Source organism: Phodopus roborovskii, unplaced genomic scaffold, assembly GCF_943737965.1.
Source record: "Phodopus roborovskii unplaced genomic scaffold, PHOROB, whole genome shotgun sequence".
Classification (NCBI taxonomy): domain Eukaryota; kingdom Metazoa; phylum Chordata; class Mammalia; order Rodentia; family Cricetidae; genus Phodopus; species Phodopus roborovskii.
The window spans coordinates 10,585,352-10,657,440 of record NW_026125489.1 but is presented as its reverse complement, the minus strand read 5'-3'; the positions used below and the strand labels follow the sequence as shown (position 1 = coordinate 10,657,440).

General features: G+C 41.3%; 1 protein-coding gene across 1 annotated transcript; it reads left to right on the top strand.

Annotated features, from left to right (window-relative positions):
- Positions 1-31,388: 31,388 nt before the first annotated feature.
- Tspan8 (tetraspanin 8) lies at positions 31,389-60,386 on the top strand. The gene is made up of 8 exons (XM_051176225.1): positions 31,389-31,821; positions 41,245-41,307; positions 46,513-46,650; positions 48,038-48,112; positions 48,233-48,340; positions 53,240-53,371; positions 56,525-56,608; positions 60,100-60,386. Exons 1-8 carry the CDS (start codon positions 31,762-31,764, stop codon positions 60,151-60,153), a joined length of 714 nt encoding a protein of 237 aa, XP_051032182.1. The 5' UTR covers positions 31,389-31,761; the 3' UTR covers positions 60,154-60,386.
- Positions 60,387-72,089: the final 11,703 nt, after the last annotated feature.

Here is a 72,089-nt window from a genome sequence, read left to right as displayed (position 1 = left end):
CTGCCTGTATCTCCAGTTTCTGGGAACCCCAACACCCATGGCAAAAACACACATGCACATAAAAATAAAATATATTAAAAGAAAAAGAAGCTTCCCCCCCCCCATACCAGCATCATCAGGAGGAGCATCGGGCTTCAAATACGAGGGAGGGCATGTAGGCAGATGCCCAGATCTATTCTCTTTAAAATGTTTGTTCCTTTTCTCTAAATGTGTGCTTAGTAGCTTTGCATAATTGAGATACAAGAACAGGTGTCATTTCTCAGTTTTTTCCCCCAGCTTAGGGAATGCATATTATTTAATATATTTTATAAGGCTGAATTTGAGTCCCTGCTTTGTCATTTGCCAGTTTTGTTAGCTTGGACAGAATGAGTGATTACTTATCTACAGTATAGGGCTAAACTCTATTTTCAGGGGTTTAGAGTTTGTTTGTTTTGAGACAGAGTTCTCTGTGTAACAGTCCTAGCTGTCCTGGAACTCACTCTATAGACCAGGCTGGCCTCGAACTCACAGTGATCCACTTGCCTCTGCCTTCCCAAGTTCTGGGATTAAAGGTGTGCACCACCAATGCCAGGATTATTTTTCTGTATTTTTTTTTAAAGATAGATTTCTTGAGATAAAAATCCACAAACCACAAGATTACCCACCCCACTAGTCATTCTACTTAGTATGTTTACAGATTTGTGTAACTATTTCTAATTTTAATTTTAGAGCATTTTTTATTAACCTCAAACCCCACCCTGAAGCCAGCAGCCATTAGTTCAGTCTTCAAGACATGAACTAAATACATTTATATGTGCAAAGCACTCATAATGCCATCCAATACCCAGTAAGTGCCATATAAATGCTGTCGATCATGATGGTAATGTTAAATTTTGGGTTTTTATTTTTTAAATCAACATTGTGTTGCTATTATCTTTATGTTGTCGCTCATCATAGTATCTGAAAATCACTACATGCAGAGTAAATGAGGGAGTGGAAATCATTATTGCCTCAGCATCTAAGTAATGGACCTGCATAGGTAAGTAGTGGATATAATCCATGTCACAATGGAGTCTATATTAGAGTACTTTACTGAAGAAATGGATCTTAAAATAGGCTGTTGGCCAAGTGCGTGCTTATAGTCTTGATGCCCAGCTGGAAAAAAAAAAAAAAAAAAAAAAAAAAAAGGTCATATGCCCCAGATCAGTCTGGGCTACAAGATGAGACTTTATTTCAAAAACCCAAAATGAAATTCTAAACAAAAATTCATAGAGCTCTTGTTGTGATGGCTTGGCTCAATGGTATAATGATTCCAGAAATTAAGTCTCAAATCCTGAATGCCAGCAAGTAGACATTTAACCTAGGGAAAGCCACAGACCCCCGAGCCTCTATTTCTGCCAAGAGGATTCAGCACCTCATATGATTCCTAAAGAGTTTCAATATCTGCAAAGTTGCTTATTAATTATCATGATGGGAGCTTTATATATTATGTACAAATTACAACTTAGACATGAGGTCGTTTCATAATCGTTAATTGTTACAGCTTCCAGATCCTCTTGTTTCGTGAGAGGGAACACATGAGTGTGGACCATCTCCATCCTTAAATCCTCCACTGGCTTCTCTCCTTTCTGGATGAAGCGTCAACTCCCTGGCAGAGCATCGAGCTCTTTGGGGTCATTTGTCTGTGGAATGCCCATGCTCAGGCCTTCCTGTGGGGACTGAGAACATCTCCAGCTGATGCTCCTTTGGCAGAAGGGCCCAGGCCTTATAGCCTGCAGGTCTGGTACTCTGCCACTCTGACATTCTTCATACTTCCCCTCTGTCCTCGCAAAGTTAGCGCAAAGATCTTCTCCTGAAGGGTTTAACGCAGAGGTACTCAGAGATGATGTGTTCCTGGCATGCGTTATAGACCCTGTGTAGATTCCAGTACTCTGAAAAGGAGTTTCTATTTCCTTCCATGACCCAGATTGCTTTAGCTGCCCCGGGTAACTTCAAAGGTATACACACGCTATGTTTTATTTGCTTTTGAGGTTCATACCCTTCCCAAGAACGGCTATCTTTCTTTCCCTCCTTCCAGTGATGGGAGAATCTGATCCTTGGGTCTGCAAATAAAAGCTCTGGTAGGACTCCCTCTGTCCCCAATCAGATCCTACATCTAGTTTTGATAGATTCCATCTTCGCACTCAGATTCTTAAAATGTGACATGCTTGCTCAAGTCCTCTCTTGGCAGGACATCTTTCTCATACCTCTGCCCAGTGACCTTTTTTTTTTTTTTTTTTTTATTACCTCAACATGTGCTTTATCACTTCTGGTAAAGTGTTTCCTGACTTGGTTGCATACAGCTATAAGCATACCCCCTAACCCTATTGCATCCCGAGCATCCTAATGCCAGGAGCCAACCTTTACTATATGTTCAAAACAATTAGCTTTCTGGGTATCCATTAACTGACTTAAGCCTTCCTGCTACCTTATATGGGAAGCATGTATTACTACTCCATTTTATAGACCCCCAGAACAAGAACAGAAAGGTTAAACTGCCCTAACTCCTAGTTAATAAGTAGCCCAGCCAGAACTTGAACTAAGCCAGTTGTGTTATGAAGGACTGTTTTACACCGTCACTCAGAATTTCTTCATGATTCCCCCTCATAAGTGTGTTTGCATGTCTGGCTCCACCTCGAGGTGAAGGGAGTTTTGCTTGGTTCACCTTATAATTCCAGGGTACAGGGAGTGCCTGGTACATAGGAAGGTTGAACAAGTGAGAAAATGAGCCTGTGAGCAAACGACACCTTGGCTTCTGTAACGAACCACATATTTTATTCATGTAACTTCTCTATTTGTTTTCTTGGTTTGACGGGCATTTTAAAGTGTTTCTGAAGTTGAAAGATGTCTTAGTGGTGATGTAAATATTTAATGGGCTGGCTTCTTGCTATCAACTTGGTATACTGGAAATCGGCACTGAAGTGGTGTGTCCCACACCCATTGCCTTTCAGAGTCAAGACAACATTAGCACCAGCTTGCAGTTGAGTACTTTCTTGTTGGCATCTCTCCCCCGAAGCATCTTTTCTGTCCATTTTGTTCTCTGTAACCGAACTGAGACATGGTCACGGGTGAGAATTGTTTGTTACTGCTGGGAATTGCTATGGTTTTGAAAGGGGCCTATATAGACTTAGATGTCAACGAATATCAGCTCAGAGGTGGCTGGGCTAGAAAAGGATTGATGCTTTTTGCTACAAAGGTTCAAACATCGAACAGGAGGCAACGCCCCAACCGCCTCCTCTACCTGGACTCCATGTGTGATATTAGAATGTTTTGGCCACATTATCTTGTTTTTCTCCTCTTTTGATCACAGGCCAGCCACCACAGAAAGTGAGATGCTTCTGGAGAGACCCAGTCATTCTTGTCTCTCCCTCTCGGTGAGGGTTTTGTTCTCTGATTGCTCTCATGTGTGGCCTATGTTAGAATGACAACCGCTCGTTCTGTTCTGGGACATCTCTTGGATCAGATTAAATACTTTCTGTCCCAGGACAAAACACGATGAGTTTCTGGCTTTGCATCTCCTCTGTAGACCCGACTCTGCTAATTTTGACTAGTTGTCATGGTAAAATTCATACAATCTAGGTTTCCCTTATTTAGAATATCGGTGCAGTCCTCCTGGAATCAGATGAAATCCCTTATACACAAGTGAATGTCCCAAAAGACACCTCCTGCACTTTGGTTTCTAACTTACTAGGACTCTAGACATGTCAAGTAACCCTGTTAACACAGGACTTTAAAGGAAAAAAGAAAACATTGCATTTTTGCCATTTTTTTTTTTTTTTGTAGTTATTCGAGACAGGGTTTCTCTGTATAACCTTGGCTGTCCTGGAACTCACTCTGTGGACCAGGCTGTCTTTGAACTCAGAGATCCCCCGGCCTCTGCCTCCCAAGAGCTGGGATTAAAGGCGTGCACTACCATGCCTTTCTGATTTAGGTTTTAAAACAGGATGTTATTAGGTGAGCTTTTTTATTGTTAGTATGTGAGTTAATAGTTTTTCTAAATTCTTATCACCAGCGGCCCTTTTTATTATTTTGAGCTAATGATCAACCAGAGGGGACTTCTCTAGAAATCCTTTATTTTTTTTTTTCCTCAGAGAATTTGGTTTTATTTGAAGAAAACAAAATGCAAATAACCCTCCCTATTCTATAGAAGTACTTCCTGGGTTAGTGAGGCTCAGTTACATAAGTATCGGAATTTTCCTGAGGGAAGGGTGTAATGAGTCAAGCCATGAATCAGAACTGCCTCCTCTAACTTTAGGGACAACGTGGTGTTGTGCCGCGTGCGGTGGTGCCTTACCTGGTGAAGGAGAGGGCCTGTGATCTGAGAGAGATGGATGTGGTGACCTGCTTCAGCTGTCGCCACATGGCAGGGTTGGGTGAAAAGGTCCCTCAACAACAGGACCTCAGGAACAGGTATCTGCCGAAACCCTCAAGACCTCACATCTGCAGACACACACATCTAGTGATTCTACTATTAGGGAACTAATAGCTATCTTGGCCCCAGAACATTTGTTGCATTTTTTACTTTTCAGTGCGCATATGTGGCAAAAAAGAGGTATTCAGGGGCTTCAGTACTGAGTTGGGTCAAACATATCACAGGTGCCGCCATTTACACGTTTCCCTGACTCTGAGAGGCAATCGCCACAGTGAGCTTGTTTAAAGCAATCTGTTCACAAGAACTGGTTCATGCACCCAGCAGGCTGCAGTTAGATTTGGGGATTTAGCTCCCAGCTTCCTGTAAGCACATTTGTGCCTCTAGCCTCAAACAGAACTCTTATCCTTCACAGAAAGTACACTTAAACTCAGTTCTCAGGTTTTTTTTTTTAAAGTCTCCATCCCACATGACGTAGTAAGGATGGTACAATGTCATCCGGAACCAAGCTGACAGAGAACTAAGCCAAGGGGAATTATCTACAATGGGACCATAGCTAAGAAAAATCCCAGTAGGCCAAAGTGTTTTTCTCAGCTTTCTAATTTTAGGATAGAAAAACACATGGCATAACTTAAGAAGAGTTTATTTAATTTACTCAAATTTAGAATAAAAAGCCAACCAAATAACTTCTCCTCACCCAGAAGGGCGTATTGCCACTAGAACCAGTGCCTGGACTGGAACAGGAGTCCTAACGTTAGCAAGCTGGAAATGCCAGCTTGTATAAATAATTCTATACAATAGCTACCAGTGTGTGTGTGTGTGTGTGTGTGTGTGTGTGTGTGTGTGTGTGTGTGTGCATGTGTGTGTGTGCTTATGTGAGTGTTTGAAGGTTGAAGGTTAATGCTGGTGTCTTTCTCGATAATGCTTTACCTATTTTTCCTTCTTTTTTCCTCTCTCTCTCTCTCTCTTCCTTTCCTTTTTTTTTTTTTTTGAGACATGGTCTCTCAATGAAGCCAGAGCTCACAAGGTAGTCATATGTATTAGTTACTTTTATGTTGTTGTGATGAAAATGTCATAAAAAAAAAATCAAAAACAAAAACAAAAACCAAAAACAACTTAAGGGAGAAAGAGTTATTTTGACTTATGGTTCCAGAGGGCCAGAGTCAGATGTTAGAAAGTCTATGGGAAATAATCACACTCTGTAGACAACTCGTAGGGTCTAAGAACAATAGCAAACAAGCCCCTAGGACTTCTGGGAAGCTGTTTCAGAGTGTGAGGACATTAAGCCTTGAAAGCAAGCACCAGGATCTCTCTTCTTTTATCAAAGGTAGAACCCACAGTAGGAAAGTTGTGGCAGCAGGGGCAAAAGCTTGTTGGTCACATTTCATCTGTGTACAGGAAGCAGAGAGAGGGAGCAGGAAGTGAGGTCATAAACCCTTAGAGCCCACCCCCTATGATGTATTTCCTCCACCCAAGCTCCTCCTCCTGAAGGTTCCAGAACCTAAGTAAATAGTGCCACTGTCTTAGGGTTTTTACTGCTCACATGAAACACCATGACCAAAAAGCAAGTGGGGAGGAAAGGGTTTATTTGGCTCATACTTCAGCAATGCTGTTCATCACTGAAGGAGGTCAGGACAGGAACTCAAACAGGGCAGAAACCTGGAGGCAGGAGCTGATGCAGAGGCCATGAGGGTGCTGCTCACCATCTGCCTGTGGTTTTCTCAGTCCACTTTCTTATAGAACTCAGGACCACCAGACTAGGGATGGCACCACCCACCATGGGCTGGGCCCTTCCCCATTATTCACTAATTGAAAAAAAAAAAAAAAAAACAAACAAAACGCCTTACAGCTGGATCTCATGGAGGCATTTCTCAGCTGAGGCTCCTTCCTCTCTGATGACTCTAGCTTGTGCTAAGTTGACACAAAAGGCCAACCAGTACAGCCACCAACTTGGGACCAGATATTCAAATACGTGAGCCTACAGGAGATGGTTCTCATGCATAGCACCACAGATTGGATGCACAGCCATCCCTAGGGGTCCTACAGTCTCTGTGTCTCCGGGACTGGGATTATAGGAATGCACTGCCATCCTTGACTTCTGTGGTAAGAGAACTCAGATCTCAGGACGTCGTATTTTATGTCAAGTACTTGACAATCGTCATCCTCCCAGGCTCTAGAAAGAGCTTGGTCACTGTGCTTCTCAACACCTTTGCCAAACATCTCCAACACCACAATTCATGACAGGAGCAAAATTACAGTTATGAAGTAGCAACAGAAATAATCATACACTTTCAGGACATCACAGTGTGAGGAACTGTATTAAGCGGTCACATCTTTAGGAAGGCTGAGAGCCACTGAGCTAAAAGAAGAGATGATTAACATTAAGAGTCTCCATCCCCGCCCCAGAAATCCATAACTAGGCCTGCTCATCCGAAGCAAGGGGAAATGGTGTGGCTGGACAGTCTCAGTTAAACAGAAGTCCAGCGACAATGAATTCTACTACTACTTCACAAGGCTTTTATATAAAAATCCCCATGGCATGGTCTCTCCTAAGGATTCCTGAAAGCCTGCCTGTGCCAGGCACTGTCCTGACCCATCTCACAGTTGCAGTGAATGCTCAGAAACCCACGGGTAAGAATTAGTCCTACCTTTGCAGGTGAAGAGACCAAAATGGGGGAGTGAACATTGTATACCTGGGGCTGGGACTTGGATGTGGGCCCATCTGATTTTGGTTTATTTCAGCTCTGGTATTGCTCCTAATTTTTGAGGCATTTCTGATTGATCCGTTTTCCCAATGTTGTTAAGTTGCAACGTGGTAATGGGTGTGGTTTTTAATGAGCCGAATGTTCTACAGAGAATTTCTTCTGCTTTGTTCTTAATACAGAACACTAGTGAAGCAAATCGTAGGAATTGTTTTGGTTACCAAGCTCATTTGGGAGTTCTCTTTATGTATTTCCCTTGCATGTGGGTGATTAATTATTATAACTAGTGCACTAGTACTGAATAACTAATGTGATTGGCTTACAAATGTGAAAAAAAATACATGCAGAAGAATCTGCAAGGCAATCAGATGAGTATAGCATTGTATTAGAGATTCCATTATGGGTAATTCCACCCGAGAATTGACATTTGGGGAGTGATGAGTTAATTGTGGCTTTCTTGCTTGAGAGCCATTAGCCTTCTCTGATATTAGTTATAGTAACAAAGAAACAATGTCTGTGTTCAGAAACATTGTGAAGGCAAAGGCAGACTATCAAACACTGAATTCAACAAGAGCCCAATAAATGCTTTGGAATGAATGGCTGGTGTCCATACAGCTGGAACTCCAACACTGGCTATTTGGGTTCTTCCTTCCTGATGACCTCTGACCTGTTTTTGAACACCCAACCATCTTCAACCCCCCTTTGCGTTTTCTGTTCATTTTGAGCACTGAGTGAAAAAAATCTGATCAAAACTAAAATTGGTGGTTTTTCTTTGAGAAGAGCAAGGACTTCCAAAAGGGCATTGGAAACAAGGTGGAGGATCCACGTCAAAAATTCATGATCAACAGTGCTGAGGGGCTTCCAAGGCCTGTGGAGTCACAGACAAGAGGGTGACAGAAAGATGAGAGGTTGCTGGGGTATCATTGCAGATGCCATGGCATTGCTTTGTTGATCTGTCTTCTAGTTCTCCCGCAGTTCTATGCTAAGGGAAGATCAAAGACCAGAGTGGGGGACTCGAGGCACTGCCAGTCCTTCTCAGTGCCACGAAGGACTGTCAACAGTGCATTTGCTTCATGTAAATCAACACACAGTCACCATGTGTTACAAAAGGATGTCAGGGTTGGGAACAATTAGTATTCTTAAAATGTAACCCCAACCAAAGGACCCCAGAACTTCTCAAATAAATAGCTCTTTATAATTCTCCTGACACAAACTGAGGCCCCCTGAGCTAAACCCTAGTCAATGTTTGATTTAGCCTGAGAGCCTGAATTACATCAAGTCAACACTAAAGCAGTTCCAGCATTGAATGAGGAAGGGCTCACCCTTAGCTGAGGAGCCATGACAGTGAAGGCTATTGGAGAAGGAAAAGTCAATTTTTTTTCATGGAGTGGTGTAAGGAGTAGGTTTTTCCGCCAGCTGCTGGTCTTGTCCCGCCGTCGCACCAGCCCCAATTAACGCACAGAGACTCTGTATTAGATATAATGCTGTTGGCCAGGTACTAGTTTCTTATCGGCTAGTTCTGTCTTAAGTATTAATCCATTTCTGTTAATCTATGTATTTCCATGTGGTCTCCTCTTACCAGAGAGCCGGTTGGTGTCCTGTTCTCTCCAGACGCTCCATCTTGACTCCTCCTTCCTACTTCCTCTTTTCTCCTCGTCTCCTAGTCCTGCCTAACTAGCTTTTCTATTGGCCAACAGCGCTTTATTAATTAACCAGTATGAGAAACATATTTACAGAATGACATCTCCCATCAAAGTGGCCCCTGGTAGGTTTTACATGCACTCTGTCGAATAACCCTGCATCCATGCAGGTACTGATAGCACCTATTGAACTCAATGGGTCAGGAAAAGAAGACATAAAGTTTGGAAGAGGATGTGTCAGGGAGTCTATAAGAAGTTGGGGGGAGGTGACTGGTGGATATGACCAAAGTACATTGTGTACATGTAGGAAATTCTGAAAGAATAAATGATAGAAGGGAAAAAGATTTTTATATTTAATAAGTAGAAAGTGAAAATATTTTATGACAGCATATTTCATGACTCAGGAAAAGCTTGTAAAATTAAAACACCAGTGGTCATAATTAAAGTTTTAATGGAATGCAACCATGTTCATTCATTTATATGCTGCCTACGGTTGCTTTTGTGTGGCAAATAAAGAGTTTATGGCTCCAGCAAAGAGCTGCAAAGCTGGAAATCTCGTTACTGAGCTTTGTTTTCAGACACAGCTTGTTGACCCTCAGTTTAGTTGCTTACCCAGCTCATATGAGAGATGTCTGGAAGTCAATGTTATTTCCCCTTGTAATCATTTGCCTTTTCCGGAAGCCCTGCCAGCTTGATTAGTTGCCTCAGTGAGATAAAACTAGGCAATCATGCTCACGCCTACCTGTGGTTCTGCCAATTTGTCCACATTTCCTAGAAATGGGACTACGCCAGCAGTTCCCTTATGGAGATAAAAAAAAAAATAGAATATGTAACTGAGGGTTGGTAATATTATCAACTTTGTAATATAATTTTCCATCCTCTAGACATTTCAGTAACTAGGTATAAAAGTCATTATGAACAAGACATGACAGAACAAGGCAAGGCAAACAGACATAGTTTATTTAGCCATTAGGAAAATGAAAGCCCAGAGAAATTAAAATCCTTCCTAAGATGAAAAAATTATGAAACAAGAAACTCATAAAATGGCTATGCACAGGCTACAGAGAACGGCCCTGGAGATTCCAGCAGGAGTCATTACACTCAGCTCCCTTGAAAGGCTAGAAGGGTGGTTAGCCAATTAGTTCTGATCTATTCACTTTCTTAAGATGTTTGGGGGGACTTTTCTAGTTTCCTTCAGTTGAGAGGGTAGAGTTGTAATTAGATGAAACCTGGGATTACTTTTTAACGTGTATAGTCTATACCCATAATGCTGGATTGCAGCCTAACACACCATATTCTGTATGGATGGTTAATCCTAGACAAGGCTGTCTTCCACACAAGGTAGTCTAGCTGATAATATACCTGTGAAGGTGAATGCCATGGACATAGTCTCTGGTGTAAGTGACTTGTAGTGTTGAGTTAGCATTCATGGCTCTTGATACTATTTTTTTGCACTGCCGGGATTCTATAACCCTACCTCCTAGGAACATTAAGTTCCAAGTCGTCTTAATATTTTGTCTCAACAAAGAGGCTGTATTTGCAAAGTTGCATTTTAGGCAGCTCCAAAAGGAGCCATATTGCTTTAAAGAATAACATAAAGCTCGTGCCTTTATTATGTCTTTGTATATGGAAATTTATGGGAAAGAACACTACATGTGTAAAATTAAAGGAAGTCAGAGGATTAATGCTATACACTCAGGACGTGTGTGAGTTTAACACCAGAATTTCTTCAGTTGATCTCCAGGACTGAGTCTTTGCATTTCCACTTTATGGTCTCTCTCTGTACAATACTTAGAAGAGGACCCAACTGCTTTATGATAGCAAAAAGCAGAATGCGTACATGTGCCTTTTAACACTTCAGATGTCTTATTTCTTTGCTCATTGACTTTTGGCTACACTTTTTGGTCCTTGCCTAGACAAGTTTGTTGAACTGAAAGCAATTTGAAGTGCAGTGCATGAAGGTAAATTACTAAAACAATGGCTACAACACTGGTTTATCTCTTCCAACGAGGGGAATAAAAAGTCACAGGCTAAACAAGCTCATGATAGAAAGCACGTGTAAGATTCACCTCTCTATTCTAGGAGCTAAAGTCAGTGACTCAAGGGAAAGGATACTTCCTGCCTATGCAGGAATAATTGAATTATTCTAATAACAGTACAGCCATAGGTATTGATAAATCTTGCCAAAACAGCACAACCACCACCAAAACAAAATAAAAAGGATCACAAAAGCCTTATAAGATATTTTTTCCCTTCCTCCAACCCAAATTAATAGCACATTTCTCCTCCCTCTAAATTCACAGCAAGGTTATTCATTGACTCTTCCCCTCACTTGGAGAAAACAATAATTCACTGTGGACTCGAAACCACGTGCCTGTGCAGACCTTTTGAAAATATGACTAATCATCCTTAGACTGCAAACGGATTTTTTTTTTAAAAGAGAATGCTCAGCTGTAGCAATGAGAAAAGACTGCAGCTGTTGTCACTAAAGCCCCTACGTGATGGCAAATGAAACAAACTGTTGGCTTTGATGAAACAGCATGAAATAGGAGAAGAAACCACGTGCCCAACAAGTCAGAGAAGTGATGAGATTTTCAAATTTGTGTCGCTCCCTTGGGTGAGATGGCTTCGTGTTTGGAATGCTTTGCATAGTTACAAATGTGGAACTCTTTTGTGCGTTGAAGTCTGCTGTGGGTACGAATGGCATCTGTGTGCAAATCCATGCCTCTTTTCCAACAAAGTAAGCTTGCTATCCAGAATATTCCTCACAGGAAGAACAAAGTCTATTGAAATAGGCAAAGCTCTCTGAAGATGGGGCACGGAGCATTGCACACCATGCTATTTTTGATGTCCTTAATATATCTGGGTACCTTAGGAGAAAAGCAGAAGCTTGTGCAGCTTCAAAAAGAAATAAATAGAGATGAGTATGACTTTTAGGGGCAGTTAAAATAGCCCGAGTTGTCATCTAATCTATGTCGTCTACACTGTATCCAAACCCATTGAGTTTACTGTACAAGAGTGAACTCATGAACTACAGCCTTTGAGTGGCAATGGTGGTCTCTATAGGCTCATGGTCCCTCACGTCTCCATCTCTGGTGGAGAATGTTAATAATGGAGACGTGCTTTGCACTGTGCTTTCGATTCAGCATGGTTGTGAAATTAAAACTACAATATGATATAAACTCTTGAGAAAGGAACCCGACTATTCATTTCTAGTTTCTGAGGACACTTTTGCTTTTTGACAAAGGGACAATGCTGCTCAGGTCTTTTGTGCATTCCAACTAAAATAAACATATAAACACCCTCTTAATAGTCAAATAAAAAGATGGGAGGCGATATTAAACACCTCGAAGGTCAAAATTTTCCAGTAAACCTTGGGGACATAATGTTTTCGTTTAATAGATGAGCAATTTTCTCCTCTATTCTCTTTTGAAATTATCTCCAGGTCAGGATTGCCGCGGGCCACACAGTGGGCTGTGACTGGAGGAGAATCAGGGTCCTAGGTACTCAGGTTGGGGCGATTTGGAGAATGACAGACAGACACAAACACAAGAGATGTGGTTGGAATCTGCTGTAAATTTTACTTCAGTAAGAGCATCAGATATCTACAGATGATTTAGGAACTAAGATTTGACCCCATGCCAATTACATCTTATGAGTAACAAAATTCTAAGAATAAAATTGACCTCAGGTCTGAGACTCTTAACCACTGTCTAAAGGCCTGCTCTCTTCTTTTAGTTTCAAGATAAGTTGTCAACGTGTAACCACTCATAAGATGGACATAGGACCCTGATTCTCCTGCAGCCACAGCCTACTGGGTGGTCTGTGGCACAGGATAATTTTGTGAGGTAAATGTCCCATAGAAGACAGGCTGTTGTTTCTTACTCATCATAGGAAGGTTCTGCCCTTTGATTATTGTAAGGCAATAGAACTTAATGCCTAGCAAGACTGTTCTACCAGGAAACAATTGAAGCTATCCAGGGGAATACAGTTGTTTTCTAGAAGGACCAGGACATCTCTTTTACCTGCCTGGATGAACTGCTAAGCCTCGAGTTGTTCAAAATAAGCTGTTGAATGACCCTGTACGTGCATCTGACTAAGATATTGGGAGCTTCTCTGCATCATAAAAGACAGCGAGCATGGTTTAAAACCTATCCCTCACTGCATTGATGCCATACTTCCCTCAGTGATGGACCGTAACCCATAAGCCAAATAAACTCTTCCTTTCCCCAAATGCTTTTGGTTAGTGCTTTATCACAGCAACCCAATGCAAATCAAGACAGGAATTGGTACCAGATCTGATCATGTTGCCTCAGGGAACGATGAGGAAAGTATTTAGAACTTTGGGCTGAAGACACTTTTGAGAATGCCATGCTTAACTGGGCTGTCCCGTGGCAGTGTGCAAGCTAAGAATGCCGAGAGAAATGTTAATGGTGGAGGCCTGTCTTGTGAAATTTCAGAGGGAAGCCAAGACTCTGCTTGGCCGTTCATGCCATATTTTGTATATGGGGAATGAAACCTTTGCTCTATGGGGACAACTGATATTGGTTACCTGGAGCTGAGGTATTCTCATGGTATCAATATGAAGCCAGCACCACTGAGGTAAAATCCGGTATTGTTTCCTCCGGGTCAGAACACAGAAGCTGTGGTCCAGAGAGAGCTCAGGCTAAATCTCAATCTGGAAGTCAAACTTGGTAATACTGAAGAGTCTCCTACATGCCACTGGTTTTGGCAGAAATGAAGCTACAGGCATGAAGAAGTCACGGGAAGAAGTTGGGGATTGACACTATGTGGCAGGGGCAGAGACCTCCAGAAGAACATAAAAATTGCCATTGGTAAGGGAAGGGAGTTGGTGGCGCACACCTTTGATCCCAGCACTCAGGAGGCAGAGGCAGGCGGATCTCTGTGAGTCTGAGGCCAGCCTGGTCTACAGAGTGAGTTCCAGATCAGCCAGGACTACACAGAGAAACCCTGTCTCAAAATAAAATAAAACAAACCATAAGGAAAACAAACAAGCAAAACAAACAAACAAACTAAAGAAAACCACCATTGGTTAAGGTGTGGCCTCAGTTGCAGTTGAGACCTTAAAGAGTGGAAATGCTAGGATCTTGAAATGACCACTACAGAGAGAAGAGGGTATTGAGTGGAACAGGCAGGACCGAGTTTACAAAACAGGCTGCATTTACTGTGGATGGAGGAGTGAGAGAGGCAGAGCTACCCAAACTCTTTGGAGCCCAGAAGATCACTAGAGTCTCAGATGTTGGACACTGTGTTTGTTGTACTGTTGGAGTGGGGGCGTTGTTGGTTTTGCTTTTATCTTTGTAACTATGCCCATTTTTTAATGCTTGCAATAAGAAAATACATATTTTATTTAGGATGTTTTTATTTCAAACTCAACACATCTACAAATAAAATAACTGTTCTTCCAGATTCCTTTTCTTCTCATGTGTTTTCTAATTATCACAACTTCCCAGTTAACCTGTAAACGTCATTATGCCATTTTAAAATCATCATTGGTACTAGAATATCTAGATTCTTCTGCCTCTACATTTTACATGATGGTGATGGTGGTGGTGTTGGAAAAATTACATCATTAATGTGATCCCTTGGAGTTACATATTTAGGCAATGTAGGGGCTTATGTTATCATTGATGGTGTGATAATTTACAGCTCTGTGATAGACACATAGCAATGAATAATACTGTTTAGAGCATGCAAATAGATTAAATTTGGAAGGGATTGTAGTGACTTTTCTCACACTATGAAAGTAAAAGGTATTTTGCTTTAGTTTTCAAATTTAAGACTAATAAACTGTTTATTGATTTCTCCCTTAATTTGTTGGTAACCTCTTCCCAATGACCTCATTAATGATAGTCATTAAAGTCTTTAAACATTATTTATTGTTGGGACTGGAGAGATAGCTCAGCAGTTAAGAGCACTGGCTCTCCTTCCAGAGGACCCTAGTTTGATTCCCAGCAACCATATGGTGACACACACCACCTGTAATGAGATCTGGTGCTTTCTTCTGGCCTGCCGACAGTCATGTAGGCAGAACACTCTATACATAATATATATGTAAATCTTTAAAAAAGAATGATTAAAAAGTTATTCATTGTCATCTGTATGACAGTCACATAATTATACTTTCAAAGATGATATCCCTTTAATATTGATAATATGACACTTTAATTAGTTATGCTCTTGAAACATGAGGGGAGCAGGTAATAGTTGTGGGGGAGAATACTGAAAAAGCAGATCGGAAAGGGGGGCTGTTTCAGGGTCAAGTAGAAACTTAGTGCAAAGGAAACTCCCAGCAATCTACAAGGACAACTTCAGCTAAGACTTCTAGCAATTTCAGATATGTAGCCTGAACTGGTCATCTCTTGTGACCAGACAAACAAGGCTTCTAGCAGAGATACTGATACACCAACCCAGCTACATAACCTTTGACCTACAGCCTGTCTTTCCTATGGGATGTGCTGGGGTAAGGTGTTATAGAGATTGTGGGAGTAGCCAACCAATGACTGGTCCAGCCTGAGACCCATGCCACAAGAGCGAGCCTACCCCTAACAGTGCCTGGAGCAGCAGGACCCAGGGGATGGATGACCCAGAAAGCTAGGATAGAACCAAACACAACTGGAGGAAAAGAAAATGTAATGATGTCTAATGATACTCTGCTATACTCACAGATTGGCCCCTAACCCAATTGTCATCAGAGAATCTTCACCCAGCAGCTGGTGGAAACAGATGTAGAGACCGGTGGCCAAACATTAGATTGAGCTTGGGAAATCCTGCCAAAGAAAGGGAGCAAGGATTGTAGGAACCAGACAAGTCAAGGACATCACAAGAAAACCCACAGAATCAACTTACCTGGGCTCATAGGAACTCCCAGAGACTGAATGAGCAACCAGGGAGTCTGCATGGGACTCCTTCATATATGTGACAGTGTGTAGCTTGGCTTTCTAGTGGGACTCCTAACAGTGGGGGCAGGATCTGTCTCTGACTCTTTTGCTGGTTTTTGGGACCCTATTCCTCATACTGGGCTGCCTTGCCCAGCCTTAATACAAGTCTAGGTGCTTGGTCTTATTACAACTACTACTGTGCCATGTTTTGTCAATATCCTTAGGAGGCCTACCATTTTCTGAATAGAAATGGAGGCAGGGTGGATGGGGGAGGGGGAGGCAGAGTGAAGGTGGGGAGGAGAGGAGGGAGAGGAAACTGTGGAAAAATGAACAAATACGCCCTCGAGATGATTAAAAAAAAATTTTTTTTTTCTCAAATGAGATACCAAGATATTGGTTCAAAATTCATGAGTCACATTGGTCATTCCAGGCCAAATCTGGGGTGCTTTGTCAAGATGAGGTCGGATTTCTGGGTGTTTCTGATAAAATTTGCCCAATTTTCCTAACAACTCATGTCTTTCCATGAGACAGAGAACAAAGGGAACTTTGAAGCATGCAGAGTCATATGGGGCCCTTATGGAGCTCTGGGCATGTGGAATCAGAGACGTGAGAATGGCCTTGTGGATCACAGAAAGAAAGATCTGGCAGAAAAATAAAGAAAGGAAAATTGCATCTTTGAGCGCCCCTTCATTTTTTTTTTATCAAATTATAAATATTACCAAGATCATTTAAGTGTAAAGAATCTACCTTAACTAAATCCGTTGCCTCCTGGGGAATGACAATGTGTAAATTATCAAAAGCTTCTAAAAGGAAAGGGTCAGCTTAGGACCAGACACGCAGAAAATTCTAATTTGGGGTAAGTGAAGAAAAAAACAAAACAAAACAAAAAAACCGAACCACAGTCTAAATGAGCTGCAGAACCGACTGAGGGCAAAATCAGTGAAGAAACACGGGTTTACCAAGGTCACGCCTCGGAGGAAGCGCCTACTCTCTGTAATGAGAAAATCCAAGCCCTTTGCAATCAACACCTTCATTATATGCAAATGTTGTGGTTACGGCCCTCAGAAACAACAGGTTTCCAGTTAAACATTCTGCCTCCTCAAATTTTGATTACATTATTCGTTTGCTTCCAAGAACAAATGTAAAATCCCTAATTATCAGCTCAGATTAGTAAGATCTTGCCATATTGCAAAAATTCAAATGAGAAACCAATCAAGAAAAAGAAAGAGACTGAGACCCTTGTAAGATTTCTCTCTCTAATGAAATTCCTTTTATGCGTCTGTCTACTTGAAACATGTAACTGGATATGTGTAAGGGCTCTGGGACCGGAACTCAGGTCCTTAGGTTTGGGCAGCAAGCACTGGACTGAGCTAACCCCTCAGACCCCTGTGTGTGTTTTGTATCAATTCTAATAATTTCTCTAAGTCTAGCCCAAGCAACAGCACAGGCTCTTAGAACCATGTCTTCCATGATGCCTTGTGTTTCTTCTTCGTGACACTTAAGGTAGCTAATCAGTATACATTAGCATTTATGGTAACTAATCAGTCTAAATTAGTTGGCTGGCTTATTTGCTTTTCCTCTCTGCTTTACTGGAATGTAAAATCTATCAAGGCAGAGGTGACATCACTTTATCAGTTCAGCAATTTTCAGGCACCTAAAAAAACGATTTGTCGGATGAACAAAGGAGTTCTCTAAGCTGGTAGGAGTCGGTGTCTTGTTTACAAACCTAGACTTGGAAAAGGTAAAACTCGCCCTTTCACAGAGAGCCTTTGGTTTTATTTGTTTTGTTTCCCCCGTTCACCTCACAGCCTCAGTGTCAGAGCCAAACTATGGTCTCTGTAAGCCAAGCTGTCTTAAATGTCATTGTTTCCAGGAGTGGGTGGATGGGGGGGGGGTGTGATCCTTCCATTCTTGAAAACACTGTTATTCTGATCTCAGTGGATGCTGTCTTCACCCTGCTATCTTAATTGGAACCTGTTCTCCTCTTGGGAGGGCTGGGAAAAGGTAACTTCATGACCATCAGTGCTGACATGAAAGCATTCAAAGGATGTTAACAGGTTAGGAAAGCTGGAGAAGGATTTTAGTGGAGATGAAAGGGATAAAAAAGCAGGATGTAGACAAGCCAGGATACGCTCTTTGGTTTTGCCCTGCTACCCTCACATCAGGCTGCAACATTACAGTAAGTTTAAGAACCAAAACACTTGAGTTTTGAGTTACAGCGCTCCAAAGTCTAAACAAAAAAATCCTCTAGTAATAGTAATGATGAGCAAATAATAATTTCCTGCCATATTTCTTGCAGGTGAGTTGCTATAGTAAATCAGGCTGTTTGTTGCAACACGGGAGCAATGAATGCAGAAATTCCCACTTAGAATTCCAGTCCTCACGCATCATCTTCCGGGGCTGCGGCTGGCTCAGGCATCAATTCAAAAGCGCAATCAATATGGGGAAGAGCTGAACCAGGGTAATCAGACATCAACTCACCCATGGCCTACACGAGATGCTGAGGCCCAGTAGACTGTCCTCCACAAGACATCCCTTCCTTAGAGCCTTTGTGACATACCTCAGATGCTCTCTGACTACAAGGAGTGGCATTGCCAGTCAGTCTCATGCCTCAGCCTCTTCTTCCTGGTGTTCTGAGTTCTAGGAAGAATTAAGTGGCTGCTTGTCAAGGGCATCTACCCAATGTCCGTATCCCTAGAGGAATACCCACGGCAAAGCATTTGTGATAAAGTCTTTCCTGCTGAGAGTAAAAGCCCCAGGGAAAGCTACTCCCTTCTCTGTGCACCATCACTCAGCACGCTGAGGATATCACCAAGAACACGGAGGAGGCCTATGAGAAGTTCCTCTTTTACTCTGGCTTTCTTCTTCAACACGCCTCAAAAGAGACAATGGCCAGGAATACGTTCTTAACTGTTAATTCTTATTTGTAAGGTTAAAAATGGGCCAAAAGAGCTGAGAAATTCACAAAAGAAGATATGTAGATAGCAAATAAGCACGTGGAAATGTACTCAATACCATATGCCATTAGAGAAGTGCAGATTAAGTCAGTAATGAGATTTCACTGTATATCGGTTATAATGGCTAAAGTCCAAAACAATGGCATCAAATGCTGATAAAGATAGAAAGCAATAAAAATTCTTCTTCAGTGCCTGCAATATTACAAAATAGTTTATTGTGTAACAGTTTTTTTGAAGGTTGCTTATACAACTAGATACCCTTTACCATATAATACAGATCTTGTGTTTCCTGGTAATTAAAAAGCTCACTACCAGGTATTAGGGAAGCTGCTTCAATTTTTTTTATTGGGGGGGTCTCAGAGACCCTCCCCCAAAACTATACAGGCTATTGCTATTGCTCTTGGTTGCCCACTAGAACTTGATGGTAAGACTTGATTGCTGAAGATGCCACACACTTTGGTCTCAGAGTCGGGGGAAATCATGTCCATCTTGGTCTGGGAGCTAGCTTTTATAGTGCTGGAAGAAGCTATTCTAAACCAGGGAAGAAAAAATCGACAGATTTACTTGTCAATCCTATAATCTACAATAATGACCAGTGTGGCAAAATATGCCAATTGGTGCAAGAGTAGGATGAATGTTATAAAAGCATTATATAGTATTCTGATTGGATTTGAGGCTTATTCCATAGAAAGGAACTCCTGCCTCATACCAATTAACTGGGCCAAGAACCTGTGCCTGGAGAAGTCACAATAAACTTCTACTAATGTTACTAAGTGTACATAGCATCAGGTTGCCTTTTAAATGCCGATCCTTATTCCCAGAAATTAGTGCAGCTCTCACGCCTCACCAGAGAAGCTCCCCCCCCCCCCAGTGGAGTGGATTTTGCTTACTAGAGATTGAACTGATATAAGTGCAGATATTAAGAAACTTGGCCGTAACAGGTCCTCTCCATCACACCTCTTCCTGATGGAGAGTTAGGAAACATCACAGATCACAGAGGAGAAAGATTCTAAGAGGCAGGAGTCAGAGCCGGTTGCACAAACAGCGTCTTTGGGACATGTGCTTTCATACATTCACAGGAGCTGCGGTTTTCTGCACAGTACCATGCACATCGATATTCTAGCATGGACAGGGAAAGGAGCTCACGGCGCTCTGTCCGCAGTGAAGGAGCTATGGCAGTCAATGGCTGGTGGAGAAGGGACAGGCAATTTTCCTCATGGGTGTGGCCCTTGGTAGGTTGCCCACATTCAAATAGATGGAAACTTTGTTTAATCATAACATACCAACAGTGGATCATCAACATTACAGTGTATATATTCTACACCATTAAGTTGTTAACAATTTGGGAAATGGTAGTGGGGCTGGGGGTTGTAGTATGTTGGAAGTCCCAATTTTTTTCTCCACTTAGTTTCTTTTTTAAGTCTGTAATATTATATAACGTTGGTGTATTAATTTAAAACAAAGCAAAAATAGCAGGTCTTAGTTATTTGAAAGGAGAGATCACTTTAACTCGACAGTATTGAGTTTGGGGTTCTGAGAGATGTTAAGATATTAGATGACAGATGAAGAGATTTAATAATCAGGGAACGAAGTGACATCAGGAGAAAAAAATGCAGGGTGGAAAAGAATCGATATGAGAAGTACAATTAAAGCTAGTGGGATGCTCAAGATGAAGCTAATTCAAAACGTTGCTCGTACGTGGTTGGCATACCTCTGTAGACCCACACCAGACCTGGAACTTCAGCCCCAAGGGCCATCAACTTTCCCGTCATTATCATCATTAGTTTCCAACTTCAATAGGAACAGTAGTTGTCCTGTTTCCCCGGCCTTACTCTACAAAGAAAATCATGCCATGTACCCTTTAGGCTTTATACTCAGGAAAAATTCAAGCAAAACCAGGAGCAAAATCTCTCATCCTATGGATGTCTGCAGAACATACTTGCATCTGCATACTGTGGTTCATCCAGGTGTATTACCTAATCCTGGATTTCTACCTCTTCCTTTGGCCTCATGAAATGTCGGATTCCGTTCTTCGGCATGAAGTCTAGCTACCGTGGCATTTGAATGAGATTCATTTAAGTGACTACACAGGGAGTTATTATCCAAGGAGCCCTGCATTTCTATTTTTTTATTGCATTGTACTGCGCGTTTACCGCGTTTGAGATTTCCCACAGGCTTTTACAGAGTTACCGAAGAGTTTAAATCCATGTGACACACTATTACTCATACACATGGTAAGAAACACACTAGAGGAATGCATTTTCCCATCCCTCTGAGACTTCCAGAGGGCTGTGGAATGTCCATACATTGAGTGCTTCCTTTGGTGGTGAAATTTAAAATGATCATTTAAGTCATAATTTGATTCGAATACTTCTCGTCCTTTCTTCAGCCCTTCCCACTGGGGCTCGGTTCCGGTTATGTAAGTAAAACTGGTTTTCTCTCGAGCGCCGTGTGACTGGACTTCTCTCTTTACAGCTCTTGGCAGTTCCGCATCTCTCCTTAAGACACCTTTTTTTTTTCTTTTTTTTCTCGATTGCTTCCCGGACACCACATTGCTGATTTCCCGCTTAACTGCCTTTGAGTTCATGTGTTCTCTTTTTCCTTTTTGTCATTATGAATACTGTCTGTAACATGGGATGGGCCTGAGTTCTGCATAGGCAGTTACCTAGTCCCTTATTTCTAAATACTGTCCGTGTCACTTGGATATCTCTAGCCACGAAGCTCTCCCTAAACCCTATATTCATATTTTGAACGACCCATTTGGCATCTCTGTTGGGTCACCTCATGGGATTCTTAAAGTACACTGTATCTCTTATTTATATTAATTTAAAAAAAAATCTATGTTCAACATAGACAGACCGACACATGAACACACATACACACAATCTTGACTAGCCACCATCTTTTCCCGTGTAGACCACTGTACATCACTTTATTTCATTAAACTTCTGCTAACTCTTTTTAGCAATGTTTACATTTAACTATTTTATTTGTATGTATTGTCCCTGTGATTATAGGTGCATATTTGTGTCTATGAGTTTGCACATCTGTGTATGTTCGCAGTCCAGAAGAGGGCATCTTGTGTCCATCTCTATCCTGCCCTGCCTATTCCTTTTGAGCCAGGGCCTCTTCCTTAACTTGGGAATCACATTTCTTAGCTAACCATGAAGCCAGCAAACCCCATTCTCAAGCGCCCACCATCCTCTGTCCTGGTGTTATAAGTGTGTGCTAGAAGTACCAGCTTGTTACTTGGTTGTTGGGATCCGCTTGGGTTCTTCCAGCGAGCACTGTTAATTACTGAGGCATCTCTGCAGATCCCTCCACTAACTGGTAAGCAAACTCCACTATCATTTCCCTGAGTCACAGCTCTCTACAGGATCGGGCCTGGAGAGCTTTCTTTCTGAGCTCAACTCACACAATACGCGTCATGGATCTCTTTTTAAAAGATTGATTTTATTTTTAAGTATGTCTATGTGCGTGTGTCTGTGTGGGGTCATAGACATCAGAACACAGGCACCTTTGGAAGCTGGAGGCATCCCATCCCCCTGGAACTGCAGTTAGGGGTGCTTGTGAACTTCCCTGATACAGGGTCTGGGAACTCGGGTCCTTGGCAAGGGTTTACCGTTCGTCCAGCCCCAATGTTCGTCGTGATTCTTTATATTAATACACCTGATGGGTCTTTGTTTTGTTTTTGCCAAGCTTGTGTTCACTTTAGAGCCTTTGTATTATTACATCTAGCTGTCTGGAATGCTCTAACCCCAGGTCTTGGCGTGGCTTGTGACCTTCTTATCTGAAAGGCCCCAACTTAAATGCCAACTTCCTCATCTGCTTTGTAACTCAGTACCTTGACACTTCCCAGTGGTTATTTGAATAACTGTGATTTGTGCACTGTCTAAAATTGGTCTATTGTGCGACCTACGAGAGCAATCCGGGTTTCGTTGTTTTATTTGCAATGCTGTTACCACAGTGCATACAGCTGACTATAGTCTTACTTAGGGTCTCTATTGCTGTAATAATAAAATAATAATAATCAAAAATAGCCTGGGGGAAAAGATTTATTTCACCTTTACAACTCGTAAGTCCATCCCTGAGGGAAATCAGGGCAGTAGCTTGGGGCCGGAACCTGGAGACCAGAACTAGAGGAGGAGCCAGAGAAGATCTCTGCATACTGGCCTCTCTCCCGGTCTGCTCTGCTCTAACTGCTTTTTCTTTTTTTAATAGCATCCTAGCCAGAGGTGGCACCTCTGACAGTGATCCGGATCCTCAGCAGTTAAAATTCATCACAGGCTTGCCACAGGCCAATGTGGTGAGTATACTTTTTCTCAGTTGTGGGTCCCTCTTCCAAAACGACATTAGTTTGTGCTATGTTGATGTGGAACTAGCCAGCACGTTTTTGCCAGACGATAGGAACACAGGCATAGAACAAAAAACAAAACAAAACAAAACAAAACAAAACAAAACAAAAAACAAACAAACAAAAAAACCCAAATTATTAACAATCAATTAGATCATCTAGGAGGCTTGCTACTCAGTCATTGACTTAAGAAAGAGGTATTGTGTGTTTTCTACATCCCAGCACCTGGAGATTATGTTACTTAAAAATATGGGGGGGGGGAATCCTCTTACTTCCTGAATTCAAGAAAGGACCCAGAAAAGAAAACAACAGGTAGACAAATATCTAATACCACAAAAGAACAAGATGCAACATCCTGTTCTGAAGTGGGAAGGGCAGGGAAGCTCTCCATGAAGAATGTACTTGGCACATATCCGAAGTAGCAATGAACGCAGAGGTGTTTAGAGCGAGGAGGAGGGAGAGCAGGAGACTGGCCAGACAGCTGGGAACCCATCGTCTATGGCTTTGGATTTTATTTTTACTGTGACAGGAATCCATTAGGGTTCAAAGCTGTAGGGTGACATAATGTTTTTGCAGCAGAGATTTGCTTCAGGAACGATTTCTTGCTCATAGAGTTGCCAAGGGGATTGGCCTAGAAAACAGTTCCTAGGACTCTTGACATTCCTGGCTGGTCCTCACACACCAGGCCCTATGATGGTAGCTAGAAATTCTGGAATGTGTTCCCATATTTGTACATTTTTTTAAGGGCCTTGGCTTGGTCGGTGTTTCTGGCTTAACAACATCTCTTCACACTCATATGTTCTCAAGAAACAAAAAGTGTGAAGCAAGAGGAAGGCAGGGTGATCACAGGGACTTCCTAGCTGCCTCAAGCTTCAAGGAGAAGCATGGTATAAACAGAGAATAAGCATAGTCTGGGTCCTTTCCACAATTAAAAAACAAACCAAAAAAGTCCAAAACCCAGGAAGGTTTCCTTTGGAATATTTTCTTAAGGTTTAATGATTAATGTAGGTGAACATAGAGGTCAATGGACTGTGTAAAACAAAACAATCCCTGGGTTTGTTTGACCCACAGGCGCTTGCATGACCCCTAAGACTAATGTTTTTAAATGCACAGTTCGACTTTCTCACATGGTTGGCCCACGGAGAGACATGTCTGTATCACCCATGATGTTAATAAGTAAGAGACTTACTGAGAAGGTTGAGAAAGGGCATTAAGATCTGGCGATACATGAAAAAGAAAGCCAAAGACTCCATGTATTGCTCACTTCCTGATTTCTAGAAAGACCGTGTTTGAATATTGCATAGTCTCTTTTTTAAGGATTTATTTTTTTATTTTAGGATCTCATACACGAGTATACTGTGTTTGTAGCCTTTTACCCCTTCTTTCTTCTCAAACTCCTCCTAAATCCCCCAACCACACTTTCTCAACACACACACACACTCACACACACATACAACACACACACAGATTCAAACACAGACACACACACAGACTCAAACACAGACACACACACAGACCCAGCACACACAAACACATACAGACACACACACAGAGACACAGACAGACAGACAGACACACACACACACACCACACCACACACAAACAGACTCACACACAGACACACCCACAGACCCCCCCCACAAACACATACACAGACAGACACACACACACACAGACTCACACCCAGACACACCCACAGACCCTCCCCACAAACACATACACAGACACACAGACATACAAACACACACTTCAATCTACTGATTTCAATCAGCATTTTCACAATTGTTTAGGGCCAGCCCCCTAGAATTGAGGATCACATCCCTATAAATAAAAAATCTAATACTTCTCCCAGCATCCATTAACTACCTATACCTATTCATTTAGGGATGGAGGCTTATAAAAATTTCTTTTCATCTATGCGGGCATATTGAATGACTTGGTCTTTGTGGCTCTGTTCAGGGCCCAATCGTGTTGAGAGTTCATTGGAAGAGCATCCTATTCCTGCACGAAGGAACCACCACACAGCAGACATCTTGGTCCTTAGACACTTACAGTCTTTCAAACCCTTCTTCCACAATGTTCCCTAACCTTTAGAGCAGAGGTCATGTTACAGAGGTCCCAGCTGAGCCTGGGCATCCCATGATCACTTATTTCTCTCCATTTTAACAAGTTGTGGATCTCTAAACTAGTCTCCATCTGCTACGAAAAGAAAGAAGAGTTGTAAGGGTTCTCTCATCTATGAGCATAAAGATGAGTCTATAGGATGGGGTTTGAGACTATGTTATTTTAGTAATGTGGAGGTAGTAAGTTCTCCTCTAAGGCCTGTGACCTCCAGCCAATAGTTCTTGGCTAGGTTTACAATGCCAGATATAGGTTCTTTCCAAATGAGCCCCCAAGACACAAGTACTACAATTACACCTTTGGGAATATCTCACCAGTTCCTCTTCTTAGGGTTCTAAAGTTGGGTGGGACTACTGATAACTTTTATCTCTAGGCAGCTTGCATAATACCTATGGAGCTAATTCTCAGGGAGGAGGTTTTCAGGTCAGTATCAGCTTGATTTATCTAAGTCCTATGACCAAAGTGTATGGTGTCTTCAGGAATGGACTCTTATCTTTATAGTCTTGTAGGAAACCAAGAGCAATGGCAATAGTCTGTATTGTTTTAGGGGTCTTTTGGAACCCTTTGACCAACAACTCAAGGGAGGTTCTCTCTCCTACTGTTTGGTTTGTGCTCAATAGTCTATGGTTGGTAGGAGGAGCATTATCCCAATGTGAAGTAACTACTTTAAAACTACGAACGTATGGCCATAGTGTATTCTTCAAGCCATCTACTTTAGTTGATTGGAATTTGGGTGGTCCATTAATATGGGACAAGGTGAGGATAACATAGGTGGACTGCTGTCTTCTCATTTTTGGAACAATGATCCGGTTATTTAGCTACAGGTTTCTTAGGATTCTCTTTTCTCCCCCTCTATTTCTCTCTTCATGTCTTCCTTTTATACTAAGAATCAAGTCTCATAGAAAAACTTAAAAGATGACTCTTGGTGCTGTGAAATGGAGGTTGTAGAATTTCCTTATAAATAAGCTCCCCCCCCCATGAATTTCTATTATTTTGTTGTTCTCTGGGAACCAGAAGGGCCATGCATCATGTTCACAAACCTTTCTGACTTGGAATTAGTCACTGTGACTTCCTAATTTGTATTATGAATAAATGTCTACTTATTTATGATCAGTCATGGGGCAAGCCTGTGTTGAATTTAGTGTGTGTTCTGTTGGCTCTCTCCATTTTAGAGGTTGGTGTCCAACAAAAGCCTCAAGAAGTATACCTCTGCCTAACTCTACTGTTCCTATTACCTTACTTATAAATTTTCGTTGGTGACCTTTACTCACTTTCTACTGTTTACTTCCTAATGTTTAATCACCATTAGCTCAGAGCCTAATCATGCTCAACAGCTAATGTAAACCTTGTGAATGCACCAAACATAGAACTTATTCAGAGAGCTCACAGGAAACTGGGGTGTCATTTAAACTTAAGGGACTAACAACCAGTCATAGATTTGGTAGAAGAAAATAGACTGTTCAATGAAGCTGACCTGATTATTTCAAAATCCTGATGTGTATTCCTTAGTCTCTCGATGAGCATTATAGTTGGAACATAGTTATGCATCCTAATTTGAAGGAAAAAAAAACCCCAAAAAACAAAAAAACAAAAAAACAAAAAACAACAACAACAACAACAAAAAAAAACAAGATTAACTTCCCAGAGATTGGGTAGCGCTGTCTTTAAGACTGAACAAGTAGATCAAAGCTAGTTAAGGGAAGGGTTTTAAAAGGAAGCAATCTTAGAGAGAGGACAGTTATAATGAGAACACGGCAGAGAGAAACTAGTAAAGAACCCTGGTCCTGGTCTGAAGGCTGTGGCAATCTAGATAGAGCAGAGCGGAGGAGGCATACTTGAGAAGAAAAAGCTGATGACAGGTCATGTAGCCTTCACGGTGAGGATGTTGAAACCACTGAGAGCCCAGCAAGCTTTGGCAACACATACCCTGAGTACTTCAGCCGATCCACCCCACCACATCATCTGTGCTTTGAGTCTGTTACTTTGTTTCACAGGGAGGAGATTTTCTGAACAGCTACTGTCTGGTTTATAGATAAGTAGTTACATTTCTCATTATAAACGAAAGAAAATGGTGCTTCAGCCAGTTAAGGTGAATCTCTTAAGGGCTGCCAAAGGGGCTCCCAGCCAGAATCTGGATTTTTTTTCTCAACTTGCACAAAAGGAGTAAGCAGCAGCACACAGTGGTGGAGACAGCAGGGAATCACCTCCAGGCATCTCAGGTCCACCAGGTTCCGGTTTCAGTTTCAATCACTGCACCATCTAGCACCTCCAGTTTTAGTTACAACCATTTACCCACAGATTTTAGTGGTCTGAATTCCGTTTTACACACACACACACACACACACACACACACACACACACACACACACACACACTTTCAGGTCTTCCCTTATGCTGTGTACATGCTTAAACATCTTGTGTCCATGAGTATTATAAACTAGAAATATTTATAGAGGATATTGGATATTTATAATTGTAAACTACATTTAATACTGAGTTGTAATTGATACAAATACACCTTGCTGTTTAAAATGTCCTACAATGGAGTGGGGGAGGGGCTGTCCCATATCAGATGCTGCCCACCTCCAGTGGGAACACATAGGGGTTTCACGGACTGGCTGACTGTGTAAGCAAGCATACAGGGAAGGAAGCAAGAGCCGAAGGACACTCAGGGAGGCAGGAACTGGATTAGAGGGTGGAACCCTCACCCTTTAGCTTTCCCCAAAGGACACGGGGTTCCAAACGAGAATAGAGAACTTTCTTTTCACTTGAGTTACTTAAGATATGTGACCCGATGCCCTTACACACCCACTTCTAAGTTTAGCCATCCCAACCTTACAACACCGCTTTCTTACCACTGTTACTAATCTTTGGGAAAATGAATTCATTATTCACAATGCGATATGCACATATCCTAGTGACAGTGGTGTGAGAATATGGATTAGAACGGGGGAAAATCCTCTGCCCCCCTAAAATATGTCATTTGGTTTTTTTGTTTTGTTTCGTTTGGATTTGTTTTTTTTTGAGACAGGGTTTCTCTGCGTAACCCTAGCTGTCCTGGAACTAGCTCAGTATACCAGGCTGAGCCCGAATCCACAAAGATTCCCACTGCTTCCTAAGTGCTGGGATTAAAGGCATGCACCGCCACGGGCACCATTTGGGCTTTTAATAGCTACTCCATTGACAATTACACTTTGGGTTCCTGGATTTTGAAAGCATAAATATAATGAGGAAGTCATCCTTTTCCTATAAATCTTTTGAAAATGGATATTTTAAATCTTGGGTTGTAAACTGCTATGCTCCAAAATTAGTAGGGCACCCTGGATATAGACTGGGGGATGGAGCCTTGCGTGTGTCCTGTAGAGAAGAGACTATCATGGTGACATAATTGTCATGTCTACTTTCTCAGGAAGTCCTATCTTCATGTGTCTTATGCTGCTAAAACAAAATATATCAGCATAAGTAAATCTCGAGGAAGAGAGATTTCTGTCTCACAGTTTGGTAGTTTAGGAAATTCAAGTCCAAGAGGCTGTAAGGATGAATGCCTTCATTTTGCAGTTCTCCATGGCAGATGGTTGGAAGCTCAGAGGTGTGTGTGTGTGCACGCACGCATGTTTAAAAGAAGGAGGAGAGAAGCAAGGGTTCGGGGAGAGTATACTATGCAGGAAAAGGCATGGGGAAAGCAGACCATGGTTTAAAAATAATTATCAAGATAAGAGCCTACTCCCAGGCTGGAGAGATGGCTGAGTGGTTAAGAATATTAGTTGGTATTCCAGAGGCCCTGAGTTCAAGTCCCAGCACAATCATGTGTAACGAGATCTGGTGCCCTCATCTTGCCTGCAGACAGAACACTATGTAATAAATAAATGAATCTTAAAAAATCAAGAACGCACTCCCACTAGAACACTAAATTCCCCATAACATGATCGCCTCTGACGGGCTCCCCCTCTGAAGACAGTTGTGTTGGAGATGAAGGTTTCCGCCTTTGTGGACACGTTCCCATCTCAGTGGTTTCCAGACGGGAAATCCGTTAGCTGCGGGAAATGCCGTAATAGCCTAAGGGCCCTGATGCTCCCACTCACGCCCTTCCCACCACCCTGAACCTAAGGAATCTTCTCTCCTCCGCCAGGGTTTGCATGCTGTCAGCAAACCTGACTCAGTAGTGACTGGGCCAGGGAGGGTTTTCGTGATTAGTCACACACAAATTCTCTCCGCCTTTATTTACCCTGTGCGTTTCACTGTGAGTAACAGGAGTTGGCATGATGGCAATATTGGGGAAATGTTATCTCAAGTTATTTGGACTTCCTGCCTTTCCCCACAGTTGTCATCTGCCCTTACAATACCCCACTTGCCATTGACCCTCTGCAATGGTTAGGGTTTATGACTGACACTTCCAACCCCACCTCATCTCACCCACCCAGCTCCACCCCACCCCTGCTACGCAATCCATTGGAATTAAGGTGATCAATGACTTGAATTTCAAAACTCAACAGTTGATGCCAGTGGACAGGATTCAGATCTGCCAATTGTCACGTGGCTTTGTTCCTAGAAGGGACTCTGTCACAAGCCAGTTTTGTAAATGGAATGAAACTTCCTTGAAATGCCAACTTTGAGCTTTTGCAAAGATCCCAGTTTCTGACAATATATCCGCATCTGTGACCGTGGTCCCAGATATCTTTCTGGAAAGGTGTCCTGTGGCTGTGTTCATTTGTGTATTGCTGCATGAATATTAGAAGCATGGATGTTAGAAAGTTAAAGGTCCCAGGAAGTTTTGAAATGTAGAAATGTGCTTCATGGCTAGCACACCCGTGCTTCCCTAGGGAGCTCAGTGAAGGAGTCACTAATTGAACTTTCTGGGGATGTGGAACACAGGTCCATCCATTCCCCTTTATTGGCAACATTATATGCTATGACTACAAAGGAAAATAGGGCGGGTTCTCTTCTTTTCTGGCATAAAGCTACAAATAGGAGAGAGGCACAAATAAATGAACATAGGAGAGTGTAGAGGTTTGTTCAGATCATGTGGTAGTAGGGCTGGGAAGATGGTGGCTCAGTTGATAAAAGTGTTTGTAGCAGACGCACGGAGACCTGACTTTAGTTCTTCAGCTCCTAGTAAAAATATAGTGAGGCAGAGTACCTCCCTCTGTAGCTCCTAGACTGGGGCAGGCAGAGACAGAATCAGGGAGCACATTGTTCTAGTAATCAATGACCTCTAGTTCGGTATTATCTGGGGAACCGATCCTAAATTTGATCTGCTACACTAAATATTAGTGCTAACAATGCACCAAAGTTATTTTTTATAGTTACAGAGTAAAGTCATATGTTAGTGAAAATCAGGAAGATATTTTTGTGCAATAAGATCCTGGTCACTTGTTACATTGCATTTAATGAAGATCTTTAAGGAATTATCTTTCTAGTAAATGTGGGATTGTTTCCTTCAGGGGCCTAGGAACTTCCTTTGAGAGCCAGGACATGCATGGAAAGAACCAAGACCCAGATTGTTTCCTCAGAGCAACCTGCCTCCATAGATCACAGGACTCTGACTTAATACCAGCCCCAGAAACAGCTGAATGGGCTGCTCTCATGAGTTCACAAGCAAGTCCCGCTGGGATTTTCTTTGTCAACTGCCCAGAACCCAGAAACTGACTTAGAGTGGAATTGTTGCTCTAGGTCATTTCTCAGAAGAATGAAACCACAGAGTTCACCTTAAAAACAAACCAGGCTATCAAACTGGCAACTGTGTCATAAACTGAACACAAAAGCGGCAGTCAGGAACAGCTCCCAAGAGTTTCTTCCTTCTTTTTTCTTCCTTTCTTTTTTCTTTTCTTTTTTTCTTTTTCTTTTCTTTTCTTTTTTCTTTTTTTTTTTTTTTTTTTTTTTTTTGCCTTTTCACACAAAGAGGTAAAGATAAACCCTGAATCTCTCACCCTCAGTTATTGAAAGTGACAGATATTTAAGGGAGCTTCTCCTTTAGATTTGTTTGGAAGGAAAACAACTAACTAGCTAGCTAGCTAACTAGCAAGCTAACTAACTAACAGACTAAGTAATGACACACAGCGTTGGGGACAAAGCGCTGACCAATGGTGACTTCGCTGTCCTTCTGAAATGAACGATAAGAAAGGTTGCTGTAAGGAAGCCTGGAAGCTTTGCTGGCTTCTAAATACCCGCCTTTGAAAGAAACTTCGTGCTCTTATCACAACGCACTGCAAAATGAAACGAGACACGGGTCCATTTACTTGGGAGCCTAACAGCCTATAGTCCAGTGTTTAAAACAGAGGCCAGCAAAGCCAGGCTGTGCCTACAGGGACCTTCCCACCGCCCACCTGCTATCTTACCGTGCAACTCTCCACCTCTGCTCCAGTCACACCCATAACTTGATATCTGTTTACCCGAGAGGGAGCGGGTTTTGAGAAGAGATCATAAATACCCTGGCCCAATGCCCCGGTAGCCATAACAAGTGAAAAGAACATACTCGCCTGAAGATAACGTTTGGGGTATTTAAATGTGTGGGTTAAATTTTTATCCACTCTAATAACTGGATATTTTTTTTTCTTCACTCTACTTCCTACTTCTTTGCTTTGCCCTGAAGCTGCAGACACAAGGAACTTTGACGGCATAATTCCCCAGAGCCTACTGACGGATAGCCTTGTAAGGACTGCTTCCTTCCACAGTACTTGGGTGGCTGTTCTTTCTCCGAAATGGCAGGTGTGAGTGGCTGTTTAAAATATTCCATGTTTTTCTTCAACTTCTTGTTCTGGGTAAGTATTTTTCTTTCAATTATCAGTTGTATACAAGAAAGAGGAACTTGGGGGTAAATATCACAGCCGAGGACAGACTAACAGAGCTAGAGGACGAGGAGGAAAAGACAGTTTCTGTTTAACTGTTTGGATTTGTTTGTCTCCCTTTGGTTGTTTTTGGGAACTGAAAATAAGCCAATGACTCAAAAAAAAAAAAAAAAAAAAGTGTACTCAAGTTCCTTGAAGATAAACATTTCCCAAATGTTTTCATATTGTAGCAAGACTAAACACAGGGGGAAATATCCCTTAATTAAAGGGTGATTATTCTTAGCTATATGTCAATCAGCAATCTCTGGTTTAAGGACTCCAAGGAAAACTGCTTCAGGCTGGCTTCTGGTTCCCTCCCTTGACATCTGGGTTTGAAACAGGTGACTAACTAGAGGATGGTGGGATGATAAATACATGAGGGGACCATTTTCAGAGCCCCCAGGAAAAAAAAAAGGACACTCTAGGAAAAGCAGCAAGGGTATTTAATGATAAGATTCCAGCTAAGCTGGTGACTATGTGTTAGAATTTTGAAGTCAGTATTTTGATGTGTCATCAACCCACCCTTTCAAACAACAGGCTTTGTACCTAGCAGAGTATGCTTTGCTTGAAAGTCTGTTGATGTAGACTAGTGCTTCTCAACTTTCCTAATGCTGTGACCATTTAATACAGTTCCTCCTGCTGTGGAGACCCCCACCCCCCCGCCATAATATTATTATCGTTGATACTTCACAAACGTAATTTTGCTATTGCTATGAACTGTAATGTAAATGTCTGATACGAAGGCTATCTGATACGCCACCCCTGTGAAAGGGTTTCCCCACCCCAATGGGGTTGCGACCCACAGGCTGAGAACCATTGATGCAGCTAAAACAAATATATTGAAATGAAAAATGAGTATTAAGGTGTGAAGGGGTGGGCTATTTGTTTACAGGTAAATCAATGCGAATATCCCAGAGTGCTCAAATAGGAAAAAAAAAATCCTTTTATATTCTGGGTTGAAAAGTAGCATATGCATTATTAAGAATAAGAATGTGATTTGGTATCTGAACCTTTTGACCTTTAAGAGTCATGACTGGTATTGGTACAATAAACTTCTTCTCTTTTCCTTCTTAAGTTTGGGTAAAGGGCTTTATTAGAGAGTTAGGCAGAGCAGTAGGAGAAAGGAAAGGACTTCCATTGTATTAAAATAGTGATGGATTTAAATAAACTAATGTAATTTTATTGTATGAAATGACTTTGCACTCAATAGCCATGGCCAGTAGCCTTAGTGAATATAGGCGATATATTTATGACTTAAATTAATTAAATAAGTATATCAGTAAGAGAGTAAAAACATTTTGTTCTTTAACTTTGTCTTTTTCATAGAAAAAAAATTGTCTGCTTTGAAAATACTAGAAGCCAGAAAAATATTTTGAAACTCAAGAATTTATGACTTTTAAAAATTCATTTGATAAATCACTTCTCTTGAATTATTAAAGTCACTGAGAGTAGAATGTAAATGTGTTCTTTGGCTTTCTTTCAAACTTTCCAACATTCACAAACAAAGACAAATGTGGAAAATTAACTCCATTACCAGGGCTCTCAAACCATGGAACCACAGTCAATCTTACACGAATACTCTCATTCACTGGCCCAGGCAATTATGAAGAAACCATTAGGGTTATCATTTCATCTATCAATATATTAGTATGCATCTTGAAAGAAAATTGCATTTACTAATGTATCTACAATATCATCCTCATACTTTAAAAATGGAATAAGGATTTCTTAATCAGGGTTTACATTTCTAATTGCACCAAAAATGTTATTTGAACTGCAATGTAGAAAAGGTCCTCAGACTGTGGTCGGTTAATAGAGCTTGCCCTGCAATTTATATCTGTAGACTCCCCCTCTGATTCCAACATTTATCTCCTTTTTGAAATATTGTATAGTTATTCCTATTGGTCTTACCAAATTTTCTATAGTTTGAATTTTGCTGTTTGCACACACAAGGTGTACCTTAGTGTACTTTTCTATCTTCTGTATTTCTGTAAACTAGTGATGATATCAGGCCACTGGGCAAGATTTAGTCTTTTGTCTGGGAGAAACTGCTACTTCATAAGTCATACTATGTTCTTCCATCAGGGAGCATGCATGGTGTCTCTCTGTGATGATGCTCAAGCTGATTTTTGGTTCATTAAAATATTGAAATGTATGATAATCTATGGCTATCAATATGTCAAGGAGAAATTTATTGTTTAGTTGCCAGGGCATTGTGTGTTTGTGTGTGTGTATACAGGTGTGTACATATATGTGTACATGTGTGAGAAGACACACACATATATATGTATATCACATGTTTTATATATCATGAATGTGTGCACAAACATGGTATAAATATTTCTTTCTTAATTTTTAGCCATATTTCAAAGTGAGTTAGCTTTCTCCTACCATTCAACAATGAGATAATATTTTCCTTATGAAATGAAAATGTGGTCTGATACAGTTTTTATCCTTATTGTTGTACAATTTATTCTGGCTTTTTGATAAAAGGCTCTTTGCTTTGGTTTCTGAATCTTCTTGACATGATTATAATGATCTTTATAACTTCTTTATTATTAAGTGGGACAAGGTATCCTGGGCTCATCTGCCCATTTCCTGGCCGAAGTTAAACTATTTATTTCTTCATGAAGAAATGTAGGAAAAAGCTACAGCAGATCAATATTTTAAAAACAGAGAATGTGACGGTCTGATGGATAGAAGAAGTCTGTCTAGTTCACAAACAGGAATTTGGAATAGATCCAAATTTTGAGTCGAAACATTACATAAGGGCACTCCTGGCAAGTGCTGTGCAATGGGATTTAAGGTAAAAGATTCAGTGTCAGTCACAGGGGTGCTATCTGTGTGCCATTGCAATCCCAGACACCGTCACAGCTTTCCTGGGTAAACTCTAATTACTTTATGGTTACAATCTGTTCTTTCTCCGATGTCACACAGGGAAGCTTACTGATACTGTAGATTTCAGTTAGATAATTCTAACTTCCTTCACGGATTTTCCTCCTCCCTATGTGAGGTGGGGCCTGCAACCTGTACATAAGGGACAGTGACCCTCAGCGAGGATAATAGATGGAAAGACGAATGATAACGTCCGAGCCACGCGTGACATCAACGTTTTAAATCAAGATGCAGGCATCTGGAGTTGTTTCTGAGGGCGAGGGGGGCGGGCATTCCTGTCTTGTGTCTCCCCTCAGCCCAGAGTTCTCAGTTGGAAAGTTATGATCCCTCATAGGAAATTAGCAATTTGTCACATCCTTAATGTTTACACGAGCATAAATTTTAATGTTCCCATTGATGTGGTTTTCTTGTAGATTTCCATGGCCTTGTGTTTTCAAATGCATTCTTTCTGGTTCTAAATTGTGAAATGTGGCTTTTTTTAAAGTGAGGCCAGCTGTTGAAATATCTCTGAGATATGAATATGGTCATTTGATCTAAACATACTGGCTTCTCTTCAGGGAGAATTTGATGTGCCACACAAATATATGGTGACTTACGTGTGATAGAATTACTAATCAAAGGAAAGCATGTGAATTGAAAATCATTCCCAGTCGTGCTGGAGATGCTGCAAAGGAGAGAATCAGAGGTGTTATCGAAAATAGAAAACCCATATCCCTCAGTCATATGTCAAACGTGGGAAATGCCCAAATTTTCTCACGCCCTTCTTAGATAGGGCAAGCTTGGGAGTGTCAAAGGAGCTTAGGGCTTCCTGGGCATCTGGGTATGTATGGATCCTTTTATGAAAGATGCGGGATAATAAAATCCAGACACAGAGCACCATGCAGAGATCACGTTTCATGAAGAAAAGCACAGTGATACATTACCAGTCTTCAAATGAGCACAGTGAGGGGAAGGGGCTAATCCTGAAAGCTGAAGGCATCTGCACCCAAAGGGAGCAATGGATAATGGGGTTTGAAGTGTTCAGAAAGTAGTCTAACAAGGACCAAGTCCAGGAACCAGTGACTCAGGGTTTAGGTCATTGTCTTTTCTACACTGGGTGTAGAGTTAAGGGCTTAGAGGTAAAGCAGGCATATCTCTGAGATAAGGGTACCTCATAAATATTAGGACACAATTATGTTTTATCCCATTGGGTGATGAAAAGCCCTGTGACCAACAGGTCACCGTGGCTGAAATCTACGGTCTTTGTAAATACAGTGGCTGCTTGTCATTGTACAGTTAATGCTATTCATTTGAACCTTGGTAACAGCAAGGGTGTAAGAGCTCAGGCATAGGGATTTTAGGTCAAACAAGGTACCACCTCTTTACCAGCTGTTCTTCCTTGGAGGGAACAGCTTCTCTGCACTTTACAGCTTGTTGTCTGTAGCTCTATGAACCTCCTTAGGTCATTGTGATGATTGAATGAGTTAATAAGTGCTTACCAAGAATGGCGTTTCGACCAGCATTTTATAGGCATTTTAATGAAAAAGATATGAAAATATTTCATAATATGGTGGATAATTTTCCATGTTGGTGTTTGGACCAGAGGAGGAACTAAGACTGAACAAATTTATGATAAGACAAAAATTCTCCCACTGCAGGTAAAGAAATGGGGGGAAAATGTGGATTCACGCAGATTGTGTGATGTGGGTTGTTCTTAGGCTGTGAATATGTGTTGCTTTTATTGGCTGATGAATAAAGCTGTTTTGGCCAATGGGCAGGCAAAATACAGCTAGGTGGGTGGGAATTCCAAACAAAGATGTAGAGAGTAGGAAGGCAGCCTCTGGAGACACCTTGTAGCCTCTGAAGGAGTAACATGCCTGAGCATCACTGGTAAGCCACAGCCTCGTGGCAGTACAAAGAAGAATAGAAATGGAATAATTTATAAGAGAGATAGCCAGTAGTAAGCCTGAGCCATTAGCCAAATAATTATATTGACTATATTAGCCTCTGAGTAATTATTTCATAAGTGGCTGTGGGACCCAGCGGGCTGGAGAGAAACTGGTCCAGTGGAACTGGGGAAGACAGAGAAAACATCGAAGTACAATTGTGATTCAGATCCTGAACACACCCTATTGCTTTGTGTGCTAACTTACGTTTGTTGGATGTCTGGACTGGCTTCTATGTGCATAAATAGAAGATGGCACTTTCACCTAGAAAGTTAATTGCAAGAATTAATTAAGGATTTTTACAAAAACTTATTAGCAAGGATTGGTATGCAGAAATTTAATTGTTTTTTGGATCATATTTGCTTTTTAATATAAAAACTTGCCCCTCAAATGATGATTGTATTTTATGCGTGGAAGGCTTTTTAAAACATAAGCATAATTTTAGTCCTACTTGACCTTTCTCTTTTCTCACAAGGCAAAGAGTCTGTGAAAATGAAGGGGATATACCCTCAATGATGCTGGCCACTACTCTAGATAGATGAGACCCCAAATGTCCCCACCCAAGGGGCCACAAGCCTGTTGCTGTGGGTAACACAGATTCTTCTCCACTAATGAGCATTGGGAGCAGTTGTAAGCTGAGCTTGGGTTTCCAGGAACCCACATGAATTCCTGTCAAGTCCTACAGAGTTCAAATCAGAAGTTAGCTCATAATGTCTTCCCATTATCTTTGTAACATTTTGTTGACTTCAGCGTATTTTCTGTCTTAGTCTGCTTGGGAAGATATTACTGTGATTGGTAGTTGAAACAACAGAAATTCATTACCTATAGTTCTGAAAGCTGGGAGGTCTAAGGTAGAGGTGATGGCCATTTGAGAGTCTGATGAGGGTCCTATTCCTGCCTTCTTACTATGTTCTCATGTGGTCCTTCCAAGAGATTAAGTTAGTGGAGAGAGATGGATCTTGCTCATGAGGTCCACAATCTTACTGGATTAGAATTCTGCCTCAATGAGTTCATTTAACCTTAATTATCTCCTAAAAGTCCTATTTCTAGATATAGTCATTGGAACAGTGTTTAATGTAAGAGTGTAGGGAGATGCTAATCAGACTATGGCTTGCCCATACGCAAACATCAAAATTCTCAGAACACTGATTCTGACCAATCACATCCTAATTGTAAAAATCAAAGACATCACCTTACAACTTGGTAAAACCACAGTGACTCTCCTGAAAGTGAAACCAGAGCAAAGATGGGCCAGTTAGTTCTACGGTGTCTGATGTTGCCAGGCCTAGAGCCAGTGTATTAATACCTTTTATTTCACACTATTACAACAAAAAGTGTCTAGAGCTGGACATATCTGAACAACAAACTTAGAGTCAAAGGCTAGGGATGGGAAGGGCCCCATGAACTCTCTGTGAGGGTCCATCTTAATGCAATGGGAGTCAAACTCCATTAATTATTGTTGTAGAAATGTGTAAATGCATTACCTGTAGGTGTTATATGTATAGGTTTACAAGGCTGAGCATTTGGTGTTGTCTTAAAGCCTTCTCTTTGATATTATGATAGATCCCAGATAAACAATAGTTACTAGGGTAATTAACATTACTTTTATTTAAATTTAAAGACAAGAGTAATTATTAGGATGATCAGTATAAGGATGTGGGGAATTGAAGATCAGGGTAGATGAGGCAATATGGAATGGTATGAGCAGCACTAAGGACCTTTTGAAAAACCGTATGAAAACCTACTACTACAGAAGCTTCCTAAAGTCTACGTATATATAAAAGAAATTTAAACGGAGTTACCATGTAATAGGGAGACAATATCCCAACTGGACATCATATGCTATCAAATAAAACTCCCAGTACCAAGAATGGGTTATATCTTTTTGAGTTCTTGATCAAAAGGTTCCCATAGACTTGCCCCAAACATTACAGGCAATTGCTAACTGATTCTATTAGCTGCCCTCGACAACCTTGCTGCTTAATCCACCACAGGCTTATGTTATCAAACATGGAGAAATCTGGCTGGTACTCCAAGGAAAGCTTCAACCCTCCTGGTTAAGAGCTCTATATGCTTCTGAAGCAGAAAAGTCATCATGGGTTTCTTCCGGTTATGAGTCCTGAGTGCTGTAATAACAACCTGCCTCTAAAATATGCCCACTAGTGTAAGAGTGGCAGGGTTGTTATAGGAAGAACCAACCACTTTTTCATGAGATGGAATCTAGTCCTGATACTGCTAAAGAAGTCAAGAACCTGAGACTAGATAGGTCATGGTACTCAAAACAACAAACAAACAAACAAACCATTACTATTATTCTGCTAAATGAACATAACAATAAAATGACCCCTAATGGCATATTTCTCTACCCAAAGACCAGTGCCTTCCTCAGACCTCATCAGAGAAGCTTCTTCTTGCAGTAGATGGGAATTAACATGGAAACACACAACTGGACAATACACAGTGAAAGACTCTGGAGTGCTCATCCCTGAGTAGAATCTTTTTTATTTTATTTTATTTTCATCACAGCTCTCCCCTGTAGGCTCAGGATCTATGTAGAAGAGGGGGGTAGGAAGATCGTAAGAGTCAGAGGTGACGGGTGATTTTAAGGGAACAGACACAAAAGCACAGATACATGTATGAATCCACACAGGCAGTGAAAGCATGCATGGGATACGCTCAGGAGATACAAAATCCCGGCTCAAAGCCGGGGAAGTGGGCACAGACTCCCAGCCCCAGGCAAGAGGCTGCTCACAAATGATGGCAACTGGCAGAAGGAGAATCGATTTTCTTTAAAGGAGTCATATTGGGTATATCAACCATTCTCCAGGCAGACTCCATGCTCATTGTCAACACACAAATCAGACTTCGTGCTTTCTAGTGCGTTTTCCTCTTCTTGTTTGTAAGGAAGAAAGAACTTGAAACGGTGTAGGAAGGGAGGCAGGATGGCCTGGGAGTGGGGGCATGGAAAAGAATATGATAAAAAAATGTACACTATGAAATTCCCCAAGAATAAATTAAAAAAGGTGATCAGTATAAACGTACTTAAGGGACAATAAGAAGACCGAAAACACCAGTAAGGAAATCAATTAAGAAAGAAGAAAAGTGTAATTATTACAAAGTCATCATCAGAAGGTCTCTTGGTTATCTTTTGACACTAATTGTCACTCTCTGGCTTGCTAACTCCCACCTGCTGACATGGGTCCTAATCTTCATTTGTAAATATTAGCTTTATTGGAAAGAAGGGTAATGAGGCTTGCAACTCTAAACTTTTATTAATTTATGTTGTATAGTGTCTATCTATCTATAGCTGTATATATACATATATATATATATATATATATGCATGTAAGAGAGTCAGTTGCATAGGTAATTATCTACTGAACAAAGAATTTTGTTCTTTTCTTAAATTGCATAGAAGATTGGGGCAATTTTTATAGGAGTTAGAGCATGAAATAAGGGCAGATTGGTTAGGAGTTGGCCTGGATTTCAATCTTGTGACTATACTCTATCAGGATTCAGTAACTTTATCTTAATAGTTTAGACTTTGATAACTTTTGAGGTCTTTTAGGCAGCAAAGATTCCATGTTTCCTTAGCTGCAGTGAACTCCTTATTCCTTTAGTAAGCCCCTTGGCCTTATTTCTACTGCAAACTTAATGAGTAGCATTAAAAGTTCTGCTGAAGGTTGCAGGCATGTGGCTCAACCATGCGCACATAAAAGCAATGACCCTCCAAGGTTACTGGGTTTTGGAGAATTCAGACATTTCTTTGTTAGTGTGTGGAAAGGTCAGAAAGCTCTAGAAAGTCCTCCAAGGCTGACTAAGTCTTATATGTCACCAGAGTTTCCCTCAGCATATCGATCTAATAATACATCTTGGATTTTTTTTTTTGAAGACTCTATGTGTATCTCTTTCTTTTTTAACCTCGAGAGACAAGAGTTTTCCTTACACTAAAGTAAAACGTGTTTCACATTTTATGTGTTGGCCGTGGTCCAAATTAAATAATCTGGTAGAGTCATTAAAGGAATTTAAGACTTTAAAAACTGTTCACCATTGTTTCTTTTCTAGGGGTAAGCCTTACTACCTAAAAGAATCTATTTTTAAAAAGGTTTGAGTTTAAAACTACTGATTAATATATACTACCACTGCTAAACTTCACATTTTGTCAAATTCTCTATTGTTTATCTTTGCAAACTTGATTCTTCCTCAGAAATCCTGAATGCATGTTTTATGATTAATGAGTTATGCCTTTCTTTCTTGGTCCAAAATAGAGTTCAAGAGTCAAATCCAGGAGTATGTTAGGGATATCTTATCTTTCAACCATGGGGGGGGCACATGATTGGAATTAAATTATATGAACTGTTTCTTGTCTCAACTAGATTGTTATTCTTATCTAATCTCATAGACTGCTAAGGAGTCCGTCAGACTGTAATCATCTGGTTATCAATAAACTATTGCAGCAAGATAAATGGAGTTTATGGAATTAGCATTTCATTTTATATTTATACTCAACGTTTCTTTCTTCCCTGCATTTCTGCAGATATGTGGAACGTTGATCCTGGCACTAGCAGTGTGGATGAGAGTGAGCAAGGATGGCAAAGAGGTAAATATAGGTACACAACGCAACTCTATCTCCATAATGAATAGTAATGGCAATAATGATGACAGGCAGTAAGTGCTTTATTCCATCTTTCTTAAATGTCTCCCTTACCACTTGTGATGTTCTTTGGGTTCTCAATTCAAGCCATCAAAATTGCCTATTATGAGCTGGGCGTTGGTGGTGCACACCTTTAATCCCAGCACTTGTGAGGCAGAGGCAGGTGGATCTGAGTGAGTTAGAAGCCAGCCTGGTCTACAAATCGAGTTCCAGGACAGCCAGGACTGTTACACAGAGAAACGCTGTCTTGAAAAACCAAACAACAACAACAACAACAACAAAAATTGCTTGTTATATGCCTTGTGTGGAGCAGTCCTTCCGGAGAGCTGAGAGGGTATGTTATTGTCAAAGAAGCATCTGTGCTTGTGAAGGGAAGGCGATTTCTCTGGCATGGATAGAGATCTATCATCAAAGCTACCAAAAAAATGTAAGAGTTAATCAATCCAGTTGGGGCTGGTCAGTCACTTGGCCAAGGGTCCAGCCCTCAAGAAGGCTGGTTTACCATAAGCCATGTTAAAAATACAGGAAGAGTTATATCCTTAACGAAATAATGCATTTTCCTTCTCTGAGTCCAGCTCTCCGTGTAATTGATAACGAAGAATCGCATTAGGCAGGATGCCCACTACATAGCTGCCACATGGCTGTTTGTCTGACCTCCCCCGCTGAACATGTCGACTCAACTCAAACAGCATTGCTTCCTATCTTCCTCTTAGCCATCTTCTTCCACGAAGCTGCCAGGATTTGTGGCTCGTCTGCCCTGGGCTTTCTCATTTAAGCTCAAATTATCTTTGAGCTTTCTTCTGAACCCATTCTTAAATTCTTTTCTCAGTGAGACTAAGAACCCTGAGTGGTGACCCCAGTTTCCCCAGTAACATGTGTCACCCTACGTGACGTGGGGTTCTCCCCCAGTGGCATTATTTTCAGACTAGAAAGACTTTAACACAAGGAGATGTAGGCTGGGGCCTAAGGGGAGTCTTGCATCCTTCATCACTGAAGGCCAGGCCAATGAGCAGCTTGGAGACACAGAAAAGCGGAGACACCTTTCTTCCCCACTGAGAGCGAGTGCTCTGGTACACTCTGATTAGGACACAGCTGATCCCAAGGTGCTTGGGATGAGAGTGGAGAGGAACGGGATTGTATGTAGTCTTCAGGGGCATCACGGCACAAGGAATAACGTATTTATGTACTTCTCACTACCGGCCTTGGAGGCAGCCACTTCAACCAGAGGCTGTCACACTAGTGTGACTCGGGAGGTGTTCAGCTTCTTGATCTCACACACAGTTAACAAGAACAATCTCTTCAGTCCCTACACCTCTTCATCCCAGGGGCAGAGCTCTTAGCAATATGCCCCCGTGTTTGGAAGTTTAGTTTCCAGGTGCAACTCCAGCCCCAGCCTCTGGACTCAACCCATGATATTTCTTTTCCACGCTAAGGTGTTACAGATGTGCAGGGGAGGGGGGAAGGGTAGGTGTGTGGCTCCGTTATTGCTTCACATTTATCCAAATTAACTCCACACTGGCCCCATTTCTCGGCTCCCTAATTTCCATTCTCTTCTTCCCTCTCAATTCAAAGAGTGCACCGTTCACCCCCCTATCCCCCCACACGGCCCCACCCCCAACCCCAGGGGCTTAGCTCCTATTCTTTGCTCACCCTTGGTTACGAAGCCAGGCTCTTGGTGGAGTCACATCTGTTGTTAGGGCCTTTTCAGAGGTTTTGTACCAATAGTTTTCCTCTCTTAAGAATTCTGATTCCTATTGAATATTATAAAGATAATAGTAAGCCAGCGGTGAAGACAGTCCTCTAAAATTACTTAAATTATTATTATGTCATAGTGCAACTAACCACCTTGGGGGCATGATTTCGTGGAAAGAAGGATTAAAAGCAAACTGGCAGCTGGATTTTTTTTTTTCCTTTTCTAATATGGACAGCATTACCAGAAATATTCATTCCCCCATCCCTCCCTCCTCATCTTCCCTCTTTCCCTCTCTGTGGCTTCTTCTCTTATGACTTTTTAAAATTTTCTATCCCACGAGAGTCCAGAGAACCCCTAAGGCTCTTAGCTACTTCCTCATTCTATACTTCACTGGTAGGGGCTGGGTGAGGCAGCCTCCAGTTCATCAGAATTCCACTCATTATTTATTCTGATAAACGTGGCTCCAAACTCCAGATGGTCCCGGGGTGAGAAGAAGAGGAAGAGGGTTTTGAAGGTGTATGTAATCTGTCTGACTTTAGGGCTCATAATTAAAAAAAAAAAAACTAACAACCATCACTCTGTGGGTGTGGGTACTCTGGACTTTTGAAGATGTGTGCACCGCCTGATTTTTATACTATTACTTGATTTCTGGCCCATGTTTTCTTTCTACCCAGTGTTTCTGTTAAGCAAACTTGGTGTTTAGTCTGTGAAGAAATGGCACACATTGAATACATTAAACGAGAGCCTTTGTCCTTGAGAGAATGTGACTCTGACTCCACATCTGGGGTTTGGGATGGAGTACAAGGGCTAGGCAGCCCCGCGCTGTCAGCCTCCTGCCCAGAACTGGAGTCAAGACAACCAGCCTGGCTTTCGTGAAGTTAGCTTGAGGCGTCAGTGGCAAAGAGTCATGACTGAGTGGAGAGCTCCATTTTATTTCTGGGGAAGTAGGACTAGTAGTTTCACAAGGGCCAACATGAGAACAAACACGTAAAAGAATGATGGGGAGCCGGCATCTCTTTCTGCTAACGTGGCTTGGAAGGAGAAGTTTTAAGGGTAAACTCAATAGCTTCCAAGGCCAAAATCTAGGGCACCACCCTTGTTCGGGACATCTCTTCTAATCTAAAGAAGATCCCAGAAGCCTCATCTTTCAGACTCACCAGCACCCTCTTTAGAATGTCTCCCTTTTTCTTAAGAAACACACAGGTTCTGTTTATATGGGACAGCTTTGGAAACCTTTCTGGGTTTCTGCTGGGAAAATCATCCGGCTCAGATTTCTAGCTCATTCTTCAGTAAGAATAGGCATTTGTGACTGGTAGAAGGTCAGAATGCGGCTTTCTTTCAGCCTGTCCCCTGGCAGTGGGTGGCCTCACAAAGTCCTTAATGACTTCCTGTGCAGGTGTCAGCCACACTTCTTAGATAGTCAACCTATTACCTCTGGGTCTGTCCTGAGCTCTAGCAACCTTGCTACATGTTTAGATGCTGACCAGACAGAGCTACCTTCCCGAAGATGCTTTTTGTCTCTAATCTCACGCCTGCTTATTAACAACAATGATTTATCTGGCTTTAATAATTTTCTAATCTAGCCAGTCATGGTGGTGGCACACACCTTTAATCCCAGCACTTTGTAGGCAGAGGCCAATCTGGGCTACAGAGTGAGTTCTAGGTCAGCCGTAGCTGCTTTCCAGAGAAACCCTGTCCGCAAAACCAAAATGATAAATTTCTAATCCTTTTGAATATTTTATCAATGTGTTGTGAATTTCATACATTCAACACAAGGTATCTTGATTGGATTCATCCCCCACTGCTCCCAGATCTATCCAGTCTACTCCTTCCAAAATTGTGTCTTCTTTTGTTGCTGTAGTAACCCACCAAGCCCAATTTATGTTGCCCACATGTGGGGCTGTCCACCAGAGCAGAGCCGTCTATCTGCCAGGACCAACAACCGTAAAGAAAACTAATCGTCCCTCCCAAGAAGTCTGGCTCCAGTCTTAACAACAAAACAAACAAACACACATACAAACAAAAATCTCTCCTCAAAATAAATGCAAAAATTTATAACATAACCAGGCTTGAAATCTGTAAATCTAAGCATTATGTATAAGCAATTACTTTTATAGACAAAGGAGGCATTACAAACCACAGAACTGGCCTATTTCTCTTTTACAAACTGCAAACGGACCCTGAGGTTAGCTTGCTGACCTGCCATTACACACTTGTTACATATCTGGACCCCAAGTAGAATGTGGATCTAGGCTTTTGTAATTTCAGAACATGCTTTCATATTGACCATTGAATAAACATTTCCCATAGGCCATGAATGGATTTAAAAAGCTTTTGAAACAGAAGGATCTCTAATGGCATGTTATTTATGGATTCATTTGGTAACGGGACCTGTGGGTGGTCTGGGAGATCACAGAATACAGAGTCTTGAGTATCTTTCCTTGGAGACAACCCAGTTCCTAGAGGTTCTAGGTGGTGTGGGGCTGTACACAGTATGCATGCGTACACGACGGCACAAGACCTCCATCTTTAGTTGTAATTGACTACTGCACTTGCATGGAGTGGGACAAATGCTCTATGAGTCTGAAGTGCTGTGAGGTTAACGTACAAGTAGATGCCTGTGTCACATGTGCAAAAACCGAGTTATGCCAGAGGAGTAGCTCATCCTCCATAAACAGACCTAAGGTATTTTCCTCAACATCCCATCATTTGATAGTCTGGCAAAATTAAAGTCTCTGGGTTCAGTCCTTCTGGGAATGAGAAGATGAGCGTTGATACGGACTACCAGGAACTGGGCTGATTGCATCCTTACCAAGTGCGAGAGCGTGTCTATTAACCCAGAACCATTTCAGCCAGTTCCTGCTTCCTTGCCTATTTAGTTCAAAGGCAACCTGCTTTAATTTTGATCACCACAGTTTTGCCCGTTCTTCAACTCCATGTGAACGGATTTTACAGCATCTTACAGGATCTTGCTCTTTTATGTATGGCTTCTTCAGCTCAGCCTGACCCTGACATTCATGTTGTAACCAGCAGTGTCTTGAGGACCTTGGGGAGCTTTTTAAGTCAAAAAATAATTAGATTGTCATAAAGCACAGCCTTTGTCATAGTACTCTATATATCGGATGTACAATGTGTGAACCAAAGATCCCACCAAGAGGACAAAAAGTACTTTCCTTTCTTAGAAACAACTTTAAAGAGGCTGTTACAGTTCCTCCACTCAGCATCTACCATTTCGTTCTAGGAGAATTATCCTAGAATTACATGACCCAGGAAGGTGGCATTTCAGCAGACCGTGAGCTCTGCCCCGACAGAGATTTTCTATGGTTTAAGATCACAGAATCTTCTCGGGGGTTCAGAACAGGGCCTGGCACCTAGAGGGTACTCAAGGGATATTTGGAAAATGAATAACACAAACATCACGTCGAGGAATTCACACGGCCCATCTCTTCTGTTTCTAGATCATCACTTCTGGAGATGCTAGTCCAAACCCCTTGGTTGCTGTGAACATCTTGATTGCGGTGGGGGCCATCATTATGGTTCTGGGCTTCCTAGGATGCTGTGGCGCTGTGAAAGAAAGCCGGTGCATGCTTCTCTTGGTGGGTTCCAGACCAATCCCAGACGGCATCCACTGTCCAGACCCCAAGGGTTCTCTGTCAAGCTTGTGAAGTCCTAATTTATCTTAGAGAATTTGAATCTGAAAGATACTATAGCTCAGGATTTTTGATTACCTTGTCTTGAATTTGAGGGTAAATTTTAGAGTCTAAAAGCAGGCAGATAACATTTTAATTAGTCATGCCTTCCTTCACTTGTTTGGTCATTCATCCAAGCAACGTGACCATGTTTCTGTGTGTCAGACACTGTGTTAAGTGATACGGATCACCTTAGGACGGGACCCATACATAGGGGCAAGTGAAAATACACTGCAGTGAAAATGATGGCAGAGGAGGAAGGTGCAGATGGGGGAGGGGAGGGGCAGATTTCAAGCCAGGGGTAGAAGTGTCTAACCTGTCTGCCTAGACGAGGGAGCCATGTGGTTACCGGGAAGGGAGCCTGGGATCCAGGGCGGCTGCGTGTGAGGAATGAGCGTATCTTGGGTGTGGCTGGAGAGAGCACCAGGGCTATTATCTCCAGTAATGATGGGGGGTGTATTTGTGTGGGCAGTAAAGTAGATGCTGTGCTAACGAAATTGCAAGGGAGATAACCAGATGTGTGACTTAGGGTTTTCCAGAAGGGTGGGATAGCCCACAGGCATTCCCTTTTTATCGTATACACTAGCAAGTAATGGACAGATCTTGGCGGATTGTTAGAAAATGGAGTGTTTGTCGGGTATAAATGTGAACGAACCTAAACTGTTTACATAATTAAAGAAGCACCGCGCATGTCCGAGAGTAATGGTGCTTTAGCTGTTCGCTGTGAGGGACTCCGGGAACATCTCCTGAGAGCTTTTTGAGTACTGAGGGTTTCTCTCGCCGTTTAATTACTCGAGGAATTTTTTTTTTTTTTCTTTTTTAACAGACTGGTATGTGGGCTCCATCCTCCAGGCAGAGCTCAGGATTTACACTGGGAACAAAGATCCATGTAAATCCCATAGTGAAGATAGAGTTCAGAAACCAGTTTTAAGCATGCGTGCGTGCGTGTGTGTGTGTGCGCGCGCGCGCGTGAGTGTGCGTGTGTTCGCCTTGACTTAAGCAGGAATGGAGAGAACAATGCTTAGGTTCTCTAGGCTTTCAAACCTGCTTCCCTTTAATATGACAGAATGGACAATAGTCTTTCCGATGAGATTTAATCGCAGCCACTTTCCCTGATCTTTTTTTTTTTTTTTTTTTTTTTTTTTTTTTTTTTTTTAATGAGGTGGACAACTAGGCTGGTAGGCAATGCTGTGTCTGAGGCTGTTCTGGCCGCCAGGGCTCACGTGACACTGCAATGCTGTGGGTAGTTACTGGCTACTCTGAGAATAACTCCTGTCCCTGCCTTGCCTTTCAGTTTTTCATCGGCTTGCTTCTGATTCTGCTTTTGCAAGTGGCAGCAGGTATCCTGGGGGCTACTTTGAAAGCTAAGGTATGTTCACAGATGATGTTTGGCGACTGTTGGAAAGGCTTAAGACACTGGAATTCTCCACTCTGGCATGAATAATTTAACCATTTATATATATGTGTGTGTGTATGTTTCAATTTTCAGTCTAGCCACTTTCTGAATGAAACTCTCAGTGAAAATGCAAAACTTTTGGCTCAAGTGACAGACGAGGCAAAAGAGTTCCAGAAGGCCATGGTTTCGTTTCAAGAAAAGGTAATTGGAATTTCTTGGCCACTTGGAAATTTGAATATGACTCCTCAGTGTTTAACCTTAAAATTTAAAAGGTGATTGAAATAAAAATAAAAAGGGAAGGAAAGGCCACGGCTCCTAGTAGGTATGGTGGAGGAGAAAGTTTATTGTAGATAAAATGGAGACTGTAGGCCAAGGCAGGGACACGTGGGGGTCAGGAAGAGGGTAGACGGGACTGGTCGGGGTAGCAGTCAAGAGGGTAAAGGTCCAAAAGGGGCAGGTGCCTGAAATGTCTGGATTATACAGTTAGAGCCTCCGGGGGAGGGCAGCCCAGCCCCCGAGCTGGAGAGTTCAGGGCAGTGGGTGGGGTTATGCTGCAATCCACACCCTGTAGCTGGGTTGCTGGGAGAATCTGTCGGCCAGGTCTGTTTAGATATGTTACATAAGCACCTCCGCCATTTGTCCCAGGATTTGGGACTTAACAAGAGTTATTGCTCTCATTATTTTAATACGTGTGTGGTGTCTCTCTGTGTATATGTCTGTGTACCACATGCATCCCTAGTGCCAGCGGAAGCCAGAAGAGGGCGTTGGAGACCCTGGAACTAGAGTTATGGGTGGTGGTGAAATCAAACTCAGGGCCTCTGGAGCAGCAGCCAGTGCTCTTGACCACGGGAGCCATCGATTTGGATTTGAAGCAATTTACGGGATAAATTGAGAAGATATGTCTACAACAAATTAAGCCTTTATGGGACAAATCAGTAATTATTTTAATATTTACAATCTGAAAGAGTAGTGTGCTGAGGAGCTGAGGAGCCTCTTCCTCCCGCCACTTAAAACTAACACTTCAGGCTCCTTACACCCCTATGAACCCCAGTAATTTAGTTTGTTTAGTGTTGCTTGGACTAAGTCTTTTATACATACAAGATATATATTTAGCTGTTTCCTGGGGTTTTGTTTGTTTGCTTGCTTGTCTGGTTGGTTTTAGAGCAGGTCTCACTATATATCCTTGACTGTCCTGGAACTCATTCTGTAGACCAGGCTGGTCTCGAACTCACGTAGACCTATCTGTCCACCTCTGCCTCCTCCAGAGTGCTGGGATTAAAGGTGTGGCCCACCATGCTCAAGTCTGTCAGGCCCTCACAGAGGAGGGCCTCACAACGGTGGGGGTAAACCCTGAAGACGAGAAGCAGGAGTCTGGAGAGCAGGAGGTCCTGCTCTTTCATTGCTGGGCTTTAATTTTGTCAGTTTCACGCACAGTTGTTTGGCTTGATTTCCCCCCCCCCCTCCCAGCGCCTTGCCCACTCTAACCCCTTGTGCCCTTCTGGTCCCTTTCTAGTTACACACGCATCCTACCACCCTCCCCGATCTTGCTTAGAGCCTCCCCGCTCCATGGTAACCCATTCTCTTAGGAACCAACTCCATCCCGCAAACCCGCCCACCCACTCTTCAGGGCCAGCCGCAATCCATTCACAAGAGTGATTCCTTTTGGCCCAGGTCCCACCCCATAAAAGTTTTCTAACGCCACAGAGTAGGAAGACGGTAGATGATGACATCATGCTGATGCAATGCCATTGTTGAGAGGGGGCTGACACATAACAAAGGGTTGGAATTTTAGTCCAGATCCATGGGACCTAATTTTTTGTTGTTGGGGCTATTAGCCCCTTTCCCTCCTCTCTCTCTCTCTCTCTCTCTCTCTCTCTCTCTCTCTCTCTCTCTGTAAAATCAAATAGAGGCATTAAAGCTATTTGATGATCTGGTTACTTCCCAATCTTTACTGAGTGTTACTTCCCAAGAAAGCTGTGTCAGACCAGGTTTGTGAGGTTGTCTGTTGAGAAACTCCATCTTCCCGACTTTACAGCATCCCACGTCCTTGGAGTGCACTTCCTTTCTTCCCCTTTGTGAATACATGAGCTTTAGAGAAGGACAGAATTTTATTTTGTCCGAGGCCCTATAGCCACACCTTTAGATTTCAGAAATGTCATTGTATTGTCCACACAAAATATTCACTGTAGGTGTGGCTTGGCATGGAAATTTTTAGATTGTAGGAGGGCTGGATTTTATCAGACCTATTTTTCCATCGATTGGAATATTTTACACTTGCGTCTATCTACCATTTAATTATTGAGTTGAATGTCTGCCCCCATTTTCGCTCATCTCACTTTGGTACTAGCTGACAATCAGGGAGTTTTACCTCAATTTGGAAAACAAAAAACAAAACAAACAGAAAAACCCAACTACCTCCCTAGAATTCATATCATTTAGTCTGATTTCTGAATCTCACAGGAAAACGAATTCCATGAATGTCTGTAAACACAGTGGCTTTTTTCTTTGAAAATAGCTGTTGTTTGATTCCCAAAGTTTGCCTTTCAAGCCGAAACATCCTTGATTTCTCCAACTATTTGTCAGATGGCATGGTTTCCCCTGGTCATTTACCCGTTCCTAGTTAGACAGACTCCAGCTTATACAATTTTGCTTAAAACAATTGTCTGCAAGAACAGGAATCTGATGTGAGCTAGGTCCATCTAAATCCCTGTGCGAGGTGCTGTTTCCCTAACTTCCCTAACTCCCTTTGGTTGCCTACACCCACCCACCCCCCACACACACATGATTTCCCTTCTAGAGCACAGATTAATTCCATTTTCAAAGGGAAGCCCCAGCAGAGCCCTTCCATGGGGCACAGAGAGCAATCTTTTCCCTCTCTAGTGAACTGCCTGAAACAAAACATCACAGAGATCCAATGGGTTACCGTCCACTTCCAGGGAGTTAAGACCTCGGTGTCAACCGTGGCTTACTAAATGTGCTGTGTGATGCCTGTTTGAGATGACCCCTTCTTGTACAGAATCCTCTTCCTCCTCCCTCGTCCCCCTTCCTCCCTCCCTCCCTTCCCTCCCTCTGCTTCTCATGGCTTCCCTCCCACCTGCCCTGTCCCCACATCCCCTCCCCCCTCTGTCTTGGCTTCAGAAAAGAGCAGGTCTCCAAGAGATAACAATCAAATAGGACCAACCGAGATACAATAAGACAAGGGAAAAGGCCTCATATCAAGGCTGGACAAGGCAACCCAATAGGAAAAGGGTCCTAAGAGCAGGCAAGAGTCAGAAACATAGCTCTGTTAGGAGTCCTACAGAAACACCAAGCTAACAGCCATAATATGTACTCTAAGGACTTTCTGTTCAGCCTCTGTGAGCCCATGTGAGCACTGCTTGATAGATTCAATAGGCCCATGTTCTCCTGGTATCCTCTGTGCTCTCTGACTTCTTCAATCTTTCCTACACCTCTTCCGAGGGGTCCTCCAGTTTCTGAGGAGACAGACCTGATGGAGACCTCCAGTTTAGACTCTCTCTCTCTCTCTCTGCATGATGTCTAGCTATGGGTACCTCCCACTTCCCCCCAAGGAAGCCTCTCTGATAATGACTGGACAAGGCATAGGTCTGTGAGTATAGCAGAATATCAGTAGGAATCGTTTCGTTGATGTGTTTTATTTGTATCTGGTTCTATACTCAGTTTCTGGACTATTGGGTTCTGGTCAAAAGATCCAGGCAGTCTAAGGCTTGGGCTCCCTCTCTTGGTGTGGGCCTTGAGTTAAACCAGACATTGGCTGTTTCTTCAATACAGGGTTTCTCTGTGTAGCCCTGGCTGTCCTGGAACTCATTCTGTAGACAAGGCTGGCCTCAGAGTTAAGAGTTCTGCCTGCCTCTGTCTTTCAAGTATTGAGAGTAAAGGCATGTGCTCACACACTTTAATTAATTAATTGATTAACTGATTAACTCATTAATTTTTTTACTTTATGCCTCACATTATAGTCTCAACTGTCCTGAAGCTCACCATGTAAATCAGATTGGCCATGAACTCACATATACCTGCCTGATTCTGAATGCTGAGATGAAGTTCAGGCCTGAAAGATCAGCCAGTATTGTTGTTGTTGTTTACTGATTTTCCCAATAGTTTCTCCCTGAAGTGTTCTTTCCAGTAGATGATTTAGGAGGAGGTGGAGATTCGTCAATAGTGTTCTATTCTGAGCCATGCTTGCTTCTTTGCCTTCCTGGAGTGTGACCACAACCTCTCCTGCTTTAGGTAGTGTAGTCTAGGCTTTCACCTCTACTTTTCTGAAAGACTGACCCTTAATCTGTGCTTGCTTTCATATTTTAAAGATCTCTGTGAAAATTCAATCCTAGGGAAATTCTGGAATTCTCTTGTCTTTGGAAGGTCTCTGCTCCAGAGATCCTGGAATAGAATTTTTTTTTTTAATTTCTCAATAAATTTGATATGTGTGTGTGTGTGTGTTTATGTTTGTATGTATGTATTTAAATTGAGAACTTGACTTTTTTATGTGAAACTGGGATGTATACATAGCTCAGAGTCTACCCTTTCTCTTGTCATTAAAAAAGTTAAGAACTTCAGTTTTTTAAACCTCATTTCCAATCTCTTCGAGCTTTGACTATCTCAGTCAGTTTCTTTTCATTGCTCTTCAGACCCAAATGAAACTTTCCTTTCTCAAGATAGAGTTTGTTTTTATTTTAGCTATGTGTATGCGTGCTCTGTGCAGGTAAGGTGACATGCCATATTTCAGCATAAGGAGTGCTGCGGGGATGGCTCGGTCACTAAGAGTACTTGCTGCTCTTTTAGTATCTGTGGTCAGTTCAGAGTTCAGCTCTCAGGGTCCATGCCAGACTGGCTCACAACTGGCTACAACCGCCTAGTGCAGCTCCATCAGATCCCATGCCCTCTTCTGGCTTCCCTGTACATGTGAGTAGCATGCCTTGCACAAACACACACACACACACACACACACACACACACACACGCCGCATAAATAAACTGAAGTCTATATTATAGCATAAGACACATCTTTATCATGACATTTAGAACAATTCAATGTATGCTTTTGGTTATGTTAATGACTGTGTTTCCTCCAACTTCTCACAGTTTCAATGCTGTGGCTTAGTCGAAGGAGCTGAAGATTGGGGAAATAATTTTGAAGAGGCTCGAGAGTCATGTAAATGTCCAGATACAAGATCTCAGTGTATATATTATCAGGGATATAAAGTTACTTCACAGGTGAGAATAAGATCCAATCTGGCACATTAAGTAGTTATGCTATATTATTTTCGCAGTGACAGTCTCTGTAAAAACTTAAAATACAGCGAGCACCAGGGGAACTCTGATGTTAAAATACAACAATTATTCAAATGTAAAACTAATCTTTATTAAACATAAAAGAAGATATTTTAAAATGAAAGTATTTTTGTCGATGAGTTTAGCATCGTTTAAATCCAACTTTCGTGGATCAAAGTTACATCAGGTACAAACTAACATAAAAGTTTATTTTATTCTGTCTTTGGCGACTACAATTACTAACCTCTATTGTTTCTTTCTTAATAAAATTTCTGGAAATTAACTTTAATTTTCAAAAGGCAGTCTTCTTTTTATTCCCACTAGTCATAATACCTTTTCCCAAGAAGAGATGTAAGTATAAATTAAGGACTTGATATTGAGGAGTTAAATTCCAGATGTTAAATATACTTGCTAACTTAAACTAGTTATTGTTGCCACTGGGAAATTGCTTTGGATATTTGAAATAAATTTGAAAGGTGAGTTTCTATCTTCTATGTGTTATATACTTCCTAACTGTCTGACATGTGGGTATCACCTGCTTTTCCTGTATTGTTTTAATGAAAAATTTATGACTAATTACCAAATAGCTATTAACTACCTGATGTGAGCCAGGCCCACTGGAGGGCCGGTCTCCATTTACACCTGATCCAAAGCAGTGAACACTCAGGACAGCTCCCCCGTCATTTAGTTCCTGGCAATCAGCATGTACCCAGGGTGTAAAACCTATACTCACAGAATAGATTATCAAACAGGGAAGAGAGAAAAATAGCTTGGCAGCTTGATAATATAACTAAAATGCTCAAGTAGGAGCCAGCACAAGAGTTGCGGTCCCCATCTGAGTTAATCATTGCAGTCCAGGATGATTGTTCATGGAGGGCCTGGCATGTACCCCTCACCACAAGGCCTTTCCTATGCTCTTCCTTGTGCCTGGAAAGGCTTAGTAGACACAGGACAGTTGGCATGAATGTTTAATTTTTTAAACCACTATTCTTTGGAGACTACTCTCTATCAGTTCTACCGTGGTATCGTCAAGCGGCTTCAGCATCCTTTAAATTATTGTCATGAGAGATCCACAAATGCTACTACCACTCACAATAGATTAGTGTCCACAATAGCCAAAGGTTATTCCCAATCTAGCGTTGCTTTTGCTTACCAATTGTTGAGGTCATCAATTAATGAAAGAAAATACCTAACCGAAGGGGAAAAAATTCTCTGCTCTGGAGCTTACGAGGCTCTTCTCCGAAGAGGCATTGGTGGAGCTCATTTGTGCAGTGATCCATGGGGGGAAGAAACTACCAGGCTGCAGTATTACTGTGTCATTTCATTGTAAAAAATAATAGCAACTAATTTTTTTACTCTTGCCTTTCATAGTCTTCTCTGATTTCCTTCTGCCTACTTAAATTTAACAACACACTGTTTGCAAGGTATGATGGAAATCATTGTCTGGTACAGATAAATGTAGGTAGCTTCCACCTAGGATGAGGAAGAAATTCATAGGCTCTGTTGACATGGATGTCCACTTCCTATGAAAGGCTCAGTGGAAAGATGTTTTTCCTTAAGTTATACTCTGCAAAGCCCTTATTAAAGAGATATTTTCTGAAAGTTCACACATAATTCATCTGAGTATAAGCCAACAGCTGTCCTAGTACCCTAAAAGGAAGGCCATAAATTCTTTGAATACTTCCATCTGCTGTGTGTCATTTGCAAGTCTGGAATAAAAAGGAAATGTGTAATGGCCACTATTCATGTTTCCTTTTATTTTCTCCCCTCTCTTTTGCCAAGGTAGCCTTACAGTTTTGGGTGCAGGAGGAGACAGATGTAATGAATGTGAATCAATAGATGTAGTTATCCATCTCCCTCTTGACCCTAACTGACATGACAATTTCAGACGTTTGCTGCTTTGGATTAGAAGTGAATGCAGAAGTCCATCACATTAAGGAATGCGGTAGCGGGAAAGACCTTTCCAGCCTTGGGGAGGTTTTTCTCTGTTTCTAGCAAGTAGCATGATTTGGTCAGTTTATATATACACACGAGGGGTGGCATAGCTCATGACAATACAGATGATGTTGCGCAGTGCTTTTCCATTTTTAAAAAGTTGCCCTTGTTACTTTCAGTTACTGAAATGTTTGGAATTTTCCTGAAATGTTTTAAAATTTGATTTCCAGGCTGGCTTGAAAATACACTTCAAAATAATGTACCGGACAAACAGTTTTCTAAATTTTCTTTCTTACTTAAGTAGCAGAAAAGTATACATAACATTTTAAGGTAAAAAACAGCACTCATATTTATTATTGAAGTATTTGAAATTTTGCGGTTTTAAGAGGGACATCTGTACTATATCTGTCTGTAGCCTCCATGGTAGATTTCTGTACTGCAGCTCACAAGCTGCATAGTTAGGGAGACACCAGTTCTTAGATAAATAATCCAAAGAGAAGACACAATTATTTATGGTCTTTTGATTATAAAAATTATAGCCTGGAGATATATTTGTATGGATTTATTTTTAAATTTTCACAAAATTATTTTTGTTTTTCAGTTTCATATATATATATGTAGATATATATATATTATTTAAAACAATTTTAAATTTAAATCTATTTTAATCCCATTCTTCCCCTCCCCAAGTCTTTCCAGATCTTCTCCCCAACCCTACCCTCCCAATTTTAAGTTCTTTAAAAAATGACCCAATACAAGAAAACAAAATACCTCCCCTCAAAAAGTCCCACCAAAGGGTAACCGAATAAAAGCACACACACACACACACACACACATACACACACACACACACACACACACCCTGTGGAGTCAATTATATGTTGGTCAAATACTCCTGAACATGAGGCCTGTCCTGGAGTGGATGATATACCCAGTGTCATTCTATTGATTATCAATCCTAGCATTTAGGAAATATGTAGCTAAAAAATATATATTTTTAGCTCAAATGCTCTTTAACACATGGAGTAAGAGTGTAGGTAGTAGTAGAAGAAACAGTTCATTTCCTTTTTGTTGATCTTGCTAACAATATAAAAAGTCAAGTAGAAGAATAAAGATGAGATCAAAATTTCACTAAAAATGTTTACTTGCTTATTCTTATAGACCTGTTCTTCTTCAGTAAAAGATCTGATTGAAAAGAATATTATTAGAGTCATTGGACTTGCTTTTGGACTGGCATTTATTGAGGTACAGTATAACAGTTCATTGCATCTATGTTCATTCTATTTCTCATTGGTTGTAACAAAAATACTGGTTCCACACTTCCCAGGGTGCAGCATCTCTCTGAACCTGTCTCGAGTCTGGAACAGGTAGTATTATAGTCCTATAAACCAAGAAGGCTGAGGCTGCTACTTCTTAACTGCCTTCTTGTTTCCCTAAGAAATTAATTAATTAAGATCTACACAATTCTTATTTGTAGCTACATTCCCTTTTGCATGGAAACTAGTGGAAGTGTTAAAAATTTTCTGAAGTGAGGAAGGGAGAGCAGGAAACAAAAACAAAAAACAAACAAACAAACAAAAAAAGCAACAGTCTCGATTGTCCATTTCTAGCCAGGGTCTTGAAATGGAAAATAGAAGCTGAACTCAAAAGAGTAGGGAAATGTTTTGGCTCCAATTTGTTAGTTTCCTTGGATTCTCTCAGCTTAGACACTGCAAATAGACTTGGAAAGCTCTCAGGTGGACTAGTGGATCCTTGCATCAATTTAATTACTGATGTTGGAAAATACATTCTCCATGGGATGTCTATCTTGAACTTTCTTGGCATTTTGTTTTACAACCTGATGGATAAATTTTATATGGCCTCCAAATGTTTGCAAAGAAGATGGACTGAAACATTTTCAGAGGCATTTATGGAATTATCTCAGATCTCGAGAAATGCAGATATCAGATGGGTCAGAATCACTCCGGAGTGCACATCAATACAGTAGCAAGAATTTAAGCACCGTGTGGTATTTCCCTGGTGATTGTGGCTAAATGGCATTTGAATCATTCTCATGGAATGCTGGGCAGCCGCCTGTCACATAACTGCTTGGTTGGAACTTAGGTTGAGATTAAAGTAATTTAATGTTGTTACTGATGAAATTTCTCAGTCATGTATCAGAAAAGCCTAGATACTACCAGGATCAAAAAATTACTCTTCTCATAGCCTAAATAAGGCAAAGTCAAATGTTACTTTGCGTTAGGCCTGTTTCTCTTGATTCTGCCATTTGTTTTGTGTCCTTTGATTATTTACTTTGTATTCTGGCTTCATGCTGATTTAGAAATAATAGACGATGGCTACAAAGTGAGTAAAGAGTCATATATATACATACATACATATACATACATACATACATACATACATATATATATACATACACATACATACTCATGGTCATATGAACATATGGCACACACACATACTTCTGTTTCAATAGAGTTGATTTTAAAGGAATATATAGGTTGGTGGTAAAGCATGAGGTTAATATGCTCAGAGACCTGAGTTTAATCATTAACTAACTAAGATTGGGAAAATAGGTTTTAAATGAGGTTAAGTATTATATTTCATGTTAGACTCAAATTCAGAGAATTGCCAATGACTGAATACAATTCACATATATTTTAAGGGGTTTGTTGAAGTTGAGCCAAAAATAATAAGGACATAATGGATTGGATTGGTGTCTTGTACATCATAGCCAAAGTTATTGCCAAGAATCTAGACGGTCTAGTGGAAAATGAGACTGCAAGGAAAATAGCAATTATCAATATTTCATGAATTTGATAGACTCCATGTATTTGTCACACAGTTAGGGACATTACCAATTCTCCTATATGACTTTCCAGTGAAATACTTTAATAAAATACTTTATGTACAGTAATTTAGCACTGTGGAGTTTGTGTGGTACTGTCATAATATGTAATCTTTAGTGAGCCCAGTGAAATTGTGATGCCTAGACTATATATTGAAGATACAGTTAATAACTGATCGACAGAATTGCTGGACAGTCTAAAGTTTAGAGTTTGATGGAAACAAAACAAAACAAAATAAAACAAAACAAAAACAATATTTGGTGCCTTATTTTAATTTAAATTCAAAAGAGAGCTTTGCAAATGGCCCCCTGTTACCCAAGCAGGAGAAATGTGCCCCCAAATGAGTTTTAGTCTTAGAGTCACAAGATGATTCTCTCAGCATTTAAATCTTTCTGGCTTCCAAATTCAAGGAAACACAAAGATGAAAAGAGAGAAAGTCTCTTCTCACCAACATTTCTAAGGAAGCAATTCTCTACAGATGCAATGCAGAAAATACAAGTAGACAATCTCAGAACAAAAATCATGTTCCGTCTTTAGGCATTAGGTGGAGGTTCTATTAATGCTGTATACCTTGGAGGCTCCTTTCAGCCTGCATGTTAGGAACTCATACAAGACACTCATACTTAATTCTGTGGAAAAAAAATTCATCTGTGGATGTTTGGAGCCCTTATCTAGACTTAAATAGCAGAATTTTATTATTAAATAATTAAAAAGTGCTTAGCATTTTGTGGTTTTACTTTCACCAAATAAAAAGTTATCAAGTGACATGGAATAGTCATCAGTTCATAGAGCAAAGTTTAACCTCACAGGAGGTTCCAGGTACAAAAATATCAGAGAAATGGCCGTTTCACCATATTTTTTAAAAAGCAACTTCGACATGTGGGAGTCTAGGATCCAACACCGAGGAGCAAGCTTGCACTGAGTCCTTCCTTGTCCACACACCATACAACGTGGACTCTGCTTTCTGTTTTCCTGAACATAAATGTTCTTAACAGATACAAAGAAATGGAAGAAGTGTGAGGTTAGTGTGACAAAACGCTGATATAAACTACCGTTTGAACGTGTTTCATAAACTCTTCAGTCTATGTGCAGTACAGATGGAAACTGTCAATCCCCCAGCTCTCCCCACCCCTACCCCGTGTCTCCTTTGAGACGGGGCTGAGGCAGAGGGAGGTGCCCTTTGCTGAGTCATCCAAAACACACTCCATGTCTACGTCAAAAACCAAAGCATTCAAGTTGCCAACTGCAGAGTCAATTAGAGCCAGTTTGGAGGCTCTTCAGTCTGGGAGAACTAATGAGATGAAATTCACGCCCTAGATTTTCAATTGTGTTCTGGGACTTCAAAAGAAAATTCCTGAGTTAAGCTATTCCCCATAGTTTACAAGTGCGTTTTCTTTTCTTTTTCTTCTTCAAAAAAATGTACATGACTTTTTTCACTTCCAAGCATTGCCTAAAACTTCAGTAGGAGAAATTCTAGACTCCTTGATGATCCAAACCAGATGACCATGGTCTTTCAGTGGAATCAAGAAGTATATTTAGCTCCTGCAGGCTGGTGGTACCCAGAGCTCGGAGGCAAATGCTTTCCATAAAGATGTGTGCATACCACAAGGGGAAAGCATCCTGTGATAGCAGCCGATACTGCACAATGCAGCAGGGACACACACACACACACACACACACACACACACACACACACACACACACCACAGAAACACACACAGAGAGACAGACACACAGAGAGACAGAGACAGACAGAGAGATCTGCACCCAATCTTCAGTATTCTGTTCCTCAGGATTCTAATTTCCCATGAGAGACTCAGTAGACAGTTTCTGTTTTCTTGAATGTTGTTCTTTGAATTCCACACTAATCCTATTTGTTCTTTCTAGATTCTTGGTTTGGTGTTTTCTATGGTGCTGTACTGCCAGATTGGGGGAAAATGAATCCACAGACTTACCAAGTTATCATAAACACGGTTTAAGTTTTTTGCTTTGGCTTTGTAACTTTAAATAAGTGAGTACTGTAAATACCACTAAGAGATATCATATTGTAATGTCTTGCCTACGTAGACTACAGAATCCTCACACGTGTTCAGCATATTTAAATGTGAGGGGCAGAAGAAAAATGAATGTGTATTTTTTTTTCTCAAAATAAAAACAGTGTATATGTTGGTGTTTCTTTGGTGTCTGGCTGTTGTGTTCAGGTGGCTCTGTGCTCCCGGGGATGTTCACCAGGGATACGGAATAGAATGACTTTATTTCTAAATGACAGAATAACAGGACGGTGAGTCTGGGATTTCTCAAAATCACTGATTTTTCAAAATCCTGTTTCAAGTATATCAATGACTGATGATGAGATCGTCTGAAGCTGAAATACTAAAGAATTATCCAGCCGTGTAAATCACCATTTTTTAATTCATATGTACTGAAAGTGCCAATAAACAAACAAACAAATAAATAATAGTGCTCATATCTCACTAGGGTCCATGGCACCCCTCTGGATCTTCTTATGGGACACAACAGCTACAACTAATAGTTTTTAATTTTATGTCCTCTTGAAATGTAGCATGCAGGAAAATGAGTAACTCTGAGGTGTGGAACACTGGGGTTGTGTATGTATGCCTGTGTAAGGACTGTGCAATGATGGTATTCTCTGCACACCACATTGCTCACTGATGCCATCTCCCAATCGTGGTAGTCAGAGCAGAGCACTCACGTTTGTATCTCTTTGCATGTCTATTTACTAAGGTCTTCTGGAGCTTACAATCCACCATGGTCCAAGTATTTGCACCCTGGATATTGGGGTGCCATTCCCAGGCTTTTGTTTTGAATAGCAATAGAACCATATCTCAGTACACTGACTCAATTAGATCCAGACACCATAAAGATAAAAAGATGGTGATTTCCACAGAACAATAACCATAGAGCGTAGAGCAAGAAACTGATGTGTTAGGCACCATGCTCTGCCATAACAAAATTGACTGGCTGAGAGGTTCAAAAGACAGAATTTCTTAGATTTCTGGAAGCTGAGAACTTTAAGACCAAGGTGCTGGTGGATCTAGGCCCTGGTGAGGACTCTTTTCTGCCTTGCAGGCAACTCCATCTTGCTATGTCCTCATGTTGGGGAGCATGTGGTCTGGTATGTGGGGTGAGGAAACTATACACGGCCACATGGAAATGTGAGGTAAACTGATGGAGATGTCATTCTGTAAGTATGTTTCTCATATTGGTTAATGAATAAAGCACTGTTGGCCAATAGGAAAGCAAGATAGACGTGACTAGGAGACAAGGAGCAGAGAGGAAGTAGTAGGGAGGAGATTAAAGATGGAGGACGGAGAGAAGAACGCCAGCCCCTCTCTCTGGTAAGATGAGACCACGTGGAAATACTTAGATTAATAGAAATGGGTTAATATTTAAGACAGAGTTAATGGATAAGAAACTAGTAACAGGCCAACAGAATTATATCAAATACAGCATCTCTGTGTGTTATTTGGGGGCAGGCAGGGCTGGGGGGAAAACCTACTCGTAACAAAATGGCGCCGAATGTGAACCTGAGAACTTCCACTTCAAACCTGACAAAAGCTTAAAAGGGGATTTTAGAAACAAAAGAACAGAGACAAGCAAGGCTTCTTGGTACCAGCATTTTTCTCAGTTGGACTCTGTTTTGCTAGAGACAAGCAAAGACTTATGCGGCTCCTTTAATGGAGATTTCCTGACTCAGCATATGCAGCAAAAAAAAAATAAATAAATAAATAAATAAAAAATAAAAAACCCGCATGGCTTTTAAATAGCTTTGCTAACAATTCATTGGTGTGTACGAAAGCTGGCAATGGCAGTGACCACATCTCCAACCCAACAGCATGCTGCTGGATGGCAGCGCAGACCAAGGCAGTGAGCACAGCTCTCAGTTCTGGGGGTAAAGGTACCCAGCACCATCTTGGATAGACCGTGACTAATATAGCTGGTGGACAGAAAAAGATAAAGATTTACAGTAAAGACAGATTCAGGTTAAGAAAAACCTCTAAAGGTTTACAGTAAGTTTAAAAGTATATGTACGCTTGGGAGAGAAAAAGAATAAAATGATTTTAAAAAGACAGAGAGTAGCTGGGTGCGGTGGCACACGCCTTTAATCCCAGCACTCAGGAGACAGAGGCAAGCAGAACTCTGTAATTTCAAAGTAAACCTGGTATACAGAGTTAATTCCAGGATAGATAAAAGTTACACAGAGAAACCCTGTCTCAAAAAATGAAAAAATAAAAATAAAAGAAATAGGGTAATTAAAAAAAAAAAAACACTTAAAGATGGGAAGCACAAAATGAGTGTGGATACTATATGCTGTTCTGTTATATTTAAATCATTTGACTGCTGAGGAAATAACAACAACTGTTAAAACAAATGCTGCTGGGTTAAACCAATTTACATATTTTAAAAATGCTTTGACTCCAAAATTTAAGTCTAAGGACAGGTTACTGGGGGAAAGGATTTCTATTTTTGTTTCCACAGAAAATGAAAAGTTGTGGATTCCTTCTAGACTAACATGGTTTAATCAAGCCAGACCCTCTGAAGCAGTGTCCCAGGTGATCCAAAATTCAAAACAGTTGGGACAAGCCAGCCTTGCAGAGCACTACAGCCAGGATTTCTGCATCTTCTTAGGATCCCCAATGACAGCGCCTCCTACCAGTAGGAAGTAGTTTGGAAAGAACGACGCACAAATTCCCAAATATTGTTTATAAATGTTTGTTTTCATTTAAATGGGGTTGGTTATAAATGGTTAATGATCACAACCAATCTTTTTAAAGGTAAAAAGGGAATTATGGTATAGCTATGAATGTTGTTTTGGAATGGATTTTCATTTATTGATACAATTTAAGGTCAATTTTGTGATATGTATATTTCTCCTCTTGTTTAGGTATTGTGTTTATATAGCTCATTTAGAAATGTAATGCATAAATTAGTACAGATTATAGATAGTTACCTATGATAGTCAAAACTTAGAATTAAGTTAGTTAGGTTTTCAAGATATATTTAAGATGTATTTGAGATGGATAGGCATTCTTCATATCTCTCAAAGATCTACAGAATATGGCATTTAAAATGGTTTAGGGTTTTTCTTAACAGTGAGGCACAACTGCTCCTGGAAACACCACCTGCATCAGAAAGGAAGATGGACATTGAAGAAACACGTTATGGAGTTTAGTTCCAATATGGCAAGACTAGCCATTTGGGCAAGATACTGCTCTTGTCTGGACTGTTTGACTTTATGCTATATAAACTGGACATGCAGGACCCACAGAAAAGTGACTGCTGATACAAGATGGACATTGCTACAGGATTTCTGCTTCATGGAAGAGTCTGCCAGTCTGCAGGACAAAGAGAAAAATGACTGACAAACTGCCAATACAGGTGGACAGTTTAAAGTTTCCTGCTTTGCTGAGGAGTCTGCCAGATGCACTATGGCCTATGGGCTGAAGATGGAACATTACAGAAGAACTTCAGGTGCCTGACCAGGTAGCGAGATGTCTCTGTCATTTCTAGAGTTTATAAATTATCCTTCTATGGTCTTTGATGAAGTTGAAGACAAATAGTTATTGTATAGTTTTCCTTAGTTAGGATTAAAGATAAGTTACATATAAGACTTTAGACTCACATAGATAGGATAGATGATAGAATATATTCTTTAAATTTTGCTAAATGTTAATGGACTACATATTGTTAACTGTGATTCTTAGTTGGTAACTATTGTGTGTCATATTTTGCTATGCTAAGGTTAAAATTGTTTTTATTTTAGACAGAAAAGAGGAGATGATGGGAGATGTCATTCTGTAAGTATGTTTCTCATACTGGTTAATGAATAAAGCACTATTGGCCAATAGGAAAGCAAGATAGGTGGGACTAGGAGACAAGGAGGATTCAATGAAGTAGTAGGGAGGAGTCAACATGGAGAGACTTGAGTGAACAGAGGTCTGGGCCCTCTCTCTGGTAAGATGAGACCACGTGGAGATACATGGATTAATTGAAATGGGTTAATATTTAAGACAGAGCTAGCTGATAAGAAACTAGTACCTGGCCAACAACATTATATCTACTAGAGTCTCTGTGTGTTAATTGGGGCTGTTGTGGAACAGGGTGCAGACTCATAACAGTAAACCAGAGAGCAGCAGCAGGAAGGCCCTGCTAGCCTATGTGGGAGCAAAGGATGGAGGTAACGCCGAGATTCGGGGTTGTGTGGTAGAAGATGGGACCAAGACAGGGCCCACAGAGCAGGGGCTTGACCAACAGTATTAAGAAGTCACACAGGAGCATGAACTTTCTCCCATTTCAGCCACCCCATTCACTCCTTTGCCATCTCTCCACCAGCTGAATTCTCCTGCAAATCCAGACAAGAGATCTCCCACTGATGCAAAGCATAGCTGGGGACAGGGAAAGCCAAGTAAGGGCAGAAATGGAAAAGATGATCGTAACAAACTCAGACTTTGAGAAAAGGCACACAGGGGCTCAACTCTTTGAGAACGGGGTACCAACATGGTGACAATATAACGAAGAGATTTTAGAATCTGTGTGAGAAATTGTACAGTTTCTCCCATTTCCCTCCACCCCCTCTTGGATGAAGTTGATGGTATTTAAAGGACAGAAGACTTGAGAACAATTGTTCTTAATTGGGGCCATTTTCCCCAGAAGGGTATTTGTCAGAGTCTGGAGACAGTTTTGGTTATCAGCATCGTGGGCAAAGGAGGGTGTTACTGGCATCTGGTAAGCAGAAGCTAGGAATACTGTCACTCTCTACAGTTCACTCAAGCTTGTCCAACAGCTAAAACTAGCAACAGCAAAATGTCAGTCGTGCTATGCAGGGTGGAGAGAGCCTGAGTAGAGAGCCACCTGTGATGAACAGCAGCAGCAGCAGCAGCAGCAGCAGTAAAGGGCCTTACCTGGAGACAGTATCCCGATGCATGAATTATGGAGACAGTCTCCTGATGCATGCATTACAAAAACTAGACCCCTGAGGCAGGAGCTTTGACAACTTGTTAGCTTTGCCACCTTCATGAGTCACTTGAATTTCCTCTTCTTTAAGTGACAACTGTTATCAGGAAGACATTAAAATTTCCAGACATTACTCTATGGGTACCAGCTTCTGAAACAGTCCAGGCTTCTGCTTTGGCTGTTTTAAAATGTTTATTTTCTTTTGATAATTTGCTTGCTTCTTATATTTGTCTCCTTACTCTGGATGTGATTATGAGGGAAGCTTTTACTTTCCTGAATGATGTTAAATTCTGGTTTAAAAATAAATTTATCTCTTCTTGACAGAGTTCCATAAATGCAGTGGGATGCCTTCCCCTCATCTTTTGACTACACCTATGCCCATGGTGATGTTTACCATGCTCTTGCTTTCAAGGCTACATCTTTTATCTAGGATGACCAATAAGACATTCTTTTTTACCTATATGCTCTACCCATTTATAGCTTGGCAGGCAGTCGATGTTTAACCAGACAATGCCCTTTGAGTGAATAAGAAGTAGAGTTTACATTTTAAAAGACATTAAAAGGACCACATCCATGAATGACAGTTAATAAGGTATGCCATTTACAGTCAATTAATTCGACCCCCAAAAGAAGGTGAGAATATAGTGTTATTTTCCATGAGAAGAGTTTGTTGAGTTACCACGTACATCTTCTTCTGTTACGATGAATGCTGACTACAGGCTACAGAATCTGAAAGCAGATTCCAACCATGGCTTCATCATCCAGCAGCCGAGTGATACTGGACATATACATGTTTCTGCGACTCATCCAAGAACTGAGAATGAAGAGAAGTCTCTACAGAGTAGCCGTGATATTAACTGAGATAACACATGCAAGTTATTCAGCACATATAATATGGTTAGCACTCAATAAGTGTCAGTACCCACAACAACATGATTGTATGAATTACTAAAATGACTTAGGAGGCATATACGTTTCCTTTTTTGATTATGAAGTCCTTTAGACTTCAAAGAGAGTTTGGAGCCATCAAAAACTTCATTATTAAAGCCATGCCATTTGAAATGGATTTTGACAACAACTCCCCCAGGAAAGGATAAGTCCTCTGCTTGGAATTTCATTCCAAGGCTGCCCTCCAGACAGTGTGTGAGGTAGTGAAGCCTCATAAACAGAGCAGAGATGGGCTGCGAGCTGAATCTCAGTCAGGGAGGAAGGAATGGGGGCTGGTCATCCTGTGATGCTTCACAGCCTGTGTTAGGAAGAATACAGAGAGAGGGCACCATAGGCTCTGCTGGCAAGCAGAGACCTAGGTAAGTCATGTCCTCAGCACAACCTGAGCATCCACTGTGGCAAAGCCAAGAGCCATAACTAGCTGAGGTGAGTACAGCACCACACCTACTCACGGGGTCTCCAAGAGTCAATCTGTGACATGATTTCAAGAGATTCCAATAGCACATGTTGTTCTCCGCAGAAATCGTGGTTTCTGGAAAACAGGTTAGGGTTCTCGGCAAAACTGAAGATGGAAACTATTGGGAATGTTGTAAACAATTAAGGAAGTATTAATTAGTTCATAAACGAAGGACATAATAATTGACAACTGCGGGGCTGGGGTCGGTGAGGGGGCATGGGAGGATGAGAGGGAGAGGGTATGGGGGGATTGGTATGTAAAATAAAATTGTTTCTAAATTAAAAATATATACAAAATATAAACATCGATACAGAACTGGGAAAGTAACACATACTAAACCAAACACATATACCTGATACCAAAATAAGCTAAGTACCAGTAAGTGTGTAATGATGGATAATAAACATTAGAATGTGGCCAGGTCTTGCTAAAGACAAGTGGGTCTCGTGAACCTACAGGCTGGCATTCTGCTCCGTAAAAGGTCTCCAATACATTTTCCCCCCCAATTATCCCTCAGTGGCTCAAAAAAATCTTTACTTTGGAAAGTACTTTCAAAAGATCCAATGATTTTATAAATGCTTAGATAGAAGAAACAAGTTTCCAAAAGGAAAGCCAACTTTCTTTTCTTGAACACTTCCAGCCATAAAAATATATCTAAAAATATCCTGGGAACACTGTATATATTAAGGGAACTATAAACCAGAACTTTTATTTTCCTTACCACCTCGCTTACTCTCACACATAATTATCTTCAGATTGAATGGTACTCACGTTGATGGCTAAAGATGAAGAAATGTTATATCCAGTTGGGGGAAGAGAAACAAAGGAAAGATATGTATGATTAAGAGACTAGTAAGTCAGCAAAGGAAAATGTCTGTTCAAGTTTTTCTTCCTTCAGGTTCACAGATTGTATTTAAATGTTGGATTGCTTGTTGTTGTGGACTAACATATTGGAAAGACAATCAAAATTCCAAGTACAGCCAGGTGGGGTGGTACACACCTTTAATCTCAGCACTCTGGAGTCAGAAGCAGGTGGACCTCTGTGAGTTCGAGGCCAGCCTGGTCTACAAAGTGATTTCCGGGATAGCCAGGGCTGTTACACAGAGCAATCCTGTCTCAAAAAAACAAAAAAACGAAGCCAAAAGAAAATTTCCTTGTACAACTTATTTAATTATCTTAAGAAAACGGAAGGTCCAGGAGAGGATGGGAACAAGAGAGGCCATTCTATAATAGACTTTGTCAGTTTCAGCTCTAGGTACTCCACAGGAACGGTCTCAGTACCAGTGTCTGGTCCTGTCCCTTGAGATGCTGATGTAACTAATGTTGGCAGTGAGAGGTTGAATTGAGAAGCACTCACTTCAGGAAACCCATGGAAACCGTTAAGGGTTTCTGCTCTTCAGATACTTGCTCCCTTTTTGCAGCTGTGTCCCACACATTCTTTCCGTCAGGGTCGTGTCTGTGAAGTCCCCGGACTCCACCTACAAAAACCCAATTATCTTGGAACACGCCTACTCCTTCTTACATATTTTCTCACTCTTGAACCTGCTTTAAAAGCTGGCGAATTCCACGGCGTACTCCTTGTCCTAACTTCAGAGTGGAATTTGGGGCAGCTGATTGAGTGTTTCTTTGCTACACAGGCTCTAACAATAGAACGCTGTGATTTCCCAGCACCCTACAGTAGGCTTGCACTGATCTAGCTCTTCTAATTCGGAACGACCGTCTTCCGTCTCCCACTTGAATCTTTGCCTCGGGCGTGCCTGTGGAGGAAAATGCAGCAGCCTACTTTATGAAGTCTCCACTGTTTCTCTTAGGGTGGTAGAGTGACACTCGTCTTTCCTGAGGTTTGAATCGCACCCCTTTGCCATCTGAAGACCATCTGAAGACCACACAATCCAAAGATGACCTGTATAAAGCCACCTGCTATGGTTTGGGTAACGGTTCTTCCATGGCCCATATGTTAAAGACGTGGTCTTCAGCCTGGGGGCGGGTAGTGGAACCCTGAAGTAGTGGGGATTCATGGGAGACCTTCTGATCATTAGGGATATAAAAGATCCCCACGTCTTTCTCTCTCTCTCATTGTCCTCATCCTCTACTACAAAGAAATCAGGCATCAGCTGTCATGCAATCCTACCATGATGATCTATCTTGCTACAATCGCTAAAGCCTGACTGTGGACCCAACATCCAAAACTGAGCAAACAAATCTTTGCACTTTTGTAAATAAATTACTTTAAGTATTCTGTCACAGTACTAAAAGGCTAACACACTCCTAACATTATATGAAATGTCTTTTGTCTGTGAATAAAAAATGGCCATGAATAGCATTCGCTTTTCACAGTCAAAGGTAGGATTCGGGGGTAATGGTAGAAATCCTCTGGAGGCAGTATAAGATCTTTACAGCCAACAAACGAACCACATCTGTATTTTCAAGTCCATGTGAAACGAATCTGCCGTAGAATATTACTTTAATTATGTGAAAGTTGTGTTCCGTTTGTTTATTCTGCCTTTGTTTGATTATGTGAAGGTGTGTTGTATTTGTTTCACCTTGCCTGCCCAAGGCGCCTGATTGGTCTGATAAAAAGACGAATGGCCAATAGCAGACAAGGGGACAGGCAGGGCTGGCAGGCAGAGAGAAGAAGTAGGAGGAGGAATCTTGGCTCTAGAGAGAAAGTGAGATACATAAAAGGAGAGAAAGGTAAAAGCCCTCAGGCCGATGGAGGGAAATCGGTGAAGTTCTAAGAGCCAGTGGGGCAGGCTTTCGTAACTAATAGAGTCTCCATGTCATCATGTGGGAGCTGGTGGGTGGCCCAAAAGAAGTCCTGGAACATGCATATAAACTGAGATCTGTGCCTTTCGTTGGCTGAAAAACTCTACTTCTCAATATTCGAACCATGCCGGCCAGATCTTTCCACGATGCAAATAATCCAAGAGATGTCCGTGTGGGAAAAGGAGGAACCAAACCTAGTGGGCATGGGCTATCCTCTCTCCTGGCCGTTATACGAATGTTCTGACTATTACATAGATCCTTGGGGGCAGGAGGGCAGTGTTGGGTGGTACTGTAGAGCTGGACTGAAAGTCCCAAGGCTGAACAGTTTCTGGTATGGGAAGGAAACGCTCCGTTTTAATCATTCTCATCAGAAGAAATTTTTCTAAATTATTATAATTTTAACATCTAATGGAAGTATAGTATACATTAAGAAGATAATGACCTTGAAAAATGGCTTTTTGAAACAGGATCTCCTATTATTCTAGAACTTGCCAAGTAAGCTATACTGGCTAAAAACACTTTGAACTACATGGAAATGAAAACGCGTCATATGGAAGTTGATTAGATGCAGCTAAACCAATGCCTTGAAAGAATCTTCAATTATTTTTTTTTAAGAAGGTTTAATTGTTTTTAGTGGAAGGAATTGCTTAAAGGAATGCTTCCACTGAAAACTTAGACCTGCTTTTAAATGATTGGAAAGGGAAAATAGCAATGGTAAAGAAAATATGGTAAAAAAAAAAATTGCTAAGGGGAAAAAATCAAGAAAACAACATTTTAAAACATTTTATTTTTATATTTTAATTCTGTCCTATGTGTGTGTGGCTGGTGGTGGTATGTGCATGGGAATGTAAGTGCTTGTGGAGGGCAGAGGCATCAGATTCTAGTAAAGCTGGATATAGAGGTACTTGTGAGCCTCCAGACATGGATGCTGGGTTTCAAACTCAGGTCTTCTGAGAAAGCAGTACATGCTCTTAGCTGCTGAGCCATAGCTACAATCCTAAGTTGATTTTGGTTTTGGACAGGATAATGAAACTATAATATTGCAGTCAAGCAAAAGAGGGAGAAATTTCTAATATTCTAATATAAGGAGTGTGAAGGTGGACAGAATTATTCATCCTCCAGGTATTAAAAGAACAAAGAAGAAGATATTATTGATTTTGTGGGCAACATTTGATAATCCAGTTTAAAAGAATAAATTCATTTCAAATCATAGCTTTTCGAATTTACAAAAAGGAAATAGAGCAACTATTAGAATTAATAAGAACAATTAGTTCAATGGATATAATATCAATAAAAATGACTTTCTTTATGTGCCAGCAACAAATAAGTGGGACATGGGTAAATCAACCTTTCATAGCAGGATCAAAATAATCAAATATCTGTAATTAAGTTATGACATTCATGGAAAAAATTAGAATGATATATTATTGAGATGAATTATGAGAATCCTGTATGAGAGACATATTATACTCATGGATATATACCTTGTTTTTATGGGAAAAAAGTCAGCATTACGTTATGCACTCATTTCAAATTGTTTTATAGATTCACAGCAAACCAATTAAAGCCTCCACATATTTTGTAACGAAAACCAGTGAGTTAATTCTAAAATTTTGATGAAATTTCCTTGTCTACAAGAGTCAAAACAATGGTCGATGGCAAAAGGAGCGGTAAGCCTTGACTCATAGATACTGAAACTTAGTGCAATAATAGCATAATTAAGACAGAATGTGCCGGAATGAGAGCAGAGAAGCAGCCCCATGACATGGAACAGAGACAGAAACATACCCATTTTTATGGAGTCACCTTGTTTACAGGGCTGTTCCAACCACAGCTCCGTGAGTGAACAGATGGTGTCAGGAGATGGAAACCGCACCGTAAAGCCAACAGGGAATTTAATATAAATCGCTGCGCACAGAATAAAATGTTATTAGCTACTAAAAGAGGAAATGGAGAACTGTAGGGTGTAGCAAGGGCAGGAAGCAGTTGCCGCCCCTCGGGCTGAGGGATCAAAGCTGGGAAAGTGAGAAAAACGCTTCTGGGGCCAGTGCTGGGTTGGGCCTTGCAGTTGTGGTCCTGGAAGAGAGGGGCTGTGGTGCAGGTCCCAGGTCTGCAGGCAGAAAACTGTTCCAGTGTTACTTACAGAAATCATCACCCATAGAAAACCCCAGGGGAAGGGGGTGCCACAAGTAGTCAGGGAGAAGGGAGCCCACCTGGATACATAGCAGAAAAGCTTGGTGCTTCCACTTAGGATGTAGGAAGAGAAACTTTAAGGATAGTGAAATAGCTCAATGGGCAAAAGCACTTGCTATTACATGTGGTGACCTGAGTTTAATCCCCAGCATCCACATGGTAGAAAAGGATACTTAATACCTGTAAGTTGTCTTCTGATTTTAACATGACTGCAGTGGCACGCAGGAGGTACACACACACAAACACAGACACACACAAACACAGACACACACAGACAGACAGACAGACACACACACACACAGAGAGACACACACAGAGACACACACAGACAAACACACACAGACACACACACACTGACAGACACACACACACACACGACTGACACACACTGACACACATACACACACACACATTGGTGCATGCACGCACACACGTGTGCATAAAAGCATAAAACCTTCCCTTGAGATTTTGGAATTGCACACAGAAAGGAATGCTGTCATGTGAAACTTAATCATCAGGATCACCCGAAAGCATAAAA

Bases quoted from the DNA above. Each gene is read 5' to 3' on its own strand.
- Tspan8 (XM_051176225.1), top strand. From the start codon at position 31,762: ATGGCAGGTGTGAGTGGCTGTTTAAAATATTCCATGTTTTTCTTCAAC. The intron at 31,822-41,244 runs GTAAGTATTTTT...GCATTTCTGCAG, and splicing joins TCTTCAACTTCTTGTTCTGG to ATATGTGGAACGTTGATCCT. The intron at 53,372-56,524 runs GTGAGAATAAGA...TTATTCTTATAG, and splicing joins GATATAAAGTTACTTCACAG to ACCTGTTCTTCTTCAGTAAA.